The following is a 72089-nucleotide window of genomic DNA, read 5'->3' as shown; positions in this document are numbered from 1 at the left end:
ATTTTCTACATTCTTTCCCAGAGATTTTGTCGAGTTTAGTTAACGTTCACATCATGAAAAATTCAGTGGCATGATTCAGAAAGTACTTGACGCTGTTCTAAAATAACTTGGATTGACAAAGTTTTATATGGCGGGTTTCGTCAATGAAGCAGAAGACGCCACATCTTCCGGAATACCTGGTCTTATTCTCCTTGTACTTTTTCAGGAGTCTTCATGTAAATCTTTCTTTTATTCATTTTTATGGGATTTCAGTTTGAATTATATTGCCATGTTGGTATTTTATTGATGATCTTTTTATGTATGAAATTTGTTTAAGGCTGCTGTATGATGAAGCATCACTGACGAGTCGTAGAAGGACGAAACAGCTGTATGATGTAGTATCACTGACGAGTCTTAGAAGGACAAAACAGCTGTATGATGCAGCATCACTGACGAGTCGTAGAAGGACAAAACAGCTGCATGATGCAGCATCACTGACGAGTCTTAGAAGGACAAAACAGGTGTATGATGCAGCATCACTGACGAGTCGTAGAAGTACAAAACAGCTGTATGATGCAGCATCACTGACGAGTCGTAGAAGGACAAAACAGCTGTATGATGCAGCATCACTGACGAGTCGTAGGACAAAACAGCTGTATGATGCAGCATCACTGACGAGTCGTAGAAGGACGAAACAGCTATATGATGCAGCATCACTGACGAGTCCTAGAAGGACAAAACAGCTGTATGATGCAGCATCACTGACGAGTCGTAGAAGGACAAAACAGCTGTATGATGCAGCATCACTGACGAGTCGTAGAAGGACAAAACAGCTGTATGATGCAGCATCACTGACGAGTCGTAGAAGGACAAAACAGCTGTATGATGCAGCATCACTGACGAGTCTTAGAAGGACGAAACAGCTATATGATGTAGCATCACTGACGAGTCCTAGAAGGATGAAACAGCTGTAAGATATATCATCACTGACGAGTCCTATAAGGATGAAACAGCTGTATGATGTAACATCACTGACGTTGATTGTCTGTATGTGATTTTAATTCTGAATTGTGCCTTCTTTATATCAAACATTCATACATTAATTTTTGTTGTTGTCAATTTGTTGAAATGGAACTTGTCAGTAGATAGAAAATGGCGAATTATGTCAGGAAAGTCAATTGATATTAAAGACGACAAGAAAGAATGGTAAGATGTATATACAATAATACTATACTCTAAACTTACTTAATATAATCTTACCCCTTTAATTATCAGAATGATATATTCGTAAATCCACAATATTTTATAAGTAACAAACAAAAACTGATATTAACACATTCATCTTTTAGCGCGATGTTTTCACCGCGAAAATTATTAAAATAATATACCCACTTAATTATGAATATTATTTCAACTTTACTTTTTCGTATGACAAATTTTAATCAATTTTAGAAAATTTTAAAAACTATCAATGAGTATAATTTTTTTTTTCAAAATTCATCACTAAAAAGTAGAATTTTACTGAATACATAGATATTAGTTCTGAATTTCAATTTTAGAAATGATGTTCTATTGTAAAATCTGTATTTTGGATGATAAAAAATCAAATTTTGAAAAAAGTAATTGACTTATCACGGATGTCAGGAAAAGGGAGATAACAATGTATATCGATAATAACAACGAAAATATTGACATGTTGACAGAAATTTTATTTTAATTCAAATTCGATGAAAACATGAGCAAAGGAAAGATTAATACATTAACTCCTGAAAAGGTAAAAGTAAAATAAAAATCAAACATGTTCTCAAAGATAGCGCAAATTCATAAAAAATGTTTGTTTACTTTTTATTATTATTATCACAAAAATGTGTTGTGATACCATGCCATATTTTTGCGTAGCTGATCGTGACGCGAGTGGCTATCTCAAAAAATCAAATAAACTCTTACACTCATAAATGCATTCATGAAATAGTATTGTCGGCTGTCAAGTTTATCGCTATACCATGTACTGACTAATGAAACAGTAGGCAATGGCCCCTAGGGATCAGAGTGATGAAATGAAAACTCATTTAGATACTGAATTAATTAATTATATAGTGATCATAATCCACAGGGTTTCGGAAGTATAAGCGCTGATGATTTGTTTAATTGAATGAGCAGTTAAATACTTGTATATGTGGTAGAATTTTCTAACACTTAACAATGACGTTGACATCTACAAGGTATTAGATAGACGGAAATGATTCCTCATCAACTATTTATAATTCTATTCTTAGTATACCTTTAAACGTGAAATTGTGAAAAAAAATGTAAACGTGAAATTGTGAAAAAAAATGTAAACGTGAAATTGTAAAAAAAATGTAAACGTGAAATTGTAAGAATCTCAGATTATCGATAATTCTTAAATGTTGATTCGTTTCTTTACATTAATCGATATATATTTCCAAACATCTGAATCTTAGTTGCTCTGTTCTAATTAGCCAATCATCTATATCGATTTGCAGTATCAGCAAATATGTACACACATTTTACATTGCTTTTATTTCGTATTACTTCCTTATATCATTCAAATATTCTTTTCCGTTCGTAGTCTGAACGCCATTATTCATAGAATGCAGAGATATGTATTAAAGATTCTATGGCATATTTCTGTTCTACATTTAAAAAATGACATTGATAATAATTCTAAAATGAAATGATAAACGCGGTTTTTAATCGAATAAAAAGTTCGTACCTATCTAAAATAAAAACACTCTCAAATAAAAAGAAAGAGAAATATTAATTCAAGCTTAAACAGATATATTGAATGCTTTAGTTATAAGGCATACTAGTATTTAACATCGACACATTTACGAACATGGGAGATAACTCACACTTATCACAATACAGTATTTGAGGTATAAGTTCACACAAACATGCCCTCGTTCGTTATTTATTATTTTAATAATATTAACTATAACAGACGCATTCAAACTGCCTTTTTAGATAACATTTATTCTTCACATTGGAAGCTGTTATGTATGTTTTATTCAATCATGCTTTAAAATTCTGTTCTCGATTTCCGTAAAGTTTTAACCAGATATTTCTGTGGCTCAGGGAATAGATGTTCATCATTACGTATTTCTATGTATATTTTAGTACTGCCACAAAAATATCAGAAATCTTTCTGTTTATAACAGAAGCACAATTTTACTACTGTGAGATATTTCTGAAACTTTAATTTTATGAAACATTCATCGGGTTTTTTTTTTTAAATAAATAGTGTTTTTTTTCATTGATATGTAAGTAATCTGCACACAATGAGAACAATAAAACATGTCCGTGGTGTTCGAGATTGAAACATAATCTTTTGTAATCATGCACCAACTTTATCAACATTCCATAAATAACGACAATCGCTTAGAAGATTTGATGAGAAAAGGCACCGTCAAATCTTGTGTTTTCGTTGAGCTCAAATTTCGTGGTTTTTCAAAAAAAAAGTCGTTGGTACTCGATTTTGTAGATAAATGCCATAAATAATGTCTTTTTATCGTTTCCTGGAAATATATATACGTGGATTTAGAGTACTAACGAAAATGAACCCCTCACAACAAATATCTTTGGCAGATGAAAACATGTCGCCACATCATCCTTTGATCTTGCTTTTGGGATTCTTTTCAAAACATCTTTAGACGAATCTGGAAATATATTTGTAAAATGCATTATTGACCTAATATATTTAAATGACAGCTAAAAACGCAAGTATGTTATTTAATGGCAAATATGAGATAATATATTATTAATCAAAATATTCCAAATTACATTAACATTACATATTATTATAATATAATATATTATATTATAGCATATATTATATCATATTATATTATTCCATATTTGAATTTTTTAATTTTTCTTATGATAGAATTGATTTTAGCATTGTTCCCAAGCTAATTTGATTTTGGATTAAGAGCACGCGCGAAGAAAAGGAAATATATCTCCAAGTAGTCAACGATTTTACAGCCACTTGAACGTTTAGCTTAAAATGCCTGTTAAGTGATTTCTCTAAGCTTCAGTACACGAGAGATTCGTGATACTGTTTAGTAGAACGATTTTTATTACACTTACCATACTGGAATAATGTCGACAACATGCTCAATTCCTATGCCGCAGGATCTAGATTCGGATCCGGCATATTCTGCATTTTAACGATTTCGAAATACATGGCAAGAATCACGGATGCGATGAAGATGAAACTTAGAAGATACAGTAAACAATTGCAGAAAGAAGCCTCATCCCCTCCGCCTCCTCCATCTTTCCCGAAACTACCTCCAGAGACAGCGACAGATCCGGCAACCATGGTAGATAGATTTTAGTATCCAACAGCCTTTCAGAACAAAAATCTAAAATATCCTTTTTTTAAAAATTGTGGTGAGCGATTGTCTTCAGTGTTGTAGATCGGATTTCTATTTTCTGTAATCCGTTCTCCGTTGTAATTGATGTTTGATCCGGATGTTTCAACAGCTGATAGAAGACTTTGTTGCCTTAAGACTGGTCATTACCAGGATGACCGCGTTCTTGTGTTCCACAATTTTATCATTAATTCTGTTTCCTATTTCAAATTTTAATTTTAAATGTGTTGTCGGAAATTTGAAAATTGTGCAGATTAACGAAAACAGTCATTCCTGACATGGCAATCCAATGTTTGATCTGTAAACCGTCCCAGTTTGGTGCTTGATGTTGTAGTTCTAAACATCAGAATATATTCCAGTTGATTGTGTGTCTTTTCCTCGATCCTGAAAACTTCACATTTTGTCTCGCAAAGTATATATATAAGATCTCTGTGGTTAGATAGATATGAAATAATTTCAGGCCTGTCTTGAATGCGTTAATGTAAAACCGACTATTAACATATTGGAGTCACAAAACGATACAAACTAGAAGATATGTTTAACCTATTCATCAAGTCTATTGGACCCAGAAGTGGATTGATGACCTCTAATAGATAATAGATTTATCGAAGTGTATTTGAACGACGGGGAACTATCTACAATACTAACTATGTGGACGAGTAGATATACTTCGCGTGACTTGTGTCGCCGATGAAGAAGATGACGTCTACTCATTTGATATAAATGAAAAGTGGCTGGTGGACCATATGTATACATCTATAAGCAACAGTATTATTGCTTTCGATGTTTCTAAGGGGTCTTCGACGTCCAGCTGGTCGCAGGGAGTATATATACACCTATAAAAAACAGTATGGCTTTCGATGTTTCTAAAGGTTCTTCCACGTCCAACTGGTCACAGGGAGTATATATACACCTATAAAAAACAGTATGGCTTTCGATGTTTCTAAAGGTTCTTCGACGTCCAGCTGGTCGCAGGGAGTATCAAGCTTTGTATATTAACTTCTGGTACGTATAGTATGTAGTACGCCTTTGTTTAAGTTCTTAGTATGTGATGTATCTTGTGTAATATTTTGTTGATCACGTGATTTACTGTTGCCATGGTTGTATCGGTCATTTATCTATCTCACTGTTTTTGTATTGTGTAAACCAATCTGTTGCAGAAATACCCTGTACAGCGACACTGCGTCAGTCATCAAAACTCCCGATCTTCTGGCTCCCTCAGCGTGCTTTCTGCACTATTAGTTTTGATGCAATACCGAGGCACTAATTCTTCAAAAATAGTTGTTCTACGTTTTATTTTGGTGTCTTTTCAGTTTCCTCATTTATCTGTCAGTAGGTAATGATATTTCAGCTTCTTTCCCCGAGTGTAAGTATTGAATAAGTAAACGACTTACTATTTAACATGAAACAAGCGAACTTTATGGCTCATTTTGTTGTTTTCTCTTTACAACTATCTATGAAGATGCGAATAAAAAATAATTATCGTTATGGGTATACGTATTGTAACATTACTGTATTTAATATGTCTTACCTCCTCAGTATTTATTGAAAGTCTAATCTATTACCTATTCACTGAGTTTGTATTTGCAAAAATATCAAAGCTTTTTATAGTTAATTGAGTGAAAATATGTTCACAATTTTCATGAATCACCTACCACGTCCATTCCAAGGTCAATGTAAAAACTGCAAAGACTGGAATTTTCAAAACTAAATGCACCAGTATATTTGCACACTTAACAATTTACTCAATTACCAAGAATTTTTTTTTTTTTTTCATTTTGCAAACATAGAAAGTGTCGACGTCCATTTCAGTTGATAAATTGTATATTCTGGCACTATTCGTTTTTATCAAACTCACCAGAAGTTATTTGATAGTGTTCAATACGTGCTGTTTAATTTCGAAGACTAGTTACGCCTTACAAACGAACAGTCTTATTTTCCCTCTATGTTACCTGAAGTCACCATGTAAGTATGTATTTTGTTCCTATTTGCCCTCATTTAATCTATTTAAAGTTGGGATTGAAATTTTATTTAAATGTGGACATTTTTTCGATCTTTAATCGCTTCATCTTCTGGAACATCTTGTACTTCTTCAATGCTTCAGTTTAAATCCTTTTGTTCAGATTCTATCCTAATTGTAACGATATTTGAGGAGATTAATGCTTTCTCTGATAATCATTGAAATGCTGAATTATATTTTCCGGTGAAGTATTTTTTCAAAGTATAACTTTAAGTTTTAAGACATTAATTTTGAAGGTCACTTCTGACGTTGGAACACTTCAATACTACACCGGTAAAATAATTAGCTGTGTTGTTAGGTACCGTGCAGTGTTTTCGTAACACCCGGCCTATCACCGATATAACGATCCGTTCCTTTCAATTAACTTTAAAAACATACATTATTAAGCATCCTCAGCTTAACATTATGTAAAACAAAAGCTCAAATTAATGTTTTTCCCCCAATTTATTTTCGGAAACGTAGACTAGAGGAATATCTTTCTATAGAATGCATAATTTTGACTACTTCCAAAGTCGTATTTTATTGCGTTTGGCTTAATTTTCATATGAAATATAATTCGTTTTGAGTATGTAAGCTAACTATGCTTTACATAACTGGAACAAAAAACCCATAAATTACTACCCTTGTCTTTTGTTATTGATCTGTGTGGCATGAGTGCCTTTGTTATAGTATTATGTTTCTTGTTTTAAAAGTTTTATTATACTTAAAATATGACATTTATATCAAATTGTTTTCATCTTTTAATTTTCTCGACAGTGAAATCGCCATACATCTAATGCGCATGAGTTTGTAAATATTTATATCCGACACAGATATGCTAGATTCAGATAAATTAAAACCCCGCTTGAGAGTTTTTAATGTACTTGTTCTTTTATTAACATTTTAACGTAACAAGGCTTGAAAAATTTGAGAAGATCATATAGAAACAATTGTTGGTTTCTTTTATTTGATACATTTTAACGTCATATAGATCGTAACAATTGTTGGTTTCTTTTATTTGAAAATGAAACATTCACAACCAGTGAACGATTTAATTTTTCATTAAAGCTTTGTTGGTTTCTTTTATTCGATACATTTTAACGTCATATAGATCATAACAATTGTTGGTTTGTTTGTTATTATTATTTGTTTATTTATTTACAATTATTATGTTCGATGAAGAAAACGTGATAATATGATGAGCAGATAACACTTTGCAGAGTCTTTTCAAACTCATGTGAATTTGAAAATGCAATTACGATTTATTACAAATACATGTATTCATATTATATAAGATTAATACAGTGCGTAAAGCACATATTCCTACTATTGTTCCTTCCTTGGTTTTCTCGTTAACAGCCTTGCATCACCAGATTTACCAGGTAGGTCCCTTCGTTGATGACCTGGTGTTATCTCTCTAGTATCCCTTGCTATTTCATCTCAATAACCTTCACCTCCTGAAAATCGTGTGTTGTAAGTTTGTCTGTCAGCTGTCGATACATTCGCGGGAATGTTGATATTTGGACACAATCACTCGAATGCCGGATCGGCAATTATTCAGTATTTTTGTATTCCATAGCATTCATGAACACATTTTCTTTGCGCATGGCCTGATCGTAAGATGATAGCAGATAGACTTGTCTATCGCTAATTCAATACTAACTTGGCGTGTGAATGGGAAATCCTTCCTTACTTGCGTTTGTGCAGAAAATTGTAAAAGCCTTCATTAATTATCTTCAGCCTTCAGATAAATGGCTTTCGCTTGATTTACATAACAAAAGGATAAACAAAAAAAAATCACTTATCGTCTATCAGTCGTTACAAATAACTGATTGTTTATTAGATAAAAATTGATAAATAACACAAATGATTGTATAAAACCCTTTTAAAGGCAACATGTTTAAGTCTGATTAAAGCAGAGCTTTAAGAAATATGTAATGAAGTGTTCGATTGGTCATTGAGGAAACTGCAGTCAAGCTTCCTTATCTTGACATAATTTAGATTTTTGTGAAATGATTTTCGTTTATTTCAACTTAACAACATCGCTAATGAAATTGTTGATCTACTAATGAGACATTTTGTATCCTCTCTATCATTCACGCCTTGAATCTTTTCATGGTTTTGATATTTTTGTTTAATTTTTCATGCATTTTTTTCCCTTTTAAGTGAGTTGTCCCTCAGCGAATCATGACGTCAGATGAACGGTATGCCAAATTCTGATAATGTGTTGAACCCTGGGGTCCTATAATAAGCCCAGCCCTCTGACTTTGAGTAAGAAGTAAAGTGTTGACCCCTTGGATCCTGCAATAAGCCCACTCCCTGACTTTGAGTAAGAAGTAATGTGTTGACCCCTGAGGTCCTGTAATAAGCCCATCCCCTGACTTTGAGTAAGAAGTAATGTATTGACCCCTTGGCTCCTGTAATAAGCCCACTCCCTGACTTTGAGTAAGAAGTAATGTGTTGACCCAAGGGTCCTGTAATAAGCCCAGCCCTCTGACTTTGAGTAAGAAGTAATGTATTGACCCCTTGGCTCCTGTAATAAGCCCACTCCCTGACTTTGAGTAAGAAGTAATGTGTTGACCCCTGAGGTCCTGTAATAAGCCCATCCCCTGACTTTGAGTAAGAAGCAATGTGTTGACCCCTGAGGTCCTATAATAAGCCCACTCCCTGACTTTGAGTAAGAAGTAATGTATTGACCCCTTGGCTCCTGTAATAAGCCCACTCCCTGACTTTGAGTAAGAAGTAATGTGTTGACCTCTTGGATCCTGTAATAAGCCCACCCCTCTGACTTTGTGTAAGAAGTAATGTGTTGGCCCAAGGGTCCTGTAATAAGCCCAGCCCTCTGACTTTGAGTAAGAAGTAATGTATTGACCCCTTGGCTCCTGTAATAAGCCCACTCCCTGACTTTGAGTAAGAAGTAATGTGTTGACCCCTGAGGTCCTGTAATAAGCCCATCCCCTGACTTTGAGTAAGAAGCAATGTGTTGACCCCTGAGGTCCTATAATAAGCCCACTCCCTGACTTTGAGTAAGAAGTAATGTGTTGACCCATGAGGTCTTGTAATAAGCCCACTCCCTGACTTTGAGTAAGAAGTAATGTATTTACCCTTGAGGTCCTGTAATAAGCCCACCCCCTGACTTTGAGTAAGAAGTAATGTGTTGATTATATGATAGTTTCTCTCATAACTTGATGGTTTCAGGTTATCAGGTAGGGTAACACAGAAAAGAAACCGATCCCATAGGTATGACTCATCTTGTCCTGCAGAAATAAAAGTTCTTCCGAAACCGAAACATTCTAAAATTTGAAGAGGTCAAAGATGCAAAAACAATGAAGAAAATTCCGATAAAATGAACGTTAAACTATCGGTTCAATAATTCATAAAGAGAATCCTGAAAATGTACAGGAAAAGAATACCAGGTGTTCCGGAGACGTGAGTGTCTGCGACACCCGCCATGTCAATCCAAGTGTGTTAATTATATTACATAACAACAACTGGGGTCCTGTAATAAGCCCACCCCTCTGACTTTAACAACAACACCAACATGAAAAGCATATCCATTCTTTTAATGACAATCAGTATGGTGTACGATTCCACTATTATTTTAAAATTTACCATGAAATAACAGTGGTATTTAAAAATATCCCAAACATTTTTAAGCAAAGAATGACATGAATTTGTCCGTAATCTACGAATGAACCACTGGACTGTTACATCCCACAAATAATAATTCCGGAACCCGATTGAATAATTCCGGAACACCTTTTGAATCACAGTAAATTATTATTTTTTCAAAATTGTCCCAAAAGATACAGTTTGATAAAATTTTCGATGTAAACATTTCCTTATAAGGCATTATTGAATTCCTTCACGGTATTTCCATCAATGTTGTATGAATATGATAAACAGCCAACAAATAATCCAGGAGTTTTAATTTAAGTGAGAAAACAAGTTTTAGGGATATAGAGACACAACACATGTACTTGTTGCACGTTCCAAAGTTTCGTTTTCTGTACGCGAGCAATTTCGGTTCCTCCTATGTTTTGTCAAAGTATCATTCCAGGGGTCACAAATGTCAGTTGAAGATTTGTATGAGAAATAAATACACTGTCCATCATTTCAGACAATTCCACCTCACAACCAGGACTTCAGTGCATCAGCTTCTTCGGTCTGTTTAATTATCTGAAACATAAAATCACGAGTCTATTAAGCTATCTGAAACATTCTATCTCCTAGGTTACGTATCCTGCCGCGTAACATGACATTAAATAGGGAGCACGTGACATTTCCCTATTTTGTCGTCTTCAGTAAACACTATCGATTGTTTTGTAGCTTGTTAAAGGCGACTGCATATATTGATTAACGTAATACGATGTTTTCTCGCGACGCTTAAAAGTCTATGCATCCATGAACATCAACAAAACACCAACATTTCAACAAAATCATAATCAAAACTCAAATTCAATAAAACCAAAAGAAAGATTTACATGGAGACTGCTGAACAAGGAGAATATGATTAGAAATTACAATACCTGTGAATAAAAGGAATGATTTGTAGATAGTCATTTGAAGACATTTTCAAGTTCGAAGGAACAAAATGAATTAATTGAAATGTAACCCTTTAATAGTTTCGGCCGATAACATACTTCGTTAAAACAAAATCGCACAACCTGAAAGACAGCTTCAAAAAGAATTGAAAAGAACCTAAACTTATCAGTGACAGCTTAATGTACATTCAGTTTACTCCTATGTTATATATATTCTTCTCGCCTGTAAGCATCAATTGTGTTTATATTGAACATATCAATAATGAAATTCCGTACAAGAAGTGTAAACCCGATAATATAGGCCAAGCCAACAATTTTACAAGTATTGGTTTTCCGATATTGTTCTACATATTTTATATCTGTAACTTAAATTGTGTAGTCATAGTTCCCTCCCGACACGAACCTGTAGATTGTGATAAAAGTCTCAAAGAAGAAAATAGAAAGAACACTTTCAGCTCCCGCTGTTGTTTAGAAGGTCTTCTTCCTCTGCCAAATGTTTCATTCTTAAAACCTCAAATGTCAAAGACAGAATAAAAATCCCAACAAACAGGAATAATAAAAAGTTTAAACAATTGTTCATAAACACTGCCTCATCTCCGGGCTGGTTTCCCCCGAAGTCACCTCCAGACACTGCAACTGCACCGGAAACCATACTGTATATTCCACGGAACTTAATCCAATGTTTGCTTTTCTGACAGGTAAATTTCCACAAATTTCTCTTAATTCTGGCCTTGTTTGCTTGTAGATTATTTTGCCATTAGTTATTGTCACAACAAACAACTTTTTCCTTTTTACAATGCTTGGTAACAAATTTAGTTAAATATAGATGTTTTTGCCATAAAGCGTGTATTTGTCTTTAAGAATTTGCATCCACTACCGTTTGTATCCGTTTAAACTGAATCTTATGTAACCTGACTACAATGGTATACTATACCACGATGTCTGTATGAAACAACATCAAAGCGTTGGCGAACTATATTGACTGTCAAATCGTTTGATAACAATTACATATTAAGTCTTTGAGGGACGAACATTAGGGATCCACGTAATGGATTTTGAGATATTGATTTATGTTCAAAATGTGTACGAAACTTCATGGCCGAAAATAGTCATGTCCCAATGTAGAAAATTTCAAATATTAAATAATAAAAGTAACGAAAGCTTATGATATGCAATTTTGAAAACTCTTAAAAATTATAGCAAACAATGGCAGCAAATTTGTAAGAATATTTTCGTATAATTCATCGCAAATTGTTTTGAATATATTTATATTAAGTTGACCAAACTTTGTAAAATTAATATCTTAAGACTTAATACTATGTTTTAATAAAATGAAATAAACCAACTTTATTTTGAGATAAAGAACAAAATAATTCGTGATTAGAATGAAAAAATTGAATAACCTGTTATCGTGTTTTTTGTGATAAGGCTTTTAGTTAAATGTTTCTTTTAACCTGATTTGATATAAAGTTTTTATCTTAAAGGACCGCGGGGTAACTTTACACGAACTTCAAACAGGTATTGTAATCTTAATGAGCTTATACTCTTTTGTTCTGTTACTACCTCAGTTTAAAGTTTAAATTCCAAGTATATTCATATGTATTGTTAGCTTAGCGAAAAACTCCAATAAAATCTTAAATCTTCGATGTTCCTTTCATATCTCATTTTTTCTTGACATTAATGTATTGATTAAGTGGTTTTTTACCTCGTTTCAGAACAATAATCGTATTTGTCATATATATTTGAATATTGTTTTCTGTATTGTTTTTAGAAATTTGTTTTTTTATTTTAAAGACAAACGAAGCTTTAAAAGATTTATATGCAGCTCTAAGCTACATTAAAATATTTCTTAACTAAATTTGCGTGATCAGGAGACATTTTTTTAATCATTTTTCGAAAAAAAATAAGATATAGAATAACATTTATAAATTTAGGAATCTAAAATTATTGATATCAGAATAAGTAAACATAGATATCTGTACTTGCATTATCTGGACAAAATGGCTTCAAAATTGGGGTCAACGACTATTTGTATCAACAGCTCATCAGGTATTTTGGAAGATCAATGTTACTATCTAGCAAACATTGATATGTTTATACAAACTATGTTTTGTATAACCGTATTCTAATTCTAAATTTCCAGATAAAACACTAAGAAAATGGTATACTGTGACATCATAATGAAAAGAGTAGACCCATACTGAGGTAAGGTAACGATTTCTCATGCGTTCGACTGAAAAAAATTTAACAAAAGGTAAACAGATTCATAATCCAAACACAAATTCAGAAAAAAAACTATGGTAAAATATGAATAAGAGAAAGATTTACGGGACAACTCTTCAAGATGTTCAAGAATAAGACCAGGTGTTTCGGAAGACTAAACGTCTTCTGCTTCATCGATGACATCCACCATGAAATTCTTGATCAATGCAAGTCAGTAATATCAAGTTTCCAGATGAGAACAAGGTATAGTTCGTTCCAATTGCAGAAATTATATTAAATCATGGTAAAAGTTGTCCCTTTACTAGTGGAGAAGGCACTTCAATTTAAACCTTTAAAATATTTTAGATCAGTGATTAAATCTCACATAAAATGGAAATTCTTGTAATAAAATTTTAATAACATGTTATACTGGAGTTGTTTAAACTCCAGCAATAGGTAGACAGAGGGTACATAACCAAAACCACAGCTGAAATAACCAACGCATTGTAGATCACAGTATATTTCTGTCACGTGATCTTTGTCTTAAAAGGAAACACCTGGTGACCTTGTATGTATTGTTCATATCATATATGACGTCAATGATCGTTGCTGTGTTAAAATCTTTTATAAAGATACGGCGGGGTCGTACAGGGCTTTGGAGCGATTTAATCAGAAACATTGGACTTAATTAATTTCTTTACGAAATATTACATTTATTTAAATGAATGGATTTGGTCGTCTCATTATAACATTTGTCTATTTGTAAAATCATACTATTCAATTATAGAATTCTTTACAAGATTATGTATAGTTAATGCTTATTACAAAGACACTATAAAATAATTTGTGGCCACCATCTTCAACTTTCGTCTGATTCCATTAAAATAAAGCCCAGGAAATTTAACGATACTGAATGTCATTGTTATAGAACCATAACATGTAATGATTCTTTGACAGAGAGAACATTCACAACTTTAACGATGATGTTTGTAAGGAGGAATATGATAATCTTAGATTCAAGTCCAAATAATGAAGAAAATTATCTTTCGCTCAAGTTTTTTAGAAATGCTAAAACAATTCCCAAATAAGAATCTAGCTTTGCATCATATTAAGACGGTTACACTGCACGTGCCGATGTTAAACAACTATTCAGACAAAAGACGGATATTGCCATCATACAAAAATCTCACAAAAATCATAGAAGTGAAAAAGCATTTTTGATTACAAATTAGATATAGTCACAGTATAATCAGTCCACTGTGTAGCTGCTTTGTCTATCTAGAGCTTGTCAATACATAGTATGACACAAAATTAACAAAATCAGAAATTCCGTTACTTTTCAATTAGACATATTTCATGAACCTACTGACACGTATCGTTGTAGAAGCCATTTTGTCGCCAGCTGTTCTGACGTCATCAGATCGTGTTCATTGGCATAGATAATTGTCATTATGCATATTAGTTTAGTCAGAACAAACAACAAAGCACATTTAAATGGTATCACTGTTTATTCTAGTTCTATATCCATCTATCACAAAATCAATTTCTTATCAAAATGTTTTAGGCTAACTATCACTTCAGTTCCGGTCGTTGGCAAAACATGTTTTGCTTGTTAAACATGATAACCAATAAAATCTTGTAGTAAGGATGATCTGTCTCTTACGTTTGGAAGATTAAAGACACCTATGAACACTTTTACAGACTTTGAGAAGGAAACTAAGAATAAGATTTTCTAAGGCAAGGAAGCGACAGTTCGAAAATAAAACTGACATCTCTTTAGAAATCTTCGGTAATTTATATGACTTTGAGTTTGGATTATGTTGTCATGTTGCTTTTTCATGATTTTTTTGGAGGGGGGTGGGTGGGGGGTGTTGGGATGGGTTGGATGAAGGAGGAGGTGGTGGCGGGGGGGGGGTCAAACTCAAAATCAACAAAGAAAACTTTTAACGAAAGAAAGAATTTACATTGAGATCCTTAACATACAAGGATACTGAGACCAGATGTTCCAGGAGGTTAAGCATGTTTTACTTATTTAGTTTTGTTTTGTTTTTTGTGGGATTTTTTTATTATGTTTTTTAATATTGATAATTCCCTGTAAGTATAGTCACGTTTTCAAATGACATTAAATATTTTTTCATAATTTACCTTACGAAATGGTGCATTCGGGGGTCGGCAGTTTTCATTGGAAGTGTCGGAGACAGTGTGAACATATTTCGTGATATGAGGAATACTCAGCTATCATCGTGCAGTGTTATGTGTGTCAGTTCAACATCCCAGAAACTTATTTAACTGTCTTGTATCTATTCCTGGTTTTGATATATCAAGTTCTGACAACAAACCTGACAAAATGTGAAAATGTTTTAAAGGTAAACAATTGTATATCAGATTCATTGAAACTTCGCTGACGATTCCCTCATTGCACTTCAAAAGTTCAAGTTTGAAATAAATGAACAACAAAAATATTTTTTAAAAAAGCATAAAAATTGATGAATTTTCTAATTTCAAAAGCATAAAATGAATACCTATCTATCTAACACAAACTCCTGCATGAAATAATAAATGTACAGTGTTTAAATCATATCCTGTGTTCATCGAATGGGCTGATAATTTTTTTTTCACTTTCACAGACATCCAAACTGTCTGTCACGAGTATTGGTTTCACATTAACGACTATATCAAAAAATTATAATAAATATCACATCCAACATCAATCTACGAGGATTACATTATTATTCAAAATCAAATACTTTCTGCATATCAGAAAAAAATTGAATCATTGATATTTTTGTTCAACAATTTCGGTGTACTCTAGTTTGCTGCTGTTTTCTGTTTTCCTCGATAGCCTTGTACGTGTCCGAATCATTGGTATACTGGCTTCACACAGGTAATGATGTTCCTCCTAGGAACTTTTTAAAGATCATGTCCCACTGGAATCGTCCACCATTTTATGCATTCTAATTACTTCTAACGTCATGGACGTTACTACAATGGCCACAAACAGAAAAATGAGAAAGTTTAGACAATTACTAACGAAAGTTGCTTCGTCCCCAGGGACACTGTCTCCTCCAAATCCTCCTCCAGATACGGCCACAGCTCCAGAAACCATTGTCGTATCCAAATATCTGCTGATAACAATTAAACAAGCGATCCTGTCACAAAACGTCTTCTCCAGATACGGCTACAACTCCAGAAACCATTGTCGTATCCAAAAAAATTGCTGATAACAATGAAACAAACGATCTTGCCACACAAACAATCCACATTAGGGAATACCTTTATATAAAAAAGTTTTCTTTGTAAGTTTACTGACAAGACAGTATATAACGTTCTCACCCTCTTGATATGAACATGATGACAAGTTTCTCTGGTTGACAGATTGTCAGATACAGCCAGAAAATCTCGTTTACAAAATCTGTAATAGTTTTAGTCCTTTTTTAAGTCCTCGTGATATTCACTTTAAGAACGTGCAATTGAATATATGTGTGCCTCTACAGCTCAAGTACATCGTGTCAGGTACAGAACTGCAAAGTAGTTTCACAATTCATACCGCTGACTGGAAGCTATCGTCTGATAGTAAACATCCACATATCTGTATAGCACTTTTTTCTTATATATTCGGAAAACGTTTTTTTCAGCTTGACAATCCCTCAAACCTCTGAATCTTTTCCCTTAGAGTCACTCATCAACAATGAAATCCGATTTTCTCTCTTTGGTACATACAATGTGGTCGAATGTTCCTTTTGTTTTTTTGTAAACCTCTCAAAGCTGTTCCTGAGATACGAAACTTTATCTTAAATTTAGAAACCAAAACGTAATTAGTCACTAAAGTCGATTCTCGTTGAACCTACACAAGCGGTAATCGATATTTCAAAATGTTCGTTAATCTATCGATTTATCAAGAAAACTCCAAAGAATAGCACAAATATTTGTCAATATCAGCTGATTTGTCAATCGCGAAGAATCAGCATCATGGCAACACTATGGCAAACTACACTTGTTCTGTTTACAAATGTCGTGACCGCGTGTTCCAGCCAGCAAAAACCGAATGAAAATTTTGTTCAATTTTATTGAAATACATTATCATGTTTTACTATGTTTAAAAGAAAAAATGTAAATTTAAATCACCTGTAGCTTTGATTACACGATCTCCAACACCGTAATCTTAATTAACATTTTAAAGGAGAAGTCGACCCTTAATTATTTTCAGATAGATACACAGGTCTATCAGTCGTTAGTTCCAGTAACACAGGTCTATCAGTCGTTAGTTCCAGTAACACAGGTCTATCAGTCGTTAGTTCCAGTAACACAGGTCTATCAGTCGTTAGTTCCAGTAACACAGGTCTATCAGTCGTTAGTTCCAGTAACACAGGTCTATCAGTCGTTAGTTCCAGTAACACAGGTATTGATTGATTTGATCTAAATTGATTTTATTGATTTATTGGTTTTTAGTTTTAATAACTCCACTTTAACATGACCCGAGATATTTAGAGATCGGCGAGACTTTTGATTAAGTAAGTAATTAACATGTGCAGTATGTACAAAGGTTATTGGCTTACCCGAGTGTTGAAATTATCTTAAAAGATATTTTTGTGACGTAATTCAATTATGACGTCATAATATGGAGTCGCCGACATTTCTCAAAACTATGTGTTTCAAAGCGTAACCGCAAAATTGTGATGTGTTATACTGTAAAAGCATGGCATTTTTTTTTTTGTCGTTGATTCAGTGGAACTGTTAATTCAAGAATCTTCGCAAACATAAAGAGTTGTTAAAGTACATCGATTGAGTAAAGAACTAAACCCACACAAAATATATGATATTACAGTGCTGGAGAAGTGGGTTTTTTTTAAAACAATCGTTCTTTTAGATCCTTTAAAATTATTTTTCCCGACCTATTTCTATAATCAGTGTTTCTGTTGTTATGTCACAATGTTGCCCGGAGTGTAGTATTGTCACTACAAAGGAAAACAAGCGTCCATTTCTTTGATTCAGAAATTGAAGAACTAAGAAAAATAAAAAATAACGTTCAGAAAATATCATTTCCTTAATTTCGAATTTTTATTAAAACAAAAGTTATTATGATCAAACTTCATCATAATTTGTATTAGTTTAATTTCAAAATAAACAAAATGTGTTCCTTTAAACATTTTCATGTTTAGATACGTAGAACTTAAAATAACTGGTACCTTACACAAAGCTTGGTAATACAAAACACAAACAATGAAGTATGCACTCGAATGTCCCGAGTGGGTGATACGGTTGTGTAAATAAATACAAAGCCTTGTATGCTTTATAACAAGAATAGAGTACTAAACCTGCTCTGTATAAACATATACGCCATCCTAACACGATTGTAATTTAAGGTATAAACTTTTTAGTCTTATTTTCTATAAATTATTAGAAATTTCAATTCACGCGTGGGTACTTATGTTAACATTTAACCTGGTTAGCTAACGAGGTTAGTAAGTTATCCTGTTATGTTATCTATTCTGATCGGCGTGACCTGTACTGATTCTTCAGAATAAAATGTTCCTTTGGTACTCTGTGTGATCATGTGTAAAATCTTGTGAGGTCGCCTATTTAAAACACCGCGTGTGTTACTACCAAATACCTACAGGAGTTTATGTATTAATTTAGGTTGATATTAAGTGTCTGTCGCAGTAGGTTTTGTGGGATGTTTTCAGACGAGTTCAGAACACAATTTCCAAATTATTTATGAGTTCCATCGCTAGGATGTTGTGTACTTAATAGCATAGCCTCGGGCCTCGTATATCCGAGTGAAAAAAAAACACTATTAGTATTTCATTCATAGTTCTTGTCTTAATTTATCCAAACAAACTAAAATAGGCTTTTTTCTATTAAAAAGCAAAATCCATGCTGTTTTTAATAGACCAATTGTTGAAAAATCGACACATTTTTTCGTTTCAAAAGATTTTTTTATTTAAATGTTAAGAATTATAGCGAGCTGTTACATCGATGGAGAAATCTTTGTTTGAAATCGACTTTTGAAGCCATATTTATCTGATGTTGATAAACCACATCAAAATATTCAAGACAGATCAACTATTATCAGCCCGATCTTCCTTATAATAAAGACTACAGCCAGACTATAACACAATCTTCCTTACAATGACGACTACAGCCAGACTATAACACAATCTTCCTTATAAGGAAGACTACAGCCAGACTATAACACAATCTTCCTTATAAGGAAGACTACAGCCAGACTATAACACAATCTTCCTTGTAATGAAGACTACAGCCAGACTATAACACAATCTTCCTTGTAATGAAGACTACAGCCAGACTATAACACAATCTTCCTTGTAATGAAGACTACAGCCAGACTATAACACAATCTTCCTTGTAATGAAGACTACAGCCAGACTATAACACAATCTTCCTTATAAGGAAGACTACAGCCAGACTATAACACAATCTTCCTTGTAATGAAGACTACAGCCAGACTATAACACAATCTTCCTTATAATGAAGACTACAGCCAGACTATAACACAATCTTCCTTATAATGAAGACTACAGCCAGACTATAACACAATCTTCCTTGTAATGAAGACTACAGCCAGACTATAACACAATCTTCCTTGTAATGAAGACTACAGCCAGACTATAACACAATCTTCCTTGTAATGAAGACTACAGCCAGACTATAACACAATCTTCCTTATAATGAAGACCAGACTATAACACAATCCAAGGAACTATAACACAATCTTCCTTGTAATGAAGACTACAGCCAGACTATAACCGAATCTTCATTATAAGGAAGACTACAGCCAGACTATAACACAATCTTCCTTGTAATGAAGACTACAGCCAGACTATAACACAATCTTCCTTATAATGAAGACTACAGCTAGACTATAACACAATCTTCCTTATAATGAAGACTACAGCCAGACTATAACACAATCTTCCTTGTAATGACTATAACACAATCTTCCTTGTAATGAAGACTACAGCCAGACTATAACACAATCTTCCTTGTAATGAAGACTACAGCCAGACTATAACACAATCTTCCTTGTAATGAAGACTACAGCCAGACTATAACACAATCTTCCTTGTAATGAAGACTACAGCCAGACTATAACACAATCTTCCTTGTAATGAAGACTACAGCCAGACTATAACACAATCTTCCTTGTAATGAAGACTACAGCCAGACTATAACACAATCTTCCTAGTAATGAAGACTACAGCCAGACTATAACACAATCTTCCTTGTAATGAAGACTACAGCCAGACTATAACACAAACTTCCTTATAAGGAAGTACTAAAGCCAGACTATAACACAATCTTCCTTAAAATGAAGACTACAGCCAGACTATAACACAATCTTCCTTATAATGAAGACTACAGCCAGACTATAACACAATCTTACTTATAATGAAGACTACAGCCAGACTATAACACAATCTTCCTTATAATGAAGACTACAGCCATACTATAACACAATCTTCCTTTTAATGAAGACTACAGCCAGACTATAACACAATCTTCCTTATAATGAAGACTACAGCCAGACTATAACACAATCTTCCTACAGCCAGACTATAACACAATCTTCCTTGTAATGACGACTACAGCCAGACTATAACACAATCTTCCTTGTAATGACGACTACAGCCAGATTATAACACAATCTTCCTTATAATGACGACTACAGCCAGACTATAACACAATCTTCCTTATAATGAAGACTACAGCCAGACTATAACACAATCTTCCTGGTAATGAAGACTACAGCCAGACTATAACACAATCTTCCTTATAATGAACTACAGACTACACAATCTTCCAGACTACAGCCAGACTATAACACAATCTTCCTTATAATGAAGACTACAGCCAGACTATAACACAATCTTCCTTATAATGAAGACTACAGCCAGACTATAACACAATCTTCCTTGTAATGAAGACTACAGCCAGACTATAACACAATCTTCCTTGTAATGACGACTACAGCCAGACTATAACACAATCTTCCTTATAATGAAGACTACAGCCAGACTATAACACAATCTTCCTTATAATGAAGACTACAGCCAGACTATAACACAATCTTCCTTATAATGACGACTACAGCCAGACTATAACACAATCTTCCTTATAATGACGACTACAGCCAGACTATAACACAATCTTCCTTGTAATGAAGACTACAGCCAGACTATAACACAATCTTCCTTATAATGAAGACTACAGCCAGACTATAACACAATCTTCCTTATAATGAAGACTACAGCCAGACTATAACACAATCTTCCTTACACAATATAACACAATCTTCCTTATAATGAAGACTACAGCCAGACTATAACACAATCTTCCTTATAATGAAGACTACAGCCAGACTATAACACAATCTTCCTTATAATGAAGACTACAGCCAGACTATAACACAATCTTCCTTATAATGAAGACTACAGCCAGACTATAACACAATCTTCCTTATAAGACTATAACACAATCTTCCTTATAATGAAGACTACAGCCAGACTATAACACAATCTTCCTTGTAATGAAGACTACAGCCAGACTATAACACAATCTTCCTTATAATGAAGACTACAGCCAGACTATAACACAATCTTCCTTGTAATGAAGACTACAGCCAGACTATAACACAATCTTCCTTACAATGACGACTACAGCCAGACTATAACACAATCTTCCTTATAAGGAAGACTACAGCCAGACTATAACACAATCTTCCTTATAATGAAGACTACAGCCAGACTATAACACAATCTTCCTTATAATGAAGACTACAGCCAGACTATAACACAATCTTCCTTATAAGGAAGACTACAGCCAGACTATAACACAATCTTCCTTGTAATGACGACTACAGCCAGTTTATAACACAATCTTCCTTATAATGAAGACTACAGCTAGACTATAACACAATCTTCCTTATAATGAAGACTACAGCCAGACTATAACACAATCTTCCTTATAATGACGACTACAGCCAGACTATAACACAATCTTCCTTATAATGAAGACTACAGCCAGACTATAACACAATCTTCCTTATAATGAAGACTACAGCCAGACTATAACACAATCTTCCTTATAATGAAGACTACAGCCAGACTATAACACAATCTTCCTTGTAATGAAGACTACAGCCAGACTATAACACAATCTTCCTTGTAATGAAGACTACAGCCAGACTATAACACAATCTTCCTAGTAATGAAGACTACAGCCAGACTATAACACAATCTTCCTTATAATGAAGACTACAGCCAGACTATAACACAATCTTCCTTATAATGAAGACTACAGCCAGACTATAACACAATCTTCCTTATAAGGAAGACTACAGCCAGACTATAACACAATCTTCCTTATAAGGAAGACTACAGCCAGACTATAACACAATCTTCCTTATAATGAAGACTACAGCCAGACTATAACACAATCTTCCTTATAATGAAGACTACAGCCAGACTATAACACAATCTTCCTTGTAATGACGACTACAGCCAGACTATAACACAATCTTCCTTATACTATAACACAATCTTCCTTATAATGAAGACTACAGCCAGACTATAACACAATCTTCCTTATAATGAAGACTACAGCCAGACTATAACACAATCTTCCTTATAATGAAGACTACAGCCAGACTATAACACAATCTTCCTTATAATGAAGACTACAGCCAGACTATAACACAATCTTCCTTATAATGAAGACTACAGCCAGACTATAACACAATCTTCCTTATAATGAAGACTACAGCCAGACTATAACACAATCTTCCTTATAATGAAGACTACAGCCAGACTATAACACAATCTTCCTTATAATGAAGACTACAGCCAGACTATAACACAATCTTCCTTGTAATGAAGACTACAGCCAGACTATAACACAATCTTCCTTGTAATGAAGACTACAGCCAGACTATAACACAATCTTCCTTTTAATGAAGACTACAGCCAGACTATAACACAATCTTCCTTATAATGAAGACTACAGCCAGACTATAACACAATCTTCCTTAAATGTAATCTTCCTTATAATGAAGACTACAGCGAGACTATAACACAATCTTCCTTATAATGAAGACTACAGCCAGACTATAACACAATCTTCCTTATAATGAAGACTACAGCCAGACTATAACACAATCTTCCTTATAATGAAGACTACAGCCAGACTATAACACAATCTTCCTTGTAATGAAGACTACAGCCAGACTATAACACAATCTTCCTTATAAGGAAGACTACAGCCAGACTATAACACAATCTTCCTTATAATGAAGACTACAGCCAGACTATAACACAATCTTCCTTAGAATGAACTATAACACAATCTTCCTTACTACAGCCAGACTAAACACAATCTTCCTTATAATGAAGACTACAGCCAGACTATAACACAATCTTCCTTATAAGGAAGACTACAGCCAGAATATAACACAATCTCTTCCTTGTAATGAAGACTACAGCCAGACTATAACACAATCTTCCTTATAAGGAAGACTACAGCCAGACTATAACACAATCTTCCTTATAAGGAAGACTACAGCCAGACTATAACACAATCTTCCTTATAAGGAAGACTACAGCCAGACTATAACACAATCTTCCTTATAAGGAAGACTACAGCCAGACTATAACACAATCTTCCTTATAAGGAAGACTACAGCCAGACTATAACACAATCTTCCTTATAAGGAAGACTACAGCCAGACTATAACACAATCTTCCTTATAAGGAAGACTACAGCCAGACTATAACACAATCTTCCTTATAAGGAAGACTACAGCCAGACTATAACACAATCTTCCTTATAAGGAAGACTACAGCCAGACTATAACACAATCTTCCTTATAAGGAAGACTACAGCCAGACTATAACACAATCTTCCTTATAAGGAAGACTACAGCCAGACTATAACACAATCTTCCTTATAAGGAAGACTACAGCCAGACTATAACACAATCTTCCTTATAAGGAAGACTACAGCCAGACTATAACACAATCTTCCTTGTAAGGAAGACTACAGCCAGACTATAACACAATCTTCCTTATAAGGAAGACTACAGCCAGACTATAACACAATCTTCGTTATAAGGAAGACTACAGCCAGACTATAACACAATCTTCCTTATAAGGAAGACTACAGCCAGACTATAACACAATCTTCCTTATAAGGAAGACTACAGCCAGACTATAACACAATCTTCCTTATAAGGAAGACTACAGCCAGACTATAACACAATCTTCCTTATAATGAAGACTACAGCCAGACTATAACACAATCTTCCTTATAAGGAAGACTACAGCCAGACTATAACACAATCTTCCTTGTAATGAAGACTACAGCCAGACTATAACACAATCTTCCTTATAAGGAAGACTACAGCCAGACTATAACACAATCTTCCTTGTAATGAAGACTACAGCCAGACTATAACACAATCTTCCTTATAATGAAGACTACAGCCAGACTATAACACAATCTTCCTTGTTATGAAGACTACAGCCAGACTATAACACAATCTTCCTTGTAATGAAGACTACAGCCAGACTATAACACAATCTTCCTTGTAATGAAGACTACAGCCAGACTATAACACAATCTTCCTTATAAGGAAGACTACAGCCAGACTATCACTAATAAATAGCTTTAATGTTGTTTTTGTCGTCTGATTTTGATGTAAATAATAATTTCATGTCGTGCACTATTTATGTAATAATACCTTAATATTTCATAAATATCTCATGAAAATTGTCATAAAACATAAAACTAGTATTTTTTTATTCTTGTGTCATGTTAGCCGTATATTTTACAGGGAGTGTGTGTTTTTTCTTCCACTATGGTTGAAGGGATGTGTGGGCTGTGTACCTCCTTGTATAAACATTATGTACATCTGTTCAAGTCGAGATATGTCACGTGATTTTGCCCCTCGAACTTGATAAAGGATCTGTTGAGTAAAACTACATGGTAATGATGTAATAAATGTACCGCATTTTCACAGATACTAGAACATTGGGTGGTTTTTGCTGTACACGAGATTGTCGGAATACACTTGGCACATAAATATTTGCTATATTAAGCAGTGACGAAAAACAGCTGTGCTTGAATCGCGTGCTTGAATCTACGGAATCACATTCTAAATTTACTTAAACATTACGTTTGAAACACAATTTTTGATATGATATTTTATAAATTATAATGAATAAGATTATTCATGAAAATGCATTAAATTAGCGGAATCCACGTTGAAGCTAGGAACTATATTTCCCCGCGGAGCAATTATTTTGGCGTACGTCATCAGGCAAAATCCAGCGTAAAGTCAACATCAGGTATACAAAGATAGAATAACACAGACGTAGTTTTGATGGTCGGATTTTTCAATCAGTGTTGCAGGATAAATAGAATGCATGGTCAGTGTCTTAAAATAGATGCTGTATTTTGGCTTGGAACAGAAAGACAAAAGTGGCTCACCAAAAAATGATATCACATGTCAACACAAAATTATGTTTATTTTGCGTTAGACTTGGCAACGACACAAGCGACATAAATTATTGAGATCTGAAAAATGCATTAAGGGAGGTCGTACGAAACTGACCCCATAGTGAAATAAAATTCGGTATTATTAGATTTTAAAATAACATCTGTTATAGGTGTATATACTGAACCATTGTTCTTAAGACGTGGTAGGTAGAGCTAAGACAGACATTATCATACTCTAGGGACCTTGAACAATCTTATTCTGACTTGGTATCAATTGTATTGATTGAGAAAGACACACAAAGGGTTTATAAAAATCAGGCTGAATTTATTCATGGTATGTAACTTTAATGTTTCGGAGCAACTTTTTTGAATATATTTACAGAAAATAGACTATACAAAGATTTTTGTGTTTCCTTACCACTTGTAGTAGATAATTTATACTGAGCTGTTAAGTTACCACATTAACACTGATTACATTGCTGTCGTGTTTAGTACACTGACAAACACGGCTTTGGCTCATTTGTACTCGGCATTGTTAGCTTCGTGGTTTCTAAACCTTTTAATATCTAAATTTTTCTAAAATTTCTAAAACATTTTCAACTTGAGTTTATCCTGTACTTACTTTAACAGTGATGCTACACCATACAGCCGTTTCGTCCTTTTAGGACTCGTCAGTGATGCTGCATCATACAGCTGTTTCGTCCTTCTATGACTCGTCAGTGATGCTGCATCATACAGCTGTTTCGTCCTTCTATGACTCGTCAGTGATACTACATCATACAGCTGTTTCGTCCTTCTATGACTCGTCAGTGATACTACATCATACAGCTGTTTCGTCTTTCTAGGACTCGTCAGTGATACTACATCATACAGCTATTTCGTCCTTTTAGGACTCGTCAGTGATGCTGCATCATGTAGCTGTTTCGTCCTTCTATGACTCGTCAGTGATGCTACATCATACAGCTGTTTCGTCCTTCTATGACTCGTCAGTGATGCTTCATCATACAGCTGTTTCGTCCTTCTATGACTCGTCAGTGATGCTACATCATACAGCTGGTGAGTCATTTTTGGACTTGTCAGTGATGCTACGTCATACAGCTATTTCGTCCTTTTAGGACTCGTCAGTGATGCTACATCATACAGCTGTTTTGTCCTTTAAGGACTCGCCAGTGATTCTACATCCTTCAGCTGTTGAGTCATTTTACGACTCGTCAATGATGCTACGTCATACAGCTATTTCGTCCTTTTACGACTCGTCAATGATGCTACATCATACAGCTGTTGAGTCATTTTAGGACTCGTCAGTGATGCTACATCATACAGCTGTTGAGTCATTTTACGACTCGTCAATGATGCTACATCATACAGCTGTTGAGTCATTTTACGACTCGTCAATGATGCTACATCCTTCAGCTGTTGAGTCATTTTACGCCTCGTCAGTGATGCTACATCATACAGCTGTTGAGTCATTTTACGACTCGTCAATGATGCTACATCATACAGCTGTTGAGTCATTTTAGGACTCGTCAGTGATGCTACATCATACAGCTGTTTCGTCCTTTTAGGACTCGTTAGTGATGTTACATCATACAGCTGTTGAGTCATTTTACGACTCGTCAACGATGCTACATTCTTCAGCTGTTGAGTCATTTTACGCCTCGTCAGTGATGCTACATCATACAGCTGTTTCGTCCTTTTAGGACTCGTTAGTGATGTTACATCATACAGCTGTTGAGTCATTTTACGACTCGTCAATAATGCTACATCCTTCAGCTGTTGAGTCATTTTACGACTCGTCAGTGATGCTACATCATACAGCTGTTTCGTCCTTTTAGGACTCGTTAGTGATGTTACATCATATTACTGTTTGTCCTTCTAGGACTCGCTAGTGATTCTACGTCATACAGCTGTTGAGTCCTTTTAGGACTCGTTAGTGATGTTACATCATATTTCTGTTTTGTCCTTTTAGGACTCGCTAGTGATGTTACATCATACAGCTGTTGAGTCATTTTACGACTCGTCAATGATGCTACATCCTTCAGCTGTTGAGTCATTTTACGACTCGTCAGTGATGCTACATCATACAGCTGTTTCGTCCTTTTAGGACTCGTTAGTGATGTTACATCATATTACTGTTTTGTCCTTCTAGGACTCGCCAGTGATTCTACGTCATACAGCTGTTGAGTCCTTTTAGGACTCGTTAGTGATGTTACATCATATTACTGTTTTGTCCTTCTAGGACTCGTCAGTAATGCTACATCATACAGCTGGTGAGTCATTTTTGGATTCGTCAGTGATGCTACGTCATACAGCTATTTCGTCCTTTTAGGACTCGTCAAAGATGTTACATTATACAGCGGTTTCGTCCTTCTAGGTTTCGTCAATGATGCAAAGGGTCTAAATTTTAAATCCTAAGAGGCGACCGAGGAAAATACAAAATTTAACAGAATGTTACCCTTGTAAAAATACTAGACGCAATATACCGCTCGGCTAGAGAGAACTTCTCTTTAGAGCGTCAGACTAGTAAACCAGGTGTCCTGGTTTCGATTCTTAGCGGAGACATTGACATTAATAATGACCTCTGATACTGTAAAATGTCAAACAGTCCCATTATTCCATAAATGTGGTCGTTTTCAACGAAGAACACATCATTGTTTATATTTTAATTGATTTCTTTGACAGGTCAATTCCATGTTTAACCCAAAAATGATAATGATCGATTTTTAAATGGCATCGCATTGAGCTGACGTTAGCTAAGTACCGTGTACGTTAGAATGTACTGTGTTCCTTTTAACCGCAACCAGCCCTTTATAACGTGTAATCAGTCCCTGTATCCATTGAAATCTCTACAACATTTACCGTGTCATTTTACACTACGTAAATCTCTACTCTGTTATCGTGTGTCATTTGACACTAGGTAAATCTCTACACTGTTTACCGTGTGTCATTTTACACTACGTAAATCTCTGCACTGTTTACCGTGTGTCATTTTACACTACGTAAATCTCTACACCATTTACCGTGTGTCATTTTACACAACGTAAATCTCTACACTGTTTACCGTGTGTCATTTTACACTACGTAAACCGTCCATTTTACACTGTTTACCGTGTGTGTCATTTTACATTACGTAAATCTCTACACCATTTACCGTGTGTCATTTTACACTACGTAAATATCTACACCATTTACCGTGTGTCATTTTACACAACGTAAATCTCTACACTGTAAACCGTGTGCCATTTTACACTACGTAAATCTCTACACTGCTTACCGTGTGTCATTTTACACTACGTAAATCTCTACACTGTTTACCGTGTGTCATTATACACTACGTAAATCTCTACACTGTTTACCATGTGTCATTATACACTACGTAAATCTCTACACCGTTTACCGTGTGTCATTATACACTACGTAAATCTCTACACTGCTTACCGTGTGTCATTTTACACTACGTAAATCTCTGCACTGTTTACCGTGTGTTATTTTACACTACGTAAATCTCTACACTGTTTACCGTGTGTCATTATACACTACGTAAATCTCTACACCATTTACCGTGTGTCATTTTACACAACGTAAATCTCTACACTGTTTACCGTGTGTCATTGTACACTACGTAAATCTCCACACTGTTTACCGTGTGTCATTGTACACTACGTAAATCTCTACACCATTTACCGTGTGTCATTTTACACAACGTAAATCTCTACACTGTTTACCGTGTGTCATTTTACATTACGTAAATCTCTACACTGTTTACCGTGTGTCATTTTACACTACGTAAATCTCTACACTGTTTACCGTGTGTCATTTTACACTACGTAAATCTCTACACTGTTTACCGTGTGTCATTTTACACTACGTAAATCTCTACACCATTTACCGTGTGTCATTTTACACAATGTAAATCTCTACACCATTTACCGTGTGTCATTTTACACAACGTAAATCTCTACACCATTTACCGGTGTCATTTTACACAACGTAAATCTCTACACTGTTTACCGTGTGTCATTTACACTACGTAAATCTACACCATTTACCGTAAATCTCTACACTGTTACCGTGTGTCATTATACACTACGTAAATCTCTACACCGTTTACCGTGTGTCATTTTACACTACGTAAATCTCTACACCATTTACCATGTGTCATTTTACACTACGTAAATCTCTGCACTGTTTACCGTGTGTCATTTTACACTACGTAAATCTCTACACTGTTTACCGTGTGTTATTTTACATTACGTAAATCTCTACACTGTTTACCGTGTGTCATTATACACTACGTAAATCTCTACACTGTTTACCGTGTGTCATTTTACACTACGTAAATCTCTACACTGTTTACCGTGTGTCATTGTACACTACGTAAATCTCTACACCATTTACCGGGTGTCATTTTACATTCCGTAAATCTCTACACTGTAAACCGTGTGTCATTTTACACTACGTAAATATCTACACCATTTACCGTGTGTCATTTTACACAACGTAAATCTCTACACTGTTTACCGTGTGTCATTTTACACTATATAAATCACTACACTGTTTACCGTGTGTCATTTTACACTACATGAACGATTTTTCATACACACAACATAGGTATATGAGTTCAACAAAGGTCATTTCTAGTTATCGGTCTTGTTACTGTATTGTATCTCTATTCAGAACCGTGATATATTTAACATGGATGTTAATTGATGAAAGGAATCTATAATCTGTTTGGAATGCTGAATGGTCCAGTTTACCACGAATAAAAGATTTATTTTACAAGAATCCAGGAATAATAGAAATATACACGAGGGGATACGTTAAATAAAGCTTATTTTCGCTCTCAATGTATCCCAGAAGGCAGTTTAGTCTCAGCTTTTCAAACATGCATTAATTTTCGTGTTTTTTTTTATTTTCGTTGAACTGGCATGTACTTTTTATCTACGAATTTATATGTCCTCGAAATGATAAAGCTGACTCGGATTATAATACCATTAGATTTCATGAACAATAATTCTCCACGATATCAAGAACTTACGAAAATGTATATTTTTGGAAAACCACGAATTTTAAAAACCACGAAAATATACAATTTTACTGTAAGTTATCACGAGACTTACGAGATATCAAACATCTCTCATTACTCAACCTGACATCCAACGCTGGTTCACATAAGACTTCACGAATTGTCTCCCCGGAATATCGAGATATTCCAATCACCAACGATGGTGAGTAGAACAGCTGTTTGACGTAATGGTAGTCACTATGTGGCTCTTTTTTATCTAGTAATTTGTACTACAGAATCATGTTTTTGTAAAGTCTTTGTGATTCTAGATGCACGCCATATTTTAATTCATTCGAATATTAGCACGGTTCATATTACACACGTGTCCCTACTTGGAGATATAAATTTATCCACTAATAATTTGGCAAGATACTGACAATTTGTGAAATGTTCGATTAAATAGAATCAATGAAGAATGTAGCTATATATATATATATATCGTAAGAGAGAGAGAGAGAGAGAGAGAGACAGAGAGAGACAGAGACAGAGACAGAGAGACAGAGAGAGAGACAGACAGAGTGAGAGACAGAGACAGAGTGAGACAGAAACAGAGACAGACAGAAAGAGAGAGACAGACAGAGTGAGAGAGAGACAGAGTGATAGAGGGAGAGAGAGTGTGAGAGAGAGACCGAGACAGAGAGAGGGAGAGAGAGAGAGAGAGAGAGACAGACAGACAGACAAAGAGACAGATAGACAGACAGACAGACACAGTGAGAGAGAGAGACAGAGAGAGACAGAGTGATAGACAGAGACAGAGTGAGACAGAGACAGAGACAGACAGACAGAGACAGTGAGAGAGAGACAGAATGATAGACAGAGACAGTGAGAGAGAGACAGAGATAGAGAGGGAGAGAGAGAGACAGAGTGATAGACAGAGACAGAGTGAGAGAGACGGAGAGAGATAGAGGGCATTCGCGTTTATGAAATTCTATAATAATTCTATTTATTTATTCATTTTTATTGCGGTGTTGGTGCATATCCTTATATGGTTTTGGGTATTTATTAGGATCAATATCGATTTTTCTCTGTCGTCTCCCAAGAGTCGCCATTTTCGGCCCTTAGCAACACCAACGCGTTCTACAAAGATGAAACAAATGAATGAAGTTGTCAACTGTATATTAAATTGTACGAGAGACACACAAGTGAAGAGCACCTTTCAATACAAATTTAGAGTTAGATACAGTAAGGCCAAACAATGAATAACATCATACATCTGTTTCGCCCTGTTATCGTCAGAAGTATTTAATATCACTCAGACAGTTAAGAGTTTTTGATGTTTTCAACAAGTTATCTGAAATTTATTAACTACATGTATTTCTTATAGCTTTTTATATAATCATTGACTATTATGTAAATAGTTCACAAAAAAATAAACAATGAAAATATTTAAAAACCATATCAATATTTAGTTTGTAATACATATTTAAAGTTCTGATTACCAGAGAAGTTTACATCCCCGGTAAAATCTGTACAGTTTCCCTTGTGTAATGTTTTGATATTTACTCAGCAACCCAGGTGTTTTGTGTATTACAAATAAACGAGATTTTGATTGGGTGAAAAAAAACACATTCTAAATGTAACTGTTGTTTGATAACCAAACAAACTAAGGGACATAACTCTGTTACACATATGCTTATGGTCAGCGCTGTGCCAACATCTGTTAATCTGATGGTATTAATGGGATTATTTAACGTCTGATCTTTTTGATTGATTGACCGATCGATCGATCGATTGATTAATTGATCGATTTATTGATTGATTGATTGATTGATTGATTCATTCATTCATTCATTCATTCATTCATTCATTCATTCATTCATTTATTCATTCATTCATTCGTTTACAATGTTTTTTCTCTAAATATCCTTTTCTCAGCTTCCTTGTACGTTTTTAAGGATGTCCGTGTATTTAATTTCATTGAGACTGAATTAAAAAAAAAAACAATTTGACGTGTTCACAATTGTGTTAGAGTTTTTATCTTTATAAAGATTCTAAGAAGCACAGAGCATAATTATTTTCAACTTGATAGTATTATCATATTCTTTGGTGATGCACATCATAATAGTAGACTAAATGTCTGGAGCAGCTGTGTTAAGATATTTACAAATACTATAATCTGTTAGCATCATAATGGTATGTGTCTAAATTGTAAGTGTGAACACAATACTATTCACTCCCCCCCCTCTCTCTCTCTCTCTCCCTTCTCTCTCTCTCTCTCTCTCTCTCTCTCTCTCTCTCTCTCTCTCTCTCTCTCTCTCTCTCTCTCTCTCTCTCTCTCTCTCTCTCTCTCTCTCTCTCTCTCTCTCTCTCTCTCTCTCTCTCTCTCTCTCTCTCTCTCTCTCTCTCTCTCTCTCTCTCTCTCTCTCTCTCTCTCTCTCTCTCTCTCTCTCTCTCTCTCTCTCTCTCTCTCTCTCTCTCTCTCTCTCTCTCTCTCTCTCTCTCTCTCTCTCTCTCTCTCTCTCTCTCTCTCTCTCTCTCTCTCTCTCTCTCTCTCTCTCTCTCTCTCTCTCTCTCTCTCTCTCTCTCTCTCTCTCTCTCTCTCTCTCTCTCTCTCTCTCTCTCTCTCTCTCTCTCTCTCTCTCTCTCTCTCTCTCTCTCTCTCTCTCTCTCTCTCTCTCTCTCTCTCTCTCTCTCTCTCTCTCTCTCTCTCTCTCTCTCTCTCTCTCTCTCTCTCTCTCTCTCTCTCTCTCTCTCTCTCTCTCTCTCTCTCTCTCTCTCTCTCTCTCTCTCTCTCTCTCTCTCTCTCTCTCTCTCTCTCTCTCTCTCTCTCTCTCTCTCTCTCTCTCTCTCTCTCTCTCTCTCTCTCTCTCTCTCTCTCTCTCTCTCTCTCTCTCTCTCTCTCTCTCTCTCTCTCTCTCTCTCTCTCTCTCTCTCTCTCTCTCTCTCTCTCTCTCTCTCTCTCTCTCTCTCTCTCTCTCTCTCTCTCTCTCTCTCTCTCTCTCTCTCTCTCTCTCTCTCTCTCTCTCTCTCTCTCTCTCTCTCTCTCTCTCTCTCTCTCTCTCTCTCTCTCTCTCTCTCTCTCTCTCTCTCTCTCTCTCTCTCTCTCTCTCTCTCTCTCTCTCTCTCTCTCTCTCTCTCTCTCTCTCTCTCTCTCTCTCTCTCTCTCTCTCTCTCTCTCTCTCTCTCTCTCTCTCTCTCTCTCTCTCTCTCTCTCTCTCTCTCTCTCTCTCTCTCTCTCTCTCTCTCTCTCTCTCTCTCTCTCTCTCTCTCTCTCTCTCTCTCTCTCTCTCTCTCCCTTTGTGTCTGCCCTTCACTCCCCCCCCACCCCACCCCCCCCCTCTCTCTCTCTCTCTCTCTCTCTCTCTCTCTCTCTCTCTCTCTCTCTCTCTCTCTCTCTCTCTCTCTCTCTCTCTCTAGACAATAACGAAGTTAAGCCATCTGATGTATATGTATGTAATGATATTAATACTGAAGTGCGTTGTTAACGTTTTTGTAATTTGTACCAAATCTTTTTGGCATTAATATATCTTTTAAGCATATTGTACTACTAATCTGTGAACGCCTTAGAATGTATCCGGTTTGATGTTGTATCTGAATAAACAACTTGAAATACTTCATTATTTGAATCAAGAAACAATAATAGATAAGACGACTTGGTGAAAATCGCCTTTTTAAAGTTAAAGAAATCGATCATGCTTGATTTTTTTTCTTATTATTTATAACAAAAATCGGAAGTTGAATTCTTTATTGTTAACAATTTTCTACGATATTTACAACAATATTCAAAATTACATCGTTCAGATTAAACAAAAACAATTAATCATAATAAAAAAAAATGGAATACAACACATCTTTTGCCGTAATATAAGAGAATGGGCAAAATCGTTCAATACAATACTGTTCAGTCTTTAAAATGCGATATAAAATGACATTCTGATCCATAACAAGTTGAGCATCTTTTACGATATCCCGTTTATCCGAACACTTCTTAAGGTTATCCGAATTCTTCCTAAAGTTATCCGAATTCTTCCCAAGTTTATCCAAATTTTTCTTTGTTTATCTGAAGTTTTCTAAATATGAGTTTACTGTTTTCCTTATTGAAGTCTAAAATTGGCCCTCATTTTTTCACAGAATTAATTCTATAAAATGATCAAATGTATTTTTATAAATATATTTCAGCTTGAATATGGTATTTAATTAATTTTACCTTATAGATATGTTATCAAATAACTTTAATCAGCAAATTTCAAATAGGAAAAGATCAGCAAATCGTTTACAGTATCAACATCGAAAGTACCCACGACTATTTTTGTTAATATTCACCGTACTAGATATGGATGTTAACACCATTATTCTGTATATCTGTGGACAGAGATTTAAAACTCCGGATTAACGATATCTCAGTAATGCGGATCCATAGAATTCTCAATCCATTAAAGTAGAGTTAGTCACTTCTCTAGCTAATCTTTGCATCCTGAGAATTTCAAACGTCATAGCTAGTAGCACACATCCGATAAAAACTACCAACACAAGGTTCAAACACCTTTTAAGCATGGCTGTATCATCAGCTGCGTCTCCGCCCATTCCACTTCCGCCGAAACCGGAACCGGAAACAGCCACAGATCCAGTTACCATAATTATTGATTATTCGAGTCTACGACGCCATCGTGAGATGGACTTGCTGTCAAAAGAGACATGTTTAACTTCATGAACCACAACAGCAGTGATGTCAAAATATTACAAATCACTAAGTCCCAAAACGAGGGTATATGAAACAAAGTTTTACAATGACGTCATAATCCCGAAATGTTAATGACGTCATACATGTGATGTATTAAACAATCCATTTGATATACTTTCATGATTCACAATGACGTCATAGTTTACGAAGCATGTTACTAATGACGTCAATGATATTCTCCGTCGAAAGGAAATTATTTCACAGGTACGAAGGGTTCAACATTACATTCCGTTTTCGTTCACAACAGTCAATTAATTTGTATCGGTATCATTCATCCAAATTCCCAATCATGAACAAGTATCACCGTCATTACTTTATAAATCTGAGGAAGATACACTCAACCAATCAGTTTAATGTTCTGATTTCCTTCAAGCGATCTTTAACACCATATTTGGAAAATTACGTCACACCTTCGTCTTATTACGTCATCAAAACAATCTTCCCATCTTAAAAGATTTTGGTGAATATATTTCAATAAACATCGAACAAGTTTGTAAACAAATAAATATGTTATTTTCAAATCTGGAAAATATTCCCCGAAGACACCTCTTCAGTCAAACAGCTATCAAGTGTTTTGTAACAAGAAATTAAGTATGATGTTTTCCTCGTGGAATATGTGATACTACCTGTTACGTAGGAGGTCCTATTTGTTTCAAACACTTTCACGGCATGAACTATTACACTCCCTTCGTGAAACATATTCCACTTGACATTTCAATCTCGTCGTACTCTCGTCGTACCCTCGTTGATTTATGAAGTATTCATGCATGTCACTTGATATAGTAGATAAAAAAACAGAGTATGAAATATCACATTGTGTGATAAATCCCGCGAGATCTTGTCATGTAGCGTGATTAAGAAACTGGTGAATGTTTACTTACTGTAGCGAGTCCCTCCTCTGTGGTGAATGGTCTGGCATTTATGTATATCATCACTACATCGCTTACACTGTATTCCTTGTATAATCCAACATATCGTTCACCATTCAGTTTACGGTCTAGCCAAACACACGTGCGAATGGCGAACATGAAAGACGAGTTTTAATCCCCCTTTTATTTGTAGATTCATATTTCTAACACCATTAGCGAGTATAAACTGAACCTGGGGCGATCCGTATCTCCAGACTCAAAGAATTACTGTTATGAAATTTAAACGTGGCAGACAGCTTTCTTTAAATATTAGCGGACATAGTTGTTCAAATTCTTTCAGACTTCACATATTTCTGTACAGCATCGGTTTTATAAATACTTCTTTTGAACACGATCTTAATCTGTGTGATGAATGGTCCAAATTGATGTCTGTGAATTGTGTATCAGCGCCTAACAACCTGCCACGGAGCCACCAAGCTAATAGTCAGTTTTATACACTAACAAACCAAAAGACTTCTCATATCAAGTTCAAATATCACAATGACAATCGATATCGATTGACCGAGTCAATATTTTTATTTGTCCAACAAGGATTTCATCCAAGCTTGTCCACTGTATAAGTGATACTTGCCACACGTATATTAGTTCGCTTTAGTACCCCCGACTGTTCTATGGTCAAAGAGAACTGATATTGATCCCAGAAAAAGTTGGATTCACCAAGCACTGTTGCTGAGTTGTGTGTGAATAGATATGTGTTTGTCAAACACTTACATCGATACAAAATCTAAATATAGAGACAATCAAGTCTTCAGAAGATCCATTTACCGTTGTTAAATGTAAAGTTTAAACAACTTTAGAAGTAAATATTTCACTAACTATTAAACTCTCGTTACTGTAATGGATGTGTGGTTAGCCTATATCTAGTTTGACAAATCGAAATCTTGATAACTTTTAAATCGTTCGATAAGATTGTAATTAATTATGCATGAACGAGTCAGGAAAGCCCGCACTAGTTAACTTGTCAATGAACTTTGACCTTGTGGCAAATCCAGTGTGACTACTTTCGATTGTTTCTTGTCGTCAGCAAAACATCGAAAATTTTTGCGTCTGTCCATCAACTCAATATGATAAAATTGTTCTTCAAAGGCTCAAATCGACTGCCTTCTTCAAGGGTTTTTGGTTCGTTGATGAATTTTGAAGTTTGAAGAAACTCAATGTATCCGAAAAGCATTCCAACAGTGCAAATTGGTTCATTCATTAAAGACTTTTGGAAATGGAAATATATTTGAAGTTAACTCCAGTAGTAAATATTGGTTACCTTGTTCAGGACGTTGTGAATCTGTAAATATACTTTTGAAGTTAGAACAACCTCGAAGTATTCTAATAGTAGGAAAACAGTTCTCTCATTCAAGGTGTCAGAGTAGTCCGTAAACTTTTGGAGCTAAAGAGTACAATACTCGTTCAGTATCAATATCACAGGTAAACATAATTATTCTCTGTAAACATAGCTGAAAATCATAACGTATTATCAGTTGTATTTGTAGAGCTCTCTCATCATTCTCGTCAACTGACACACAGTCTCTGTACACCTATCGACGTCTAAAAAAAACCGGCACTTCTAAGATATTTTTGTAAGCTCGACATTGGATCAGCATACACGGAAATATATACCTTGTTCACAATGAACTTAGTCTATATATGGCTGTATTTCCGGGATAATATTTCATATAAGCTGTTCGCTGTATCGGCACTACAGCAAAAGTACAGCCCTTTTACGCTAGGCACAGAGACGATATATATCTATGCTATTGAATATCACATTTAGACAAATGTCACTGCTATTTCAAACTTTCTTCATCTATAATTCAGTGTTGTATTCGGCTTTTTCTGTCTACCGAAAAATTTATATCACTACGTTTAACATCAATAAACTGATATCATTGAAATAACTTCGACAAGGGACACCACAAAATTATATATATCATGTATCATTAACCTTCCCTCATCGAAATATCACAACCTCTTTCTAACTTGACCTAATTCATTTCAGCGACACATCACAAATCTTCAGAGTATTTTTCCTACGATAGGAAAGCCTTTCTCTGATTAGCTGAATTGTCCATATCAAGAAATCCTTTCCGTGAAAAGGTAAATTTCCCAGGCAGGAGCTACGTTCTCCGGAAAAAAGTAAATCTTTCAGGGTAGGAAATCCTTTACTCTGCGCAGGTATCTTTTAGGGAAAGAAGCCGTCCCTCTTAATATGTATATTTTCCAGACCAGGAACTTCTTTCACTGAGCAAGTATAAAATCTATGATGGAATTTATTTTTCTTTTGAGAAAAATTTTCCCATGTAATTCATATCATTTATCGAGGTAAAACTCGTATGGTAAACGATAGTTTCTTTGTCAAGAGGGAAATTTGCCAAAATAGTAATTACTTTTGTCTGAGTTGAATTTCAGAATCACATTATACTTGAATCCCAACCAACGGAACAAAGGCCAATTGTCGATGTTGATGGTGTAATCATGCGTTCAATTGGTTTACAAGTTGAATCGTCCAATTTCACACAATCTGGGTTTTTTTCATTCACATTCCAGTCTTGATAATGTACATTCAACTTCCGGAAAAAATCTATAAACAGACATTGTTCCATAACCTAAAGTTCATCGAACCATGAACGACATTCGTTATATGACATCATTACATCCTAACGTTATATCCATAATCATTATACAATAGACGTGCTTATAAACACGAGGTCATCGTTTCCGAAGTATGGAATCAAGACCCCGTATCTTCTGTAATCCTGTCGCATGCATCAGTAGTTCCATAGTCCTCATTCGTAAATCATTCAAGTGTGACAGTATAATTTCACATTTTCCCTCTTATTTGATCAAGTAGATTGTATCCATTTTCAAATAAATGCTTCGACACAGTTTTGTAAGAATTGTCCTTGTCACGGTTAATTAAAGGGTACGGACATTTCCGCGTCTTTTTTCAGCAGTTCCTGTCTAAATTCTCGCGAGATCACTGTAACTAACATAATATTACCCCTTTTCTACAATTCCAGTCTCATATCTCGCGAGATCACAATGTTACTTTCAAAATATCTCCCTTTTTTCCCACAGTTCCAGTCTCAATTCTCGCGAGGTGACTAATACCTACATACGATCGGCTGTGGTTCCAGTCTCAATTCTCGCGAGATCACAGACAATTGCTTCCATAACAAGTTAATTATCCGTGAGTAGGTAAGTATGTCAATGATTACACTCTCCTGTTGTTTACTCTCTAACCCATCACCTGCTGCAAAACCCTACGGGATTCTAGTTGGACCATTGATCTACACCGTCCGTCTCACTACATGTCCTCGCGAGATACTCAGGTCTGTATTGAATTAACATACCACTCCGGTGTCCGATTTTTCCATAGATGATAGAAACCATTCCCAACAGCTATTAATATCTATCTCACGGTGACACGTGTCCAATGACTCCGGCAATGATGGAGATTTATGTATCCACATCGATACGTGCTGAAGAAACATGCAGCCATGTTGTTCCATGCTCGATCCTAGCAGTTCGGTTCTTTTTAGCGCGACAAATTGAAGAGAAATAATCACTACTTATTTTGCTTGGCATGTTCTTAATGTTCAATATGCAGAACAATACATTGACGTATGAACTATTTGCGTGTGAAGGAATGTTGTATGTCAGTTCCATTGCGTTCCACTATAAAACATTCCTAAATCTCATTACACCTATAGACGCGCATTTTTCTTACTGTGACTGTACACGATATCAGCGTCTTCGTAGATGATGTATTTTTGATTTCGAAGTTTTTTCTTGCTTTTTTTTCGCTGGGAGGAATCAAATCACCAAAAAAGATTACTTTAAGATAAAATTAAAAGAACTTTATATAGTGTGTTGATTCAGGGCAAGATTAATACTGTCTTTTCGTAATACAGAGTTATCTGCTCTTGAATTCGGGTATTTACTGTTACGTCATTAACTTGAGTGAAACAATTACATTATATTATCATATATTCACGTAATAATGAATACCTCATCACAAGAGCAGATAACTCTGTATTATGAATAAGACTGAAGGAATACACGCAAGGTGCTTCATGAACCCGCGAAAATCTGAACCATCTGCAAAATAGAGACTTACAGTATTTCTTTATCTAAAAAATACGCTGGGCAATAACTTATATTCTAAAATTTAATTTAGAAATGTATTATAAAATTTATCTTGGAACTGAGTTAATTTTTCAAGAAGTTTTAAAAGTATTTTGTAATTTATTTTAGTTTTGTTTTTTAAATTAAATATAAGTTTTGATCAACTGCTGTTGTTGTTGCGGGTAACATGAGGACTGGAATTAAGTTGACAAGTCAATAAGCTTGCTTTGTTCCTAAATTCAATTTTTCGTCTGTAATAATCAGATATACAAAATGTCATTGAATGGTGCGATGGAAAATATACCGACACTGCGCATGTCCGTCTGTTAGTGAAGCTAAACATGGATGTAGCAAGTCACATAAAACTGAGGCGATAAACCATCATCATCATCATCATCATCATCATCATCATCATCATCATCATCATCATCATCATCATCATCATCATCATCATCATCAACAACAACAACAACAACAACAACATTATCATCATCATCATCATCATCATCATCATCATCGTTGATGTAGTTTATCAATTATCAGACCGCGACACTCAAGAAAACACCTGCGTGACATTAACCTAGAAAGAGTGTACAACCCATAATACGATATTCTACACGCTGACATGTTACTGTGTCTATTATTAAATACTGTTAAATAATATATTTTCGTTGGGCTTTAATTCTTACTATTTCTTAGACGCATATTTTATTTTCATGTAGTGTCTAATTTTTACAATTTCGTGGACTTTTTTTCGTGGAAAATATAGTTCAATAGATAACCTCAAGATATAACTGACTGTGGATGTATGAACTCGTGGAGTTCTCTCTTAATCAACGAAAATAAATTTCACCGCGAGAATTAATAATTTTACAGTACTGTAATATTTGGCATATAACAGAATCCATTATGAAAAAGAACTTGGAAGAAGAAACGTGATCCTATTTCAGTCGGATGTAACGATCTATAATGATACATATTAATGAGGTCATTGTGTTTTGGTATTTACAGGTTATGCAGATATCCGCGAATGGGTGTGAAGGAGAGAAATGAGACAAAAAAAAACAATATTTCGTATTAAACATAACAACATAGCGTGCATACCGAAGTGAAGAGGAAAGAAAAAAAAGAATATGTTGTAAAGACAGAATGAAAAAGGGAACAAGAACGAACCAGAGATGTACAATGATTCAAGGCCGGTATGTTTTATCACCAAAGACTTCACTACATAATTCTACAAGAATGAGCTCATACAATATGTTGTCAGTGTTCCATCCACGGTAGACAAGCCTTTATACTTACAACAACAATAACACGCTGTTTGATATCATTGAAGTATGATTTCTGCTGCTCTGTTTCTTACTACAGAATCACACAAATGTTGTAAGCCTTATACTAAAGCTTTTATACGACATTTCCTGTACAAAAGCTCTCACACAAATGTTGTAAGCCTTATACTAAAGCTTTTATACGACATTTCCTGTACAAAAGCTCTCACACAAATGTTGTAAGCCTTATACTAAAGCTTTTATACGAAAAAAATCTCATTTAAAGTCTTCTTCCAAAGAGCTTTCATAGAAAAAACTTTTTTTTTAAATCTCTCATACAAAGCTCTCATTTTGAAAGCTCTCCTCCAAAAAGCTCTTATAGAAGAAAACACTGTAATAAAAAGCAATTTGAAAAAGTCCCGTTGAAAAGTGCCTTCACAAAAATCTCTCACTTAAGGGTTCTCATATAACGCCCGTATATCAAATTTCTCCTAGAAACGTATTTATTCAAAACATTCTCATACAGAAGCTCTGTCACCCAAAACTCAAACAAAACGCTCTCATACAGAAGCTCTGTCACCCAAACCTCAAACAAAACGCTCTCATACAGAAGCTCTGTCACCCAAAACTCAAACAAAACGCTCTCATACAGAAGCTCTGTCATCCGAAACTCAAACAAAACGCTCTAATACAGAAGCTCTGTCACCCAAAACTCAAACAAAACGCTCTCATACAGAAGCTCTGTCACCCAAAACTCAAACAAAACGCTCTCATACAGAAGCTCTGTCACCAAAACCTCAAACAAAACGCTCTCATAAAGAAGCTCTGTCACCCAAAACTCAAACAAAACGCTCTCATACAGAAGCTCTGTCACCCAAAACTCAAACAAAACGCTCTCATACAGAAGCTCTGTCACCCAAAACTCAAACAAAACGCTCTCATACAGAAGCTCTGTTACCCAAACCTCAAACAAAACGCTCACATACGGAGGCTCTGTCACCCAAAACTCAAACAAAACGTTCTCATACAGAAGCTCTGTTACCCAAAACTCAAACAAAACGCTCTCATACAGAAGCTCTGTCATCCGAAACTCAAACAAAACGCTCTCATACATAAGCTCTGTCACCCAAAACTCAAACAAAACGTTTCATACGAAAACACAACGATACAAAAATTCGCTCACACTACATTTTGATCTGTCCCTGGTAGTCAATAAAATCTCATAATATTTTTAGCGATTTTTATGAAAGGTTCCAACCCTTTGATTTTTCCCTGTGTAATTCTTTCTATATACAAACTACCACTAGCTTCTATTATATCAGCATTGACGGTATACATGCCATTCGTCCTGATTATCGATATCTTTGTCCACGGTCTACGGACTCACAACAAAAGCCAGAACAGGGCCTCCTAACATTATCATAACACCGTCGTGAACAGTAATTCGTGTCAAAGCTTTGTTAGCTTCCGAACAAGTTAAACGACGACCGAAAAATTTTTTTTTTATATCTGTGGAGAAGTATTTGAGAGTACCGTTGTAAGAAATACTTGGAATGATAACTTATTAGATACAAATTTTAAGTGCAGGTTTTAATTATTTTGTAGAAAGGATAACAATTTGAGTAGATTATGAATGACAAAATGGCGGATGTTTACCAGAAGTTTACCAGACCGGCTATATGGAGATCCGGAGACTTGTTCTATACTGCCGAACTTAGAGACCCGGAGACTTTTACTATACTGCCGAACTTTGAGCCCCGGAGACTTGTACTATACTGCCGAACTTTGAGCCCCGAGACTTTGAGCCCCGGAGACTTGTACTATACTGCCGAACTTTGAGCCCCGGAGATTTGTACTATACTGCCGAACTTTAAGCCCCGGAGACTTGTACTGTACTGCCGAACTTAGAGACCCGGAGAATTGTACTATACTACCGAACTTAAAGCTCCAGAGATTTGTACCATACTGCCGAACTTTGGGCCCCGGAGACTTGTACTATACTGCCGAACTTTGAGCCCCGGAGACTTGTACTATACTGCCGAACTTAGAGACCCGGAGAATTGTACTATACTACCGAACTGTTTGATGTTTACTGGTCAACTTAGCTGTTCTGTCAGTTAGACGTTTTTGTTTCAAACTTGAAACGATTGTACAAAACACACAAGTCGCAGGTATCTTCGAATACAAAGGGTTGTTATATACAATCGATTGCACAAAAACACAAAGGGTTTTACAAGCGATCACTAACTTTTAAGTCTTTAGATACAATTTTAACTGTGTCATAATTAGGTTTCGTCCTTCTAGGTCAATGTAGAACATTAGTTTGTGACTTGGCTGAAATAGCGGGTATGGCGGTACAGTCAAATAGCGACTTCCGGTCTCGTATGATAAACGATGAAGTCACGATATCTATACAAAATACAAAGTGAAAACATATACGATACTTCCATATGAATATATGTTTAACTATAGTCACCGGAAGTAGTACAGTAGGATTTTCTATTCGAAATCCTGACGACTCGTCTCTGCTGATACAGGTATGTCCTGTTTATGTGAGTTGGTGTCACAACAGTAATTGTATGTATCGTTACAAAGGTTGTTGTATTCTGGCTTTTGTAGTATATTTTAGCATCCATACAACATTTTTTAAAGCATTTCGGAAGAATACTAACTGAAACATCTTTTTATGCGTTGCTATGGTTGTTGTCATAGACACGTGCATGAGTAACACAAAAGAGTTCCGTTCATATCGAGTAACATTGACATCGATATCGATTTTTTCAGAAGTGCACCATTTTATTCTTTATAGAAACAAAAGCAAATGTTTCATCCGAACAGAGAATAAAACAAAGAAACGGAACTCCAGTGCCCACCTGAATAATTTCAACAATAAATGAACGTTTTTTTTATACTGCTGCGTATGAGATCTGTGCCGGGTCGGAATGACTGGAAAGACATGAAATGAAAGGAAGTGTATTTTGAACAGTTAACTAATGAAATGTAAAAATAATGGTGATGCTTGATCAACTGTCTTTAAATATGTGCTGTCAAATCATATATTTTCATGGGGGTTCATTTTCGTGGTTATTTAAATAAAAATCGCTATTTCTTCAACACTAAATAAGTTAAGCTTGATAAATATACTTAGATTATTTTAAATAGTTCGTAGACATATGAGTTTGCGGATGTAACCCCGAAATCAACGGAAATAAATTCCCACAAAAAGTAATGACTTTTCAGTATCCTTTATTTTCTATAAATCATATTGTTATTTTATTTTAAAATAATCATGGATTTTAAAGATTGTATCATAATCGTCCATACCTGAGTAGATTCTACAGCCTGAAAATAAAAAGGCATTGACTTTAAAGACTTTGGCCGTCTCTGTAATTTTTTATGAAACCTAATATTTATTCAACTACCTATCTTTTCCCGAAACTGAAAATTCAATTTCCATTTCACTACTAGAAAAATGTATATCAAATCAGGCTTTTAAGAGCTATACCTCTTTCTCGAAATTGAAAATTCCATTTCTATTTCAGTACTGGACAAATTTACAGCAAATAAGGCTTTTAAGAGTCATACCTCTTTCTAGAAATTAAAAATTCGTTTTTTCATTGAAGTGGATAAATTTATATCAAATCACACTCTCAACTGGTATTTTAAAGCTAAATCAGACCATCTTTGTATTATAGAACGTGTTTGTGTAAAAGTACACTCCTACAAAAAGATTGTAGACACGTAACCCGTAATTTAAATATTCATGAGGAAGAACTATACGGTATGTACAGGATGATTACACTTGACACCTGGTGTACATAGAGTCCTGTAGTAAGAGGTGAATGTCTGGGAGAAGATGTACTCCATCTAATGAATTTGAACCGTACCAGTCCTTTATCTGATCGATCAACGATAAGAAACCCTTGTGATCTTAAATATTTATAAGTATTGTTTAGTTATTTGTTTTATCGATGTAAGGATCCTCCATCGATCGGTATTTCACTTCCTGGTCCCTTTACCAATTCTCATATCAGTATCCCCCTCCTCCTTCACAAATCCCACGTAAATAGCAAGACCATTAGCGACCTCTTTAAATATACAGACCACTAGCTCCCTTTGTATATACTGAGACTAGTAACGCCCTCTGTGAACACTCAGACTAGTAACGCCCTCTATGAATACTCAGGCTAGTAACGCTCTCTGTAAACACTCAGACTAGTAACGCCCTCTGTAAACACTCATACTAGTAACGCCCTCTATAACACTCAGACTACTAACGCTCTCTGTAAACACCCAGACTAGTAACGCCCTCTATAAATACTTAGACTAGTAACGCCCTCTATAAACACTCAGACTACTAACGCTCTCTATAAATACTCAGACTAGTAACGCCCTCTATAAACAAACTCAGACTACTAACGCTCTCTATAAATACTCAGACTAGTAACGCCCGCTATAAACACTCAGACTAGTAATGGCCTCTGTAAATACTCAGACTAGTAACGCCCGCTATAAACACTCAGACTAGTAATGGCCTCTGTAAATACTCAGACTAGTAACGCCCTCTATAAACAAACTCAGACTACTAACGCTCTCTATAAATACTCAGACTAGTAACGCCCTCTGTAATCACTCAGACTAGTAATGCCCTCTATAAACACTCAGACTAGTAATGGCCTCTGTAAATACCCAGACTAGTAACGCCCTCTATAAACACTCAGACTAGTAATGGCCTCTGTAAATACTCAGACTAGTAACGCCCTCTATAAATATTCAGACTAGTAATGGCCTCTATAAACACTCAGACTAGTAACGCCCTCTGTAAATACCCAGACTAGTAACGCCCTCTATAAATACTCAGACTAGTAATGGCCTCTGTAAATACCCAGACTAGTAACGCCCTCTATAAATACTCAGACTAGTAACGCCCTCTATAAATACTCAGACTAGTAACGCCCTCTATAAATACCCAGACTAGTAACGCTCTCTGTAAATACCCAGACTAGTAACGCCCTCTATAAATACCCAGACTAGTAACGCCCTCTATAAATACTCAGACTAGTAATGGCCTCTATAAATACCCAGACTAGTAACGCCCGCTATAAATACCCAGACTAGTAACGCCCGCTATAAACACTCAGACTAGTAACGCCCTTTATAAACACTCGGACTTCATTTTAAACATTATTTAAACTTGCGTTCTAATCTTGTGGCCTGACACTATGGGCGCTTCGCAGAGAATGTATTATGTTATTAGCGCCATCTACTGACAATGATACTAGTTACCGTTATCTTTATCAACCACATAGCTGGAACTATTTATTCCGCCTCTGACAATCAGCACCCTCTATACACATACTTATTCACATATTGTTAGCGCCCGACATACACTCTCGATCCCGAACATGTTGACGTGTGTCCGATAGTATTCATGTAAATATGATGATTTAGTTAATATCACACAGTCCGTTGTCTCTGGTGGTCAATGCTGACCGGCCTGGCTACAGCCACTTATGATTAATGGATGGACAGGACCAGAGAATGACCGTTGTCCAGATTTTCTAAATGTGATCCACATTTCTTACTTAGTATGAACTGTAGACTGGACTCCAGAAATAACAAACAGCAATGATTGGTCGTTAAGTCAACGTTAAGTCATGTGACGCTGTAGATCGTTACAATACCTTGCAACAGTAAGAGTTGTAAATATTTCTTAGAGTGAAATCAAAAGAAAAGAAAAATGAATTTAAGAAAGGCTTAAAATATGTACGTTTAAGATGAATTATGACAAATCCATCAGGACCGAGTGTATGAGACATTATAACCCATTTTAATTCGTGAAAAAAAAATCGAAATTATCAGGTAAGACAGTAAAATGTATATACTTCACACATTCGGGGCGAGGTTTTCCGAATTGCATTTCATTTCAGAAGTTCCAGGAGGTTTTATTTGTCCGCTATTATTATTTGTTGCTATCCGCCATGGCGCGAAGCCAGACAAGATTTTCCACTTCCGTGTCACAACTTAATGACTGATATATGTGAAAATTTTCCTTTTTTAAGGTGCTATAAGAGATTGTTGTACTGATGCAAGAACAAATATTGGAATTAAATTTACGTTTCCTATAAATGAGTACAAACTAAGCAAACATGCTATTACTTGACCTCGGTTACCAACAACAGAGATCGCTAAGTAACTTTATATCAGTCAATCCCCTCCCCTTTTGATCCCTAACCGCCTCCCCTTCTGATCCCTAACCCCCTCCCCTTCTGATCTCCAACCCCTCCCCTTCTGAACCCTAACCCCCTCCCCTTCTGATCTCTAACCCCCTCCCCTTCTGATCTCCAACCCCTCCCCTTCTGATCCCTAACCCTCCTCCCCTTCTGATCTCCAACCCCTCCCCTTCTGATCCCTAACCTCCTCCCCTTCTGATCCCTAACCCCCTCCCCTTCTGATCTCTAAACCCCTCCCCTTCTGATCTCCAACCCCTCTCCTTCTGATCCTTAACCCCCTTCCCTTTCTGATCTCCAACCCCTTCCCTTCTGATCCCTAACCCCCTCCCCTTCTTATCCCTAACCCCCTCCTCTTCTGATCCCTGACCCCCTCCCCTTCTGATCTCCAACTTCTCTTCCCTTCTGGTCCGTAACACCCTCCCTTTTTGATCCCTAACCTCCTCCCCTTCTGATCAGTAACCCCTCCCCTTCTGATCCCTAACCCCTCCTCCCCTTCTGATCTCCTACCCCCTCCCTTTCTGATCCCTAACCTCCTCCCCTTCTGATCAGTAACCCCCTCCCCTTCTGATCCCTAACCCCTCCTCCCCTTCTGATCTCCTACCCCCTCCCCTTCTGATTCTTTACCCCTCCTCCCCTTTTTGATCCCATACCCCCTCCCCTTCTGATTCCTAACCCCTTTTTCTGATCCCTAACCCCTCCCCTTCTGATCCCTAGCCCCCTCCCTTTCTGATCCATAACCCGTTCCCTTCTGATCTCCTAGCCACTCCCCTTCCGATCCTATCTTCTCCTTGTCTTCAATACCCTCATGCTCCTCTCTTCTTCTTCAATCGCCTCACTCCACTCCTTTCCCTCCTCCTCTTCCCCTCCTCCCCCTCCTCCTCTTCTTCTCCTCCTCTTCTTCCTCTTCCCCTTCTCCCTCTCCTCTTCCTCCTCTTCCCCACCTCCCTCCTCCTCCTCTTCCCCTCCTCCTCTTTCCCTCCTCCTCTTCCCCTCCTCCCCCTCCTCCTCTTCCCCTCCTCCCCTCCCCTCCTCTTCCTCCTCTTCTCCACCTCCCACTCCTCCTCTTCCCCTCCTCCACTTTCCCTCCTCCCCTTCCCCTCCTCCTCTTTCTTCCCCCTCCTCCCCTCCTCCCCCACCTCTTCCTCCTCTTCCCCTCCTCCCCCTCCTCTTCCCCACCTCCCCCTCCCCTCCTCCCACTCCCCCTCCTCCTCTTCCCCTCCTCAACCTCCCCCTCCTCCTCCCCTCCTCCTCTTCCCCTCCTCCCCCTCCCCTCCTCCCCCACCTCTTCCTCCTCTTCCCCTCCTCCCCCTCCTCTTCCTCCTCTTCCCCACCTCCCCCTCCCCTCCTCCCACTCCCCCTCCTCCTCTTCCCCTCCTCCACCTCCCCCTCCTCCTCCCCTCCTCCTCTTCCCCTCCTCCTCTTCCAACTTCCAAACGAATGTGGCAATTATATAATATATTTCATTCTATTGTGATAATTTTTTCTGATTATCTGATTTTTTTTCATGCCTATCTACTTGTAAACTATAAAGCAAAACATAAAAGTTCCATATTTATATCCGGGTATTCTATACATGGTGGCTTCCTGCTTACGACATAATGATACTGAAAGTGACATGGTCAGGAGTGAATACTGCTGCTGCTAAACGAGATGTTAAAGTATGTTATCGATACAAATCTCGTCAAAATCAATTCTGTTTTGTGGTTAAAAATATAAAAACAAAATCAAAAACGTCATTAAGTTGTTTCCAAACCAATAATCACACACTTAATAATGACGTCACTTCCGACAATGACGTCACATCCGACAACGATACAGTGTTATCGATCTTTTTTTTTCTCTCTGTCGTTAGAAAGCCATTAATTTTTAATATCGAGGCGATCTTCGTTTCTCATGTTGGTGATATCACGGGCCGTCCTGTGCTGCTTTGTTTGTGTCCATCGGCGAAACAATTTACCCAAATGGCTTTGAATAGCATGCGTCAGACCTCCCGCATGCTGTTCAATGGGGGATTTGTAGTTATCATCTACTACAAGCGTATCCTGGCTGTTCACGACTTATATACCAAACAAAGCGGGTGTATTTCATGTCATCATTTATACTTCGGTTCTCTAGTAAGGGATGAAGTAATAGGCGATTTCGTTATTGAAGGATGAAGATTCAAACAAAGAGTCCACCGTCAGCTTCGGATTATTTCTCAGTCTGTGTCTGGCAGTGTTTTCGCTAATCGATCTCACGAATCCTCTGTAAACGTCAGCTCCTATTACCAGTAGTTAGGTAAAATACACTTGGATCATATCCAATTCACGAACGCCAGTTGGAAGATTCAAATCTGTGTCCATTCTAACGCAATCTAGTCATCAAGAAATATCAAGGTTGTGTGTTATATGTCAAAATCAGCCTTTATCGCACCCCGAATCAGCGCATTGCAATCTGAACGAAATCAAATATTTGGAAAATATGCTTTATGAATTTCTCCATTTATAACTTTTGTTAGGTGTTATTTTGGTTATGTACTTATTTGAATAAAAATTATCTTGAACAGAAAACCTTTTTTGCTGATGGTAAAATATTTCGAATTCTTAAATTTTTATTTTTTTTTATTTCAAAGTGAATACATTGAAATATCTGCTAATGGATTACAAAGAGAATACACATACCACAACGTTATCGTGTGTGATGGGTACTAATGAAACTTAGTATCATTCCTGGCAGGTATTAAAGAATTCCAGTTTGTTTAGCGGTTTATTATTAGGTTTGCCACTCAGCTGACGGGGTGTTGAGGGTTGGGGGCTGATATCACAATTTTTTTATTGAGTGTAAAACATTGATGCATGTATTTCTTTTTATAAAAAAAACATAAAAGCTAACAAAACTAAACTGAGTTTCAAGTTGTTCAAAATTCATGAAGTACACTACAAACTCTATTTTAAGTCTTAGTATACATTACACTTAATATCCTGTGACCAGATTATTTGTCTTATACAATATTCCGGAAGTACACGGCAAAGTGTTGACTCAGAAACTCTTTCCATAGTATTTTAAGTTAACAAACCGAACACTTGACTGATTACATTTTTTAAATTTAAATAACAATACTAGGAGTAAATACCTCCACCAGTGTGTAAAATAGTATATGGATTGAAAGATAACTCACCGATATCACGTGACCGTATCGTTTTGTGTATCCGGGACGACCTCTTCTAGCTGATGCATTCTCCTGACCTCGAACACCATAGCAACAACAAAGCACGCAACAAACAGACCAATTAAAACGTATAAACACAGGTTCAACACTTTTGTTTCGTCTCCGGATTCATCCTGATTACTTTTTCCCACCGAACTTCCGGTTCCGCTTGCAGCAACTGCCCCAGACACCATCTTGGATTTTGTTCGACTTCACTGAAAGTGATCACGTTCTGATCGAATCCAAATGAACTGTTATTATCTATAATAAATCACTTTTTAGCACGAGTAGCTCCAACTGAATACTGGCATAGCCGCAGTCCTTTTTGCGAATTAGAAAAATAAATAAAACTCGATAATTGCAATTCCGAGGCACAGTAACTTTCCACACGTAATCAGTACCAAACTATAACACCAGAGAAATCTTAAATTTTCAACATATCATCCGGTATGCAATGTTATTTTTAAACAGAGTGAAAACTTTTAAAATAAACGTTTTTAGATGTAAATATACTAAAATATTCTCTGTGCGTCTTATTCAAATATATCTCAAACTGAACTTATCATGTAACAGATTAAACATGTCAATTTCACAGTTCCGGTATTTTGCACCCAAATACAGTTAATATATATATATTTTTTAATTCTTCATTATGTAAAATCACGCAGGCGCACTGCGTTACAAAATACTGGCCACACTTTCCAAAAGTTTGGACACGAACAATACGTAATTGTTCTATGTGCCATTGATAATTAAAACTTAAAATTAATTGGATATTAAATTGCCAATTAGATTAACTAAACAATTGTAGCTATCCTGAAGTGTTCGTCATTAAATAACTCTACTACCACTGCGTGGAATATGGACAGCCTTGCATAGTTTTAAACGCGTGTAGTGGTTTATTGTATTAGGAACATCAAAGCGATTTAAATGACGATCAAACACTTGCGTCCTTCAAGACACTTGGCCAGGATCAAGACCATGTCTAATGATGGACGCCCTGTCTTCCGGCGGAAATAGTATTGTGCTATTTAGAACAGAATCTTGTCTAGTTCACGTCCGCAATAAAGTTTCATACCTGTATCTCCCATCACAATAAGAGAGTTCCGAAACAAGGGCGACAACTCCTGTGATATTTCAAATTGTCAAATATTAACTTAAAATGAATAAGTACAGAAAAAAATCGTTCTCAAATCTGAACACACAATTCACAATATTTGAACGTACCGAATTGATTTACGTCAAACATCCCGCAGGCATAATATCGTTGCTAGGTGATGTGGAACGCCAACCGCACTTGGAAGGCAATAGAGTTGACGGAACCGCCATTTTCATCAGTGCGCGTGATTCTGCCAACTTTTCGTCTAAGCACTGCAGTAATATTCATATCAATGATTACAGAACAGTCTTACATCATGGCTTGGAATTAAAATGAAATATTTTTTCAAAAACTGCTTTCTTGACATCAAAGCAATCTTTTATCTTTCCCTTGTATTATTAAACAGACTTTCGCGAGGCTGAGAAACGCAGTTGTAACGACTTCAACGTTCCAATAGTGGGAATTTCCCGAGCGGAAAAGATATCGGACCACCTGATCGGCCATCTGGGATTTCCCTGGGTACTCCGGTTTCCTCCCATGGTAAACCCCCACACTTTCAAGGCCAACAGGAATTATTTATATAAGTTGGAAAAAATAAAATAATGATAATTATAACATAAGGAACGACAACTCTTAGTAAAAAGAATATTGTATTCTGTGAGCGGTTCTTCCGGGGAGCTACTTCACTAGTCAACGGCATCAATAATAACTTAATAAAAGAAAATCAATATAGATCTCCGCTCTAACACTTTCATCAATATAGCTATAAGTTAATTTAGATATATATATATATACCAACGCTAACGTCATCGGTTCTTCCCGATTATGAATAATAGATAAGAACGGTTTTATAAGCATCCTAACGTTTGATATCGATTTTGTGATACAACTTCAATCGTGTATTTGCCATGGTAAACATGAGATATTTTAATCACACATTTCATAACAAGAAAACAGGCCGAAACGTCGTTAGGTTTAATAAGGACTAGGTTTAACGGCGGCGAGTCGGCGTCTAGAAGAATATTGAATTTTTCGGTTTTTCTTGATCGCAATCAGAAAGTAAATATCGACAAAGAATAATTATCTTTCTGATATCTGTATGATTAATTGAAACGGGCTGATTCTATTTCCCATTAAATAAAAAAAAAAGGTTTGATCCTCCACCATCCATCACTTGTATGATGTATTCCGAACTCGTTATATTCAATACTGACTCTATACATAGGTAAGCTTTTTCTTCCGATTTCGAAAGAGAAAGTCAAGCGCGTGTTGACGATTCACAGCGTATGGCGGTAATTGAGAACCAGTTGGCGGCATCGGTGTATTAAGTGACGGCGGCGGCGATGTTTGTGGTGACAACAAATGACGGTAATTGTGTATTTGGCGGCGGCGATGTTTGTGGTGACAACAGATGACGGTAACTGTGTATTTGGCGGCGGCGATGTTTGTGGTGACAACAGATGACGGTAACTGTGTATTTGGCGGCGGCGATGTTTGTGGTGACGACAGATAACGGTAATTGTGTATTTGGCGGCGGCGATGTTTGTCGTCACAACAGATGACGGTAACTGTGTAATTGGCGACGGCGATGTTTATGGTGACGTCAGATGACGGTAATTGTGTATGTGTTGTCGGCGGCGATGTTTGTGGTGACGTCAGATGACGGTAATTGTGTATAAAGCGGCGGCGATGTTTGTGTTGACAACAGATGGCGGTAATTGTGTATGTGTTGTCCGCGGCGATGTTTGTGGTGACGTCAGATGACGGTAATTGTGTATTTGTCGGCGGCGGCGATGTTTGTGGTGACGTCAGATGGCAGTAATTGTGTATGTGTTGTCGGCGGCGATGTTTGTGGTGACAACAGATGACGGTAATTGTGTATTTGTCGGCGGCGGCGATGTTTGTGGTGACGTCAGATGGCGGTAATTGTGTATGTGTTGTCGGCGGCGATGTTTGTGGTGACAACAGATGACGGTAATTGTGTATTTGTCGGCGGCGGCGATGTTTGTGGTGACGTCAGATGGCGGTAATTGTGTATGTGTTGTCGGCGGCGATGTTTGTGGTGACAACAGATGACGGTAATTGTGTATTTGTTATCGGCGGCGATGTTTTTGGTGACGTCAGATGACAAAGATGTTCGGCGATTTGACAACTTTAATGTTGTATGCCTTCGATGACTCTCACGCTTGCTCGTTATTTTTCTACTTACGTGACCAGTATCCCGCCTCGTGACCACGGTGGGGGAGTCCTCACTCGTCTACTCATTCAACAGGACAGGAGATGGATATCTTCACGACCATTATCTCAAGACGAAACTGAAATACGTCAACATGAGAAAACATAAAAGGACAATCTTTCTGTTGTAAGGGCTGTGTGGAAAACAAATTTCCAAATAAAATTAGAAAAAAAAATTTAAATCAATACACTTACCTTCACACATCAGTATATTTCATATATTTATTTGTTTTCAGCTTTGAAACCATAAGAATAACCTGAAAATTAAGTATATAAAAAATCTTACTTTAATACTTTCAGCCTTTACATTAAATCTACAATAACGCTTCAATTAGTTTAATAAAGCAGAAAAGTGTAACGACATGACGATAAATAAAATAATTGGACAATATGGCTTGTAAAGGAGAATGAAATTCACATTTCCAACTTATCCTCATTTAACCTCCTCTCTTTAATTTTCTCCTTCTACCATGCTTCACTGTACATCTCTCCCAGTCCCCGTTTTCAATTCTCGCCTTCTACCATACCTCACTGTACCTCTCTCCCAGTCCCCGTTTCATTTCTTTTATATCTCTCCCTTAAATACCCCTCTTTGTTTGTATCCATCATTTCCCTCCACTTATCTCCACTCCCCGTCTTTCGTCCCCTCATTCTCCTTCCCTCCCCGTCTTTCCCTGTTTTTAAACATGCTATTCCCCTCCCTCCCTTTACCTCCCCTGCCTTCCCTCCTTTCCCCTTTTTCGACGTCCTCCCCTCCCATGTCCCAGCCTACTTTTTGCTTACTACAGTAATTTCACCTATATATCCACTGTCAAATTACTTAGGAATTTTATCAAAATATTTTCAATTAATTCTCACGATCACACGATCTGTCTTAATATTTTATAATTGTTTATAAATTTATAATATATATTTGTTCGTTTTGCAAGATGTCGGCAATTGACAGACAAACTCACAATACTTTTTTTTTTTTTTAAGAGATTTATTTTGATGAAAATGATGGATTTTATGGTCATCATTGTGACTCAATGGAAAATATTCTTCTATTTCTTTGTGTGATATGAAGCTAGACGTGTGTGATGCCACTTATTTTGCCTCTTGGTTCGATGAACCAATAACCGCGTACTGTTCTGGAACATCTGGTCTATCTCTCCTTTTACTTTTTCGGGAGTCGCCGTGTAAATTTTTCTTTTATTCTTATTTCACAAGTTTTATTAAGTTTGAGTTTAAACAGATTTTTCATTGTGTTGACAGGTAGGTTTTTAATTTGTGTGTTGGTTTTTTTGTGTGTTTTTTTTAAGGTGGGGGGGAGGGTATTTTGCAAATAATCCGGATAACTTGACCGGCATTTAATTTCAATTCTGAAATTCTGGTTGCAGCTAAATAAAATGGCGACGGGAATCTTCGTTTGAACATTTTATTTGAGTAGGAATATATTACACTACACTGTCGTGTGATATAACATGGACACGTTGACAATTATTGTACTATATACAACGCTGGCTTGGAGTGTGAATTTTAATCAAGTTAAAATCACATTGTGTTTGTTAACACCAACGCTGTAATAAATAGCAAAGTAACGAGGAATAGAGATGAAACCTTAACGAACGCCAGTACAACTAACAAAATCAACAATCAAGCGTTCTAAAGTGGAAACGATGTTTGTTTCATTTGATTAAACCTTCGAATGAAGTTTTTGTTTTTTGTTTTCTCGTTAAAATATCTTTTATACATCCTTGGAACAACCTAGCGATCAATACATCTAGGCTGTGTGTAGTCATGTAACTATAAGGTAGACCTTGATTTTGATTTCTTTATTAAATAGTGAAGATAATGACGACGACTACGAGGAAGGGAGGAGGACCTGGAGGATGGCGAGGAAGAGGAGAGGTCGATAGTGACGACGTATAGGACAGCTATGTGAAGAGGTTGACGACCTAGTAAAGAAGTACGACGATTACGAATGTGGAGAAGAAAACGTCGGACAGGAAGGTGGGGAGCAGTCGTGGTCGACAACGACGGCTGGGAGAACGACGGCGGGGAGATGAAGAGGAGAAAGATGACGATTAAGAGGTTGTGGTCGACAACGACGGCGGGGAGGACGACGATGATGAGGACGAGATGGAAAACGAAAAGGAGAAGGACGAAGAGATGAAGAGGAGAAAGATGACGATTAAGAGGTCGTTGTCGACATCGTCGGCGGGGAGGACGACGAGGATGAGGACGAGATGGACAACGAAAAGGAGGACGACGAAGAGTTGAAGAGGAGAGAGATGACGATTAAGAGGTTGTGGTCCACATCGTCGGCGGGGAGAACGACGACAATGAGGACGAGATGGACAACGAAAAGGAGGAGGACGAAGAGTTGAAGAGGAGAGAGATGACGATTAAGAGGTCATGGTCGACATCGTCGGCGGGGAGGACGATGACAATGAGGTGATAGACAACGAAAAGGAGGACGACGACGACGAGCTGAAGAGGAAAAAGATGACGATTAAGAGGTTGTGGTCGACAACGACGGCAGAGAGGACGACGACGAGGAGGACGAGGTGGACAGCGAAAAGGAGGAGGGGGCCACAGGGTAGAGGAGAGGAGGACTGCAACAAGCTCCTCGGATAGTACTTTGCAGAAAAAAACCATGGCTGCCAAAACCACCTGACAAAGACGTTATTTCCGATTGATGGTGTGATATATACGCAATGGAAGGCGCTAACAGAGAAATAAATCCCCACCAAGTTGTAAACTCGTCAGACAGACAGAATCGCCCGGTAGTGTAAAAGCGAAGAGCCAGTGATCAATTTGGGTGTCGGTGCTGGACTTGATAACGGATTTACAAATAGCGAATACGTAACCTTAGTTGGATGCGGTGTTTGATAGTCCTAATACTTTCATAAAACCACAAAATCTCTTGATACCCAAATTAGCATCATATCGCCGAAAATAATCGATATTTACAAGGTATAACAGTTCAACAGACGTACAAAGAATTGTGGGGATGGTTCATTTTTACTGTTGTGAATGGCACAGTCGACAAACTAGCCTTTTTATTTCGCGACGTCCATTTCCTTGGCTGAAAGGAGACCTGGGCTGACTGAAGTTGATAAATTTTACGAGTAAAGAAGTCCCAACAGCAAGAAAACCTTGATATACTGTCAACAGATATCGATTTTCCCCCAAGGTTTTTTGGATGTTAGCAATAAAATTAAAAGGTGGTATGTTCTAGTTCGCGCTTTGATACCCAGGAACATGGGTCGTGAAACTGTAGAAATCTTGGGATTGTTATAACATAGGTCCGACAACTGAGGGTGGTAACATTCTTCTATTAAACTTAATCTGTTTTCAGTGTATTTTCCTATCTAGCAAGGTCAGCGTTTTCGTGACAGTCATGTGACAACAAGTTTTAAGATGGCAGGATAGAAAGAAAGAAAAAAATCAAGAGTGCATGTGTTGCTATGGAGACAGTGGTTTATTTTTCTTTGTTCTTTCAGTAGAAAGCTCGACGGAATGTTTATTTCTCGATGGACCAGAAGAGTGGACCATAAAGAAAGAAAGAAAGAAAGAAAGAAGGCAGGAAAGATAGAAGGAAAAATATCAAGAGTGCATGTGTTGCCATGGAGACAACGGTTATGTTTTGTGTTCCCTAGGTAGAAAGCACAGCGTAAAATTCCCCGATTCGTTGAGACCAGTCCCAGCCAACAGGTGATTTACCATTTAGTTGCTAATTAAAACATGAGATTATATATGTCTTTCTTGCACGAGACAAGTGTACAGAAAGCCATTTACACTTAGGGAGATTAAAATGTCTTGTCATTGGTCCATAGTGTAGCCTATTTTACAGGGGAAGGTTTCCTCTTGTTTTCTAGAAAATCTTAATTATGTGATAAAAAAATATCTTATTCGTCTCGATTTCAATTTAAAATTATCAAACTCGTTCAATGATTCGGTATTTCAGTTACCTGACGATTTTTTCATATCGAATTATCATACCTGTTAAACAAATTAATTTTATCATGTGATGACCATTGTGACGTCACAATGGATAACTCAAGTTTCATATGGAAAACAGTTTCTCGGAAATATTGCTAAACTAACAGGCCAGGTTCCCATTTCTCAAGTGACTTATGAAAGTCGTCACAAATGAGTCATTTAAGCCAGACACACAATAAAACAAGCTAAAATTTATGACTGCTTTTATAGATTGCAAACTTCTCTCAGGGATGATCCGCTATAACAGAATACCACAACGTGCAACTCAGCGAAGGAGCCATAGGATGACATTCCTCAGATTCGTCCAACACTTTTCCTAAGGGAGATAACTCGAACTTGTAATTGGATACAATAATTTATAAGGCTGAGGATGTACACGGCCATTGATTAATTACAGTTTCATTTTGTCCGCCATGAGATTAAGTATACTGACATATCAATACTGTTAAATGGATTGGTGTGAAAATGAAAGCAAATATCTTGGCTCTCGAGAATTATGAACGGTTGCTTAGAAAATTGGAAAAAAAAAGACTCTTTTTTTCATTCCTCATTGAAATACTTCCTAATACATATTATCATATTAATAAAGAATTTATGTAAATTACACACGTGTCATTTAATTTATCTATTTGTTTATTCATTTATCGATTTTATTTATTCATTTATCGATTGTATTGATGTAATGCTCTTTTCGCATCGTCGAATTGTTGGTTCGCTCGTATTTCTTAGTTTGGTGTTTGAATTGTTCCTTCCTTCCTTCCTTCCTTCCTTCCTTCCTTCATTCATTCATCCATTCCTCTCTCACTTCCTTCCTACCTTCCTCTCTCCCGTCCTTCCTTCCTACCCCTCTTCCCCTTCTTCCTTCCTTCCTTTCTTCCTTTATTCTTTCCCTTCCTTCCTTCCTCCCTCCCTCCCTCCCGTCCTTCCTTCCTTCCCCACTTTCCCTTCCTTCCTTCCTTCCTTCCTTCCTTCCTTCCTTCCCTCCTTCCTTCCTTCCTTCATTACTTCCTTCCTTTGTTTTCTCTCTGTGTTTTATTGTTTCTTTCCTGCTGTTGTATTCCTCCCTCCCTCCCTCCTTTCCTTCCTTCCTCCCTCCCTTCCTTCCTTCCTCCCTTCCTCCCTTCCTCCCTCCCTCCCTCCCTCCTTCCTCCCTCCCTCCCTCCCTCCCTCCTTCCTTCCTTCCTTCCTTCCTTCCTTCCTTCCTTCCTTCCTTCCTTCCTTCCTTCCTTTCCTTCCTTTTCTTCTTTCCTTCCTTCCTTCCTTCCTTTTGTATTCCTCCTTTCCTTCATTCCTTCCTTTTTTACTTTCTTTCTTTCTTTTCTTCTTTCTTTCTTTCTTTCTTTTCTTCCTTTTTTTCATTCCTTCCTACTTTCAAATGCTTTTGTGAAATGGCCGTATGTGTGATGGAAACAAATGTATGAAATATGGTTCTATTGGGTGCATTAGGAGAACGAGTTTATCACCAAATCAATCATTTGCTTTAAATACTAAAACTGCATTATCACTAGATATTTTATTAGTCTTTCATCAGTCTAGCAAAATCATTTTATATACTTTTACTGAATAGCATGAATTACGTCCCCTTAGCGCTTTTCCGAGTTTCCCTTAGCTCGAGTTTACAAAATCCGTAATCAGGATATTTGATCAACAAATATTGCATGAAGTGAATATTTCGGGAAATTCTGCATGCCAAGAAAAAACAACGCTTGATAAAATTGTAAACCTTTATTTTTTTAATATAATTTGATAAACAAGTGAGATCACATGAATTTGATAAACAATTTATAGGAAAAATAAATAACTAACAAATAATTTACAGTTTATCAGATAATTTTTTCTAATAGACTCTTTATCAGATAAATGATTGATCTAAAACTATTTATAAGAAAAATCATCTAATAAAAACAATTTATCAGGTAATGCTTTATCCACTAAATGTTTATAAGATAAAGAATACATTAAATAATTTATTGATGACTAGAGTTACTTCCCTTGATTATTCATCTGTGACATTCAAATAAATAAACAAATAAATAAATAAATAAAATATGTGCTATTTATATAGAACGTAAAAGGGTATTGACCTCAATTAATTCTAATATATCACGCGCGGATCAAAGAGTTGTCCGTTTTTTGTCAATAATATTGATATAGATGAGAAAAGTAATGCTGATGGGTATTTACACAGACCAAGAGTGAAAATGCTACATAGAATATACACAACCATTTTAATATTCAACCACTGCGTTAGCTCATCGATTGGAGCGTTAGCCCAAGTGACCACAGTTAGAGATCCGAGGTGCTGGGTTCGAACCTACCTGTTCAGATCTATGCTTCACTTAAAACTGAGAATCGGACTGTATTGTCGTGGATGTGTCCATGAGCAAGATATTTTACCCTAATTGGTCTGGATGGCATGCGACGGACTTTTCGGATGTTGTTCAATGATGTAACCACCAGCCATTATAGGGAACCCCGCCTCAAAATGACCTTGACCGTTCACTTGGAGAGAAATCGGACAACCGTCCAATGAAAACATTGGTAAATAAAAAACGTAATAAACAACATGAAAATGTACCCAGCCATCAAATTTCCATCGCGTCGTAAAGATTTTTTATATATTCATTAAGATATAACTGTAGATACCTAATGAATATTCATGACGTAAATATTGTTGATGCTCGTAGGACATATTCGTACAGTAAATCCTGTCCAAATCGACATACAAGAACCAAGTGGACGGTTAGAGCTGGGATATACATCCATCCGGAATTATATGACATCGAGTTGGTGAATGTTAATGTTTAGGATATTAAACAGACAAAAAATAAATTCTTAGATAAAGATTGAGAATATAATATAATAATAATATAATATATAGAATATAATAAGAAGAAACAGTTTGTCCCTGTGACATTAAGATGCTGGTCAGTTTTATAACAATGGCATCAAATTATTGAAAAATAATCGTAAAATACTGGCGTGTTATACAGAGGTGTAAATGTTATTTCGTTCATTCTCGTTGAGTTTTTTACAAATGTTGAAAAATGCACGACCTCTACGAGTTTTTGTTTTTGTTTTTTTTTTTTTCTTGACTTTTGAAAAATAACTGATGAGACTGAAAATAACAGATAAACTAATCACTGGTTTATGTGACGTTTTTTCGACAATAAAGAACTATTCCGGGGATGAATTGTTCTCTACCAACCCGTGTTTTGTTTACGATAATGAGTTGGGACGTTATGTAGTGAATGAGGCTAATTGATATGAAAAACTGAAAAAAATAGATATTCGCGACAACATTACTATTCATTACTAATCCTAATAAGTAATAAAATGTTTATTTTAAAACAGTAAATTGATAGAAATCTATATAAAAATCGTGCCTAAAAAACCTGAACCACTTATCGCGCGTTTTGCTTTCCGAGAGTTCAACTTCTCGACAAATCAGATACCGGAAAGTCATATATCCTTAGTGATACATATATTATACTTATCGAACCGTCAACAGGTCAAGTGGTCTGAGAATTATGGTGACTGATTTCTTCCATTTCATACAAATTATCCACCATATATTGCTGTAAAAACAGAATTGAAAATAAGAAATGATGACAGTAAATCCAACCATTAAAATGTATTTAGTCAGACACTGTATTTAGGTACAAACTGTAAATATATAACCTGACGTCATTATCGAATCTAGCTGACGTCATTATACCCTCTAGCTGACGTCATTATACCTCTAGCTGAAGTCATTATACCTCTAGCTGAAGTCATTATACCTCTAGCTGAAGTCATTATACCTCTAGCTGACGTCATTATATCTCTAGCTGAAGTCATTATACCTCTAGCTGAAGTCATTATACCCTCTAGCTGAAGTCATTATACCTCTAGCTGAAGTCATTATACCTCTAGCTGAAGTCATTCTACCCTCTAGCTGAAGTCATTATACCCTCTAGCTGAAGTCATTATCCCTCTAGCTGAAGTCATTATACCCTCTAGCTGAAGTCATTCTACCCTCTAGCTGAAGTCATTATACCCTCTAGCTGAAGTCATTATACCCTCTAGCTGAAGTCATTATACCTCTAGCTGAAGTCATTATACCCTCTAGCTGAAGTCATTATACCCTCTAGCTGAAGTCATTATACCCTCTAGCTGAAGTCATTCTACCCTCTAGCTGAAGTCATTATACCTCTAGCTGAAGTCATTATACCCTCTAGCTGAAGTCATTATACCCTCTAGCTGAAGTCATTATACCTCTAGCTGAAGTCATTATACCTCTAGCTGAAGTCATTATACCTCTAGCTGAAGTCATTATACCTCTAGCTGACGTCATTATACCTCTAGCTGAAGTCATTATACCTCTAGCTGAAGTCATTATACCTCTAGCTGAAGTCATTATACCCTCTAGCTGAAGTCATTATACCTCTAGCTGAAGTCATTATACCCTCATTATACCCTCTAGCTGAAGTCATTATACCTCTAGCTGAAGTCATTATACCCTCTAGCTGAAGTCATTATACCCTCTAGCTGAAGTCATTCTACCCTCTAGCTGAAGTCATTATACCCTCTAGCTGAAGTCATTATACCCTCTAGCTGAAGTCATTATACCTCTAGCTGAAGTCATTATACCTCTAGCTGAAGTCATTATACCCTCTAGCTGAAGTCATTATACCCTCTAGCTGAAGTCATTATACCCTCTAGCTGACGTCATTATACCTCTAGCTGAAGTCATTATACCCTCTAGCTGAAGTCATTATACCCTCTAGCTGAAGTCATTATACCCTCTAGCTGAAGTCATTATACCCTCTAGCTGAAGTCATTATACCCTCTAGCTGAAGTCATTATACCTCTAGCTGAAGTCATTATACCCTCTAGCTGAAGTCATTATACCCTCTATCTGGAGTCATTATACCCTCTAGCTGAAGTCATTATGCCCTCTAGCTGAAGTCATTATACCCTCTAGCTGAAGTCATTCTACCTCTAGCTGAAGTCATTATACCCTCTAGCTGAAGTCATTATACCTCTAGCTGAAGTCATTATACCCTCTAGCTGAAGTCATTATACCCTCTAGCTGAAGTCATTAAACCCTCTAGCTGAAGTCATTATACCCTCTAGCTGAAGTCATTATACCCTCTAGCTGAAGTCATTATACCTCTAGCTGAAGTCATTATACCCTCTAGCTGAAGTCATTATACCCTCTAGCTGAAGTCATTATACCCTCTAGCTGAAGTCATTCTACCCTCTAGCTGAAGTCATTATACCCTCTAGCTGAAGTCATTGTACCCACTAGTTTAGGTCATTCTACACTCTAGCTGACGTCATTCTAATTTCTAGTTGAGGACATTGTGTCCTCTAGTTGAAGTAATTGTGCCCTCTGGTTGAGGTCATCGTGCTCTCTGGTTGAGATCATTGTGCCCTCTTGTTGAGGTCATAGTGCCTTCTGGTTGAGATCATTGTGTCATTAATCGTACGGTATATATATAAACAGTCCCGGATGTTGATATTGTATGTGAGGGTTGTTAAATTACTATACTTGAAGAATACACAAGTCAATCGATGCCGTTGAAGGTTTGGAAATCGGGAGATCGGATAGCCAATATTGGACGAAGAATAAAATAAAATTCTCCCCTTTTCAAACATCGGGACATGATAACATTTTCTGCTCATAGTACCATTTGGTAAAAACGCATTCTTAACTACAAAACTACATGATAATTTCTTAAATGATCGAAGTTGAAAATATAGGAAAATATTTTCCCCAGCAGAAATCGTGTCTGTATTTGTAAAAAAAAACTTTTATGTACATTTAGATATAAACTAATATATGTATATATACATTTGATGTGTTTTCATATGAAATCACTGTAATATTTCCATAAATTAAAAAAATGTATCACAAATTCATGTTTCTTTGAAAATATCACCTTTTCATTAAACATTAAATATACATTTCCATTCCTCGTAACGGTGCATTCTTCCATGGGTAAAAATGACGTCATCCATGACGTGTACACATGTTTAACCAATCACGAATGATTTTTTTATGTATCACGTGTTGTCCGTGGAATAGCCAACACCATACACAGTCGTTGTTTCGTTAAGGATGCTTAGGCCGTCAGCGATTCTCTTCAGACGGAGAACTTCCATGGCCATCGCGAAAATGACGATCGCCATGAACGCCAGTAGAACGAGGATGAAGATGATAGTAAACGGGTTCGGGCCCGGACTTCCGTTTCCGACCGAAACTTTCACAGAAACCACCATTATTCAAATGCAGCTGCTTAAGTAATGTTTTCTCAGCTCGTATTCTCTGAAAAATAAACGATGAAAATTACGAATTGATAGAAATATATTTGGAACTTTGGTGCATTGTGAATTTCAATTTATGAAGTAATAAAAATCACTGTCTATGTAGAAAAGTTTATATTCTTAAAAATATCGACACAAATTCCATCTTTTCCAAACTTCGATATATTTTACATAATATACTGTACACACTTATATTTAGCGTAGAATTTATTTTCGCGAGAAAAGGCAATTGCTAATTCAAATCCCTCGCGATTATTTGTTTAAACTTATTTATTGCCAAAAGATAGGCAAAGGATTGGGTTATTGTAACTTATCAACGCCTTCTCCCAATTTTAAATGACAACACAAATAAACAATTATTGTTACAAATTCACATTAAAACCTCTTCCTGGTTTTAATGTAGTTTTACACAGATCTAAATATGTTTGCATTAAGGTCCACGGAAAATTGAGAATTGCCAAACAAAAGAATTTCTATATCTAACGCAACGTTCCAATTATTTACATTATGTCTAAATTACGTCATTCGTTCGAGAAAACGTTGACATTCAATAAAAAAGTGACAGACATTCTTACAACGTCATATTCATTAACCATGTCTAAACTGTAGTCTAATTTCTGCCAAACACTCCCAATATTTAAATGAAACGGAAATCTCGCCAAGTCTCGTCAAGTCTCGGACCAGGATTGGACTCGATATCCTTATGATATATAGTATAAACTTTATCGAAATCAGTGAAAATTCGTAATTTCGTAAACAATAAATAAACATAATATTTAACTAAAAAACACAGCGATATAATCGATAAAGTGATTTAAAATAAGAATTTACACCAAAACAAAAACGGATAAATGACGTCATCAAACATGTCCCGTAGTCCCTAGAATAAAAGGTACCGATCGCTAGTCTATGACACACAAAGTAATGATCCAAATATAAAGCCCAAGCATGAGGTAGAATAGCGAATCGGTATCTTCAATTTCATGAATAAATTAAAGTATTCAAACCAGCATCTGAAACTGACAAAACCTATAGAAACATTAAAATGAACAAACAAGACGGAATTGGCAAAACAAGCAATGCCACGTGAAGTAATAATAAGTCCAGCATGACGGAAGTCAGGACAGTGAAACACTTTCACGCTTTGGATCACGTGATAACTATAAATACATTTGACATAAATTATGAAAAAAAATACATTAACTTGTAAGAGGGTGTAATTAAATCATTTATAATTCATACTTGAAATTAAATCAACGGTGAAATTTACTCAAAGGACCAATGCCTGGACAGAACGCAAAAACAGAAAAAAAAACATGTTTTTGTACCTTATCCAGGTGGCGCGTGACGACAAATACCATTTCGTGTATAAACATAATGCTTTTATAGTTGTAAATATAGGAGACAAAATGACGGGAAAGTAGGGCAGGTCAATCATGAAATAATGAAATGGACAAGCACGGACGAGCAAAGTTACTACGGACGGACAAGTCATACCACAACACGGCCCGTTATACGACAGAAGTATAAAAAAGAAATGAAAAAGATCTATAAATATTTAGAAATGGTGGCAGACTTTCACTGTGCACGTTATGTAACGTGTCTGGAGTATACGTTCACCTAACAATATACATACAAACCTATAACTGCGCACACTCATCACGTGACTAGATATTGTGCTTGTTTTATTCATTTATTTACGGATTATCCGGCACCAGTAGTGGTTATGTATGAATTCAAACTCAGATGCGCGAAATTGCGAATATTGTGAACAAACAATGCTCACTTACCTGAATCATATTATGTATTGACACCATCATTTATCATTACAGCACACACACCATAACCTGAACGCTAAGACGGACCTCAATACGGGTTACTCATGGCTCAGTTAGAATTACAAGACAATATACTGTCCTAATTTTTGTTTTTATCTGAAAATACAACTCACTATGCTGATTTTGTTACCGATATCGGAGTCTTGTAGCTCATGACTGGCCAATTGTAAGGCATTTCTAAATCAGCGTTCGCGAAATCATGTATTCGCGAATATATCTGAAGAGTTAAGCTCGCGAAAATTTAGTGACTTACAGTATCGCCTTTCTTTCATCAACATGCAAAAACAGTCTTCACAATGAAATATCTCCGGTCCCTCTTCATAACGACATTTACAGGATCCCGCTTAAGTTTCTAAAATTTATCAAAGGAGTCTTAGAATTTTCCTTTCTGGCGAGCCTCGCTGTGAATAGTGTCGTTAACCACGTGACATGAGAACGGAAATCTTCTTCTTTGGGATCACCGTTAATTTGTTAGATTCTGCAGAAAATGTTCATTTAAATATCAACCTTGGGTCATGTCAGCTCTAAAATCAATCTAATCGGGCCACCATTGTGACGTCACAATAAACTCTGAAAGCGTTTTGACGTCATTTCTATATATATTTCTGACGCCACAATCGGTCGTAAAGTATGGGTTCTTTCGTAAAAACATCAAATTAGATTCCACTTAAATAAACATATATTCACTTGGTCATCCAATCACAGAAAACTATGATGTCGGTATTTCTAACGTCGGTTTCACATTTATAAAAATATAAAAGACTTGAAGTAGATTGCAATTTAATTGAGAATCAACAAGTTGCAATGAAAATAAAATAAGAAATGATAAAGTACACATTTATATAGGAATTCACACAAAATTATCTCCCTTTCTACCATACGGGGACATTTATATAGGAATTCATACAAAATTATCTCCCTTTCTACCATAGGGGGACATTTATATAGGAATTCACACAAAAATTGTCTCCCTTTCTACCATAGGGGGACATTTATATAGGGATTCACACAAAATTATCTCCCTTTCTACCATACGGGGACATTTATATAGGAATTCACACAAAATTATCTCCCTTTCTACCATAGGGGGACATTTATATAGGAATTCACACAAAAATTGTCTCTCTTTCTACCATAGGGGGACATTTATATAGGAATTCACACAAAAATTGTCTCTCTTTCTACCATAGGGGGACATTTATATAGGAATTCACACAAAAATTGTCTCTCTTTCTACCATAGGGGGACATTTATATAGGAATTCACACAAAAATTGTCTCTCTTTCTACCATAGGGGGACATTTATATAGGAATTCACACAAAATTATCTCCCTTTCTACCATAGGGGGACATTTATATAGGAATTCACACAAAAATTGTCTCCCTTTCTACCATAGGGGGACATTTATATAGGAATTCACACAAAAATTGTCTCCCTTTCTACCATAGGGGGACATTTATATAGGAATTCACACAAAAATTGTCTCTCTTTCTACCATAGGGGGACATTTATATAGGAATTCACACAAAAATCTCTCCTTTCTACCATAGGAATTCACACAAAAATTGTCTCTCTTTCTACCATAGGGGGACATTTACACACAAATTATTGTCTCTCTTTCTACCATAGGTTGTCTCTCTTTCTACCATACATTTATATAGGAATTCACACAAAATTACATCTCACAAAAATTGTCTCTTTCTACCATAGGGGGACATTTATATAGGAATTCACTCTCTTTCTACAAAAATTATCTCTCTTTCTACCATAGGGGGACATTTATATAGGAATTCACACAAAAATTGTCTCTCTTTCTACCATAGGGGGACATTTATATAGGAATTCACACAAAAATTGTCCCCCTTGCTACCATAGGTGGACATTTATATAGGAATTCACACAAAAATTGTCCCCCTTGCTACCATAGGGGGACATTTATATAGGAATTCACACAAAAATTATCTCCCTTTCTACCATAGGGGGACATTTATATAGGAATTCACACAAAAATTGTCTCACTTTCTACCATAGGGGGACATTTATATAGGAATTCACACAATATTGTCTCCCTTTCTACCATAGGGGGACATTTATAAAGGAATTCACACAAAAATTGTCTCCCTTTCTATCATGGGGACACATTTATATAGGAATTCACACAAAAATTGTCCCCCTTGCTACCATAGGTGGACATTTATATAGGAATTCACACAAAAATTGTCTCACTTTCTACCATAGGGACACATTTATAAAGGAATTCACACAAAAATTGTCTCACTTTCTACCATAGGGACACATTTATGTAGGAATTCACACAAAAATTGTCTCACTTTCTACCATAGGGACACATTTATGTAGGAATTCACAAAAAAAATTGACTCAATTTCTGCCATAGGGACACATTGATAAGGGAATTAACACAAAAATTGACTCTTTCTACCATAGGGGGACATTTATAAAGGAATTCTTATTATACCCTTGTTTAGTGAGCACGTGATGTTTTAATATAAGTAAGTCAGTCTTCAAACACCGTTCTGCACGTGCAAATACATTTCCTTTGTAACTAACGACCGTCATCAACACAAACACAACTGTATGGCGAAAGACATATGTCTCCACAAGACAACTATCGACCTGCTACAAAAAGATATATTGGTGCTGGGCGAATCGAGACCAAACACGGGTTAGTTTAATGATTTGGTGAAATTCCGTCTCCTCGAAACTGCTCCTTTGTCTAAGATTAAATATGCTTATGTCTTCAGTGTTTCAACAAATGATGGGCCATTTTTTTCACGAAGCCACTTTCTGTTCCATTTTTTCCCAATGACTATGAAAGTCGAGGGATTCAGTACGTGTTTTCTCTGTATAGAATTATTCAAATGTCAACGAATGGTGCATCGTTACTGAAGACTGTAAAGATTCTCGGGGGAATGGGATTCTGAGACAAGCTGCTGGAGAATATTATAAGATTTCTTTTAAAATATCTTTACAACAAAGTAACGTCTTTTCCTTTGTAGTCGTACAGGTCAAGGGTCATCCAGGGGTTACAAGGTCACAAAAAGTATTTGAGGTCAATTTGTCAAAAAATATTATTAAAATGGTTAAGTTCATTAGTAATTAAAGCTACATGAATGTCAAAAAGGTTACCATAGTGAGGAAAAGTCATAAATTCTCAGTAGGTCAAGGACGCGATGAAAGGTCAAGGGTCAGAGAAAGTTCAACTTGTAATTGTAAGCCACTAATTGTCAAAAGATTGTATTAGGAAATTAAACTCAATGGTATAGGGGATGCAGATCATTTAAACATTTAAATAACGAAGCAACAGAATGTATATATGTCATAAGTAAAATATACAGAGATTCAGGACCCGAAGCAACAACCTTTTTATGTTTTTGTCTTTTCTTTTGTTGAGGTAAAGGGACATGAAAAATTTGATATCTTAAATCTTGTGTTATTTACATTGGAGATATTTTCACTATGAATCTACGACAATGGGAAATCTACAAATCACATCTCTGTTGTGTAATAAAACACTGATAATATGGAAGTTATGTTAAAGGTGTTATTACAATGATAACACGGTAGTTATGTGATTGTCTTATAACACTGATAACAGGATAGTCATGTTAAGGGTGTTATTGCACTGGTAACAGGGTAGTATGTTAAGGGTGTTATTACACTGATAACAGGGTAGTTATGGTAAGGGTGTTCTAACACTGAAAACAGGGCAGTTATGAAGTGGATGTTTTAACAATGATATCATGGTAGTTATGTAATGGTTTCTATGACACTGATAACAGGGTAGTTATGTGATGTGTGTTATAACACTGATAACAGGGTAGTTATGTGATGTGTTATAACACTGATAACAGGGTAGTTATGTGATGTGTGTTATAACACTGGTAACAGGGTAGTTATGCAATGTGTGTTATAACACTGATAACAGGGTAGTTTTGTGATGGGTGTTATGACACTGGTAACAGGGTAGTTATGTGATGTGAGTTATGACACTGATAACAGGGTAGTTATATGGTGTGTGTTATAACACTGATAACAAGGTTGTTATGTGGTGTGTGTTATAACACTGATAACAGGGTATTTATGTGATGTGTGTTATAACACTGATAACGGTAGTTATGTGATGTGTGTTATAACACTGATAACAGGGTAGTTATGTGATGTGTGTTATAACACTGATAACAGGGTAGTTATGTGATGTGTGTTATAACACTGATAACAGGGTAGTTATGTGATGTGTGTTATAACACTGATAACAGGGTAGTTATGTGATGTGTGTTATAACACTGATAACAGGGTAGTTATGTGATGTGTTATAACACTGATAACAGGGTAGTTATGTGATGTGTGTTATAACACTGATAACAGGGTAGTTATGTGATGTGTGTTATAACACTGATAACAGGGTAGTTATGTGATGCTTATAATCAGGAAGAGTAAGCGGTTTCTGTTTCACAGATGACACCCGCCATGTAGATATCGAAGGTTGCCAAGCCTTTGTACTTGACATCAAGATTTGTAAAGATAACAAAACAATACTTCAACCAGATCTATTACTTCAATGACAATCATTTCTTTTCTAATCTAAAGAAAAAAACTTACTTTCAATTTAATCAAAAGCATTTTTCCCTTTATATTGGTAATACAATGCATTGCAATGAGAGGATTTTTAAAATGTTATTTTGAAAGTTAAGCAAGCTGACATTTTAAAAACGCCATTTTTCGGTAACATAACCCGCCATGGAGATACCACCACATATAATTTCCATAAAAATTGCTGAAGTATTACAAGTTGATTTCCCTAGTGGGACACATTTTATTTTATTGGTGTCAGAGAACAGCGTGTTTCACTTCAGAATCACCCTAACCAGTTGCCAATACAGCTGTGATATTGAGTAGTATCACATGTACGCCTTCTCAAAGTTCATAATTTACGAAATTCGGTTAAGAAAACGTTCTGTATTTAATGCGATATTGTATCTGTTACAAAGCCATCGATTTTTTCCGTGTTAGTCGGAAACATTGTTAACGAATTGAAGTTAAAGAGGCTCACCGCCGGAAGTAATCTTACCACTCACCGGAAATTAATAATCAAAACCTGTATTTATATCTTTATGGCAATAATTTGATACAGGAAATTGATACAAATGGCCACGAAAGCTCAATCGGTTAGAGTGCTGACCGAAAAAACCTCCTGTGAAGAGACCCGAAATTATATGCTACCTACGTGTGGTAATTTTTTTTCCGGAAGTTTATAAACACGTGTGCCATTATCTTTTGGATCTGTAAATTTAAAGACATTAAAAATAGCTATAATGCGAGACTTCATACCTGAAATTATAAACGATACTTTTATTTAGTAAAAGTTCTATGTTTTAACAATAAACCGGAACTCAAAAAATAGAAATAATTTTTAAAGAATAATTCACAATGGACCAGAAACGGAAGTAGGTGAACTAAAGGGTTCCTATTGAAGTTTACTCACATAG

General features: G+C 36.2%; 1 protein-coding gene across 1 annotated transcript; it reads left to right on the top strand.

Annotated features, from left to right (window-relative positions):
* Positions 1-35185: 35185 nt before the first annotated feature.
* LOC132555823 (serine/arginine repetitive matrix protein 2-like) lies at positions 35186-42806 on the top strand. The gene is made up of 2 exons (XM_060220183.1): positions 35186-35300; positions 42217-42806. The coding sequence occupies exons 1-2, from the start codon at positions 35186-35188 to the stop codon at positions 42804-42806; spliced, it is 705 nt and encodes a 234-aa protein (XP_060076166.1).
* Positions 42807-72089: the final 29283 nt, after the last annotated feature.

This window comes from Ylistrum balloti, unplaced genomic scaffold, assembly GCF_031769215.1.
Source record: "Ylistrum balloti isolate Yb309-2 unplaced genomic scaffold, AGI_CSIRO_Ybal_v1 Utg370518, whole genome shotgun sequence".
Lineage (NCBI taxonomy): Eukaryota > Metazoa > Mollusca > Bivalvia > Pectinida > Pectinidae > Ylistrum > Ylistrum balloti.
This window is presented reverse-complemented; position numbering and strand designations above follow the sequence as displayed.

Bases quoted from the DNA above. Each gene is read 5' to 3' on its own strand.
- LOC132555823 (XM_060220183.1), top strand. From the start codon at position 35,186: ATGGCTGTATCATCAGCTGCGTCTCCGCCCATTCCACTTCCGCCGAAA. The intron at 35,301-42,216 runs GTGAGATGGACT...ATTCTCATACAG, and splicing joins TTCGAGTCTACGACGCCATC to AAGCTCTGTCACCCAAAACT.